The 72,089-nt window shown below is 33.3% G+C and overlaps 1 protein-coding gene and 1 non-coding gene across 2 annotated transcripts; one reads left to right on the top strand and one right to left on the bottom strand.

Annotated features, from left to right (window-relative positions):
- Nucleotides 1-34,950: 34,950 nt before the first annotated feature.
- On the bottom strand, nt 34,951-39,794 carry LOC105788087 (probable pectinesterase/pectinesterase inhibitor 51). Its single transcript, XM_012614798.2, has 2 exons — nt 38,718-39,794; nt 34,951-35,722 (listed from the first exon to the last, which is right to left on the bottom strand). Exons 1-2 carry the CDS (start codon nt 39,646-39,648, stop codon nt 35,037-35,039), a joined length of 1,617 nt encoding a protein of 538 aa, XP_012470252.1. The 5' UTR covers nt 39,649-39,794; the 3' UTR covers nt 34,951-35,036.
- A 19,539-nt stretch (nt 39,795-59,333) lies between these two features.
- Nucleotides 59,334-59,440, top strand: LOC128035056 (small nucleolar RNA R71). Its single transcript, XR_008191459.1, has one exon. It is a non-coding gene; the product is annotated as a small nucleolar RNA R71 (small nucleolar RNA).
- Nucleotides 59,441-72,089: the final 12,649 nt, after the last annotated feature.

The raw sequence follows: 72,089 nt of genomic DNA, 5'->3' as shown, positions 1-72,089 counted from the left end.
TTGATGATTATGTCTAAAAAGTGGAAACTATATGGATGAGTTCTTGTAATGGTATGATGTGAATAAAGTTAAATGACTTGGATATGTAATGTGACCCGTATGAACCTCGTGAAGGCTTAGGATACAAATGACATGTCATTAGGGTTATTATAGTTCAGGTGCTGGTCTTGGATGTCCTATTGATGGTTGAGGTCTTGCATTTGTTGGGAATTCTCCACAGCTCGTGTAAGCAACATCATGTAGCCTAACATCCTGATCCACAGCTCATGTGAGTAGGCCCATTTCACAGCTCGTGTGAGCATTTACAGTCACACTTTGTGTGAGCATTGTTCTCGTGTATGCTGTAACGCACCAAAATTTGGGCCTAGAAGTATTGAGCCTTGAGCAAGGGGACGGTTAGGACGCTGAGCATAAAAATTTATGTGTGCAAGAAAATGACATAAATGAACATCTGCTTCAGTGTTAAGTGATTTGGGTGTGTTTAGGAGTGTCTAAGAAGTCTTGGGATCAAACCTAGGCTTTAGCAAAATTTTAGTTTTTCCTTTTAAGTAAACCTTGACTCTGGACTGTAGGCCTTATAAATGAATGTGGTAGATTTACATCACAAAAAGAGTCTATGGTGTAGTGGCAAGGTGGCAGCACAGGTGTGGTAAGGAGGTCAGAGGTTCAAGTCTCACTCATGCAAATGAGATTATTTATTTTACTCATGAGGAGGCAAGAGTTGGTGCTGGATTTGAACTCTATGTTAGAGAGTTTGAATGGGTCAAATGAGTGATTTAAGGAGTGGATCATGGATGAAATTAAAGAGGGGATCATGGAGAGGTAAGGGGAAGAAATCAAGGGAAGTTGGGTAGGTGAAAGTTGGTGCCGAAATAGGGTCTTTACTTTTGGAAACTCGGCTAGTGTATTGTAGGTATGCCATTTTTCTTTTAGCCATTTTAGCTTTTGGCTCATTTTGTTCGGTTTTGAAATAGCGATGTGGGTGGTGGCTGATTTTACTCTAGTCATTCCTTTCATTTTAGTTCTTTTCGCCTTTTGCCAAAATCGAGCAATATCCCTTTTCTCTACTATTTTCTTTTCAACAATTGCTGCTTGTGCCGATTCTCCCTATATTCTCCTCCTCTTGGCACTTTTCTACTCTTCTTGTTTCTCAATTTGACCGAACCAATCCTTTCTCTCCCTCCTTTCTTACTCATTCGAAGTTCTTCTTCTCACTTATCTAAAACTGAATTCTCTTTCTCTTTATTTCTTTTTCTGCAACTTTTCATCTCTGTCAACCTTGAATATTATTTCTTAATCTGGAATTAAGTCAAATATTAGTTATCTTTTCTTCTTCTTCTCTTCTGATTCGGTCAACTTTTGATTGCTACTCGTGACCGATTCTCTTCTTGCCTATCTGCTTTAATCCGTATCTTCAAGGTTTGTTAGTTCTGTGGCCAAATGCTAGTTCTGTTGTTGGCCGTGTGTTTTCCTTAGGTAAGTATTTGATTAACCTTGGTTTGGATATTGATGCTTAATAATGGTTGTGGTACAGATAAACCACAGGGAGGTGAGATCGATTCAATTAAGGTAGGTATTAATCTTGGGTTCGGTTTCTGTATTAGAAAGGCTTGTTAAATCTTATTAATGGAATGGCTAACCGAGTACCTTAATCGAATGTAGGTTCTACTCTCGTAGGCTACTGTGTTTTTCTTCAACAAGGTGTGTATACACACCACTTCAATTGTAGATCGGCAAATGCTAAAATCTCGAAATGTCGAAAAGCTGAAAGTACGACTACGGCTATCACACGAGCGCACGAACGCGTGTGAGGATAAGTCGATACAACAACAGAGGTCACCACGAGCGATCTCGTGGTCTTAGGCCGTTTTTGGGCTAAATGGACCGGACTAGGCCGAATGGGCCCAACGGGCCGCGGGCCCTACACGAATAAATTTTCCTGGATGGATAGGAAATAATGAGCTGGCCATGACGATCGCATGGCCAAGGGTAGTTTTGGGCTTAGTGGGCCACACGAGCATGTGGGCTCACTTGGGCCCATTTACACCGTTATGACCATTAGGTTATCTGTGTCGCTCAAGGTGACTGCAGACCTTAGGAAAGGTTGTTAAATAACCGTAGTACCCCTGTAAGGTAAAAAGACCGTAATGCCCCTAGAGGGTAAATGGCTATTTTGCCCCTCGTGGGTAAATGATTGATTTGTGCTATGGTTTGATTGACTTAACTGTGACCGATATGACTAATTCTGGGCATGACATCCTGCATTCACGTATGTTACTATTGCATGTCATTCTGCATGGGGTTGGGTTAATATTGACGGAGGAAGTGTATGGCTTGTAGTCGTTCTGTTCAAGGCTTACTACCTTTCTGCTTATGGCTTTCAGTCGTTCTGTCTACAATACCGATCCGTTCTGTAGACTTAGTGCCGCAACCGGTGCAAAGCTTGGTGTGTTGGATAGGTGGGTCGATTTAATCCCAATAGGAGTGTAGGGTTGGACAGGAGATGGAGTGCAGGGTTGGTATGGGTATTTATGCATTGCATATACTGATTTTGATATTGAGATGGGCTTACGCCCAGATATATGTGATATGTGCCATTTGATATGGGCTCAGGCCCAACCGAGGCTAATGGGGGCTAAGGCCATTTGCCACTGTTACCGTAATGGGCTAAGGCCCACACTGATACTGTTACTGTTAAGGGCTCAGGCCTAGACAAATTCTATTTCTTTAATAAGGGGATTACACGCTGAGTTTTTGTAAACTCACCCTTCTGTCTAACTGTGCAGGTAATCCCCAACTTTAGGCGATTCGGAGCCGTGAGAGACTCGGAGGTGGCCACACGACCACTGATGCTCTGCCGTAGACTTTTTATTTGAATTTTATATTTTTGGGTTTTTATTCTATTATAAGGCCTTTGAGGGATTAAATTTTTAAAATGTCTTTAGATTTCCTTATTTAAAACTGCTAAACACGAATTTTCAAAATTAGCAACTATTTTCCAAAAACACTTAAAAACAGACCTTTTTCATTTCAAACTTTAATAGCTTTCGCGAATGGAATTAGCATCAATGCCAGACATTAAGTAAACGTTTTTGACGAGATAATTTGCTAAACTCGAGCAAAAGGAATTAAACATAGAAATGAACTTTTAACGAAAAAATCAATTTTTGATTGACGTTTTGATGTGACACGCCAGATTTGGCCATAATAATTGGACCAGGTTTGGGGTGTTACATATCCAACGTTATTTCATTATGGTTCATCGGGTGGAGAATGAGTAAACAGAAATGGTAATATGAAATAGACATTCGAATTATTTATATGGATATAGATATGTGAAAAGGGATATTTGAAATGAATACTTGAAATGAAAATGTGAAATGTTAAAAGGATATGTGATGTTAGTTTATTGTGTCTCAGCCGTTTGAGCCACACGGCTGTGTGAATTTTTCCATATTTTTCCATGAATCTTTAAATGTTCCCGATTTAGTCCCGAATCGTTTCTAAAGTGTTTCTAATGCCTTGAGGGCTCGAATCAAGGACGTTATGCGTGTGTTTGATTGGATTTTGAAATGATTATAAAATGTTGAGAATGAATGGTTTGAGTTGCATTTTTACAGTAATACTCTGTAACCCTATTCTGGCGACAGATATAGGTTAGGGGTGTTACATTTAGTGGTATTAGAGCTATGGTTTAGTTAGTTCTCAGATTGGACGTAGCATGTATGCAGCCTAGAAATACATGCCATTATATAACCTGTGATAATGTGATATCTCCTGACGCTGATGAGATTTGTTTCATTTTAGACAAAGATGTTTTCCATCTGAGCTAATTCCGATAATGCTGAAAGCGATACTCAAGTATCTGATTAAAAAAGTTTCTTTGGAAGAGTTGAAACTCATAAAGCTAAGAGAAAAAGTTCATAATGTTATGTTGTTAATGAATCGAAACAGTTGTTTCGTGACCAGAAATCTGACGTCGAAATAATTATTTTATTGATATTTTAATGTCTACAGCATATTAGTAGTGTCGGATAAAAAATTCGTTAAGAAATCATATCGTTTGCATGTTTAATTTAATAAAAAGTACTAAATTGCATAAGGTGCAAAATTTGAGTTCTATAAGTAAAAAGTGTCAAATTGCTATGAAATTGGAATTACTAAGGTTAATTTTGTAATTTAATAAAATAACTTAAAATAAAATAAGTAAAGGAAAGAATATTTCTTTCTTTATTGTCGAAATTTCACCTAAGGAAACCATTAACAAAGCTTCAACATTTGGCCAACATTCATTCCCTTGCATGTGAGTATTTTTTGTCCCGTTTCTATGATTTCTATGTTTCTAGCTAACCTAGGGATTAGTTTGTAAAACTATTCAAAGTCTAAGGTATTACCATGAAGTTATGTGTTTTTTGTGATGTTTGATGGAAGAAAATGAATGATTGTTGTTAGTTACACAACTTTTGTTAAGTAATTTTTGATGAAATTGTCAATTAGAGATTAAATTGAAAAATAGAAAAATATTCATGGTGAAATTGTGAAATAAATGAAATGAAGGGCTTGCTAGGGACCTATATGAAATTCAGTTATGGTGGGTTAATGGAGAATTTCATGAATTTTCATTTTATGAGCTAGGGACTAAATTGTAATGTAACAACCCGTTTTCAGTAAAATTAAAATAGTGGTTTTTGGACCACAAATCTGAGGTCAAAAAGATTATTTTATTATTATTTTATGGTCTAAATCATGACAACATTACCGTATAAAAATTTCGTTAAGAAATTTTACCATTTACATGCTCAATTTGATAAAAAGGACTAAATCGCGTAAAGTGCAAAAGTTGAGTTCTAATAGCTAAAGGTATTAAATAGATATAGAAATTAAAATTGGAGGTCCTTATATGGTAAATAGCCCATTAATGAGTTAGTGGAAGATATTGGTTTCGTATTATAGAAATTTGGTTGAAATTAAAAGGTTAATTAAGTAAATTAGTTAATAATGATATAATAATTAAAACAAATTAAAATTTATCATCTTCAATTTGTTTCTCCAGGCAAAACTTCAAAGAGAAGAAGCCATTTTTAGAGACCTAGGTTTGGCCAAGCTTTCATTGTCCAATTAGGTATGATTTTTGTCCCGTTTTTAATAATTTCTATGTTTTCGGGATCGTTGTAGCTTAATCTAGCTAGCCTGGGGAATAATTTGCAAAATTGCTAAAGTATTAGGGTTTTTCCATTGATAAGTATGCTTGAGTTTTGATGTTTGATGATAGAAAATGAATACTTGTTGTTGGATAAACAACTTTCGTTAAGGAATTTTTAGTGAAATTGTCAAATAGGGATTAAATTGAAAAGTGTGATAAATTCATGGTTAAATTTGTAAATTTGTGAAATATGTCAGCTTCTATAAGCATGTATATAGTTCGGCTAGGCTTGGGTAAGGGTAAAATTGAATGAATTTCATTTTACGAGCCTAGGGACTAAATTGTAAAGAATTAAAAGTGTAGGGAAAAATGGTAATTTTTCCAAAATTACATGTTGGACTAAATTGAATGTGAAATTTATTGAATTCGGTTAAATTTATCCATATAGATCCTGTCAGACCTCGTACGGAGTTAGATCAAGCTAAAGAGAAAATCTTGAATTAGTCAACTTCGTATCTACATACCCTCATCGAGGTAAGTTCGTGTAATTAAATTGTACATTTATATGTTTTAAATTGAATTATATGTTTATGAATTGTGTAATTACTATGAATGAATACCGATCGCATATCCGATGACATACGACAATTACCGAGTCTCGTTTAAACCTTAGGAATTCATAGGATACTATTGACATGTCATTAAGGTTACCGATTCTCAGCTCAAGAGAGCTTACCGATATTCAGCTCGCATGAGCTTACCGTTATTCAGCTTAGAAGAGCTTACCGTTTACAGCTCGTAAGAGCATACCGATTCAGAGCTCGTATGAGCATACATGTACAGGGATTGACGAATTATAGTTCAGTACGCCTTGTGTGTACTACCCGAGCATCCAACGATATTCTAAATGGTTCAACAGGCACAATTCTGTTACGAGAATATATGAGTTCGATATGAACTACTAAAGGTATTTACATGAAGTACATGGAAATGATATTACGTGATATATTGATATATGAAATGTATGAAACATGTATATGAAATTTGAATAATAATTGAGTTCATCCATGTGTATTGGATATTATATGTGCTTTACATGGCTAACATGTTGGTGAATATGTGTTTAGGCTTTTGGCCAAATTGATTTGGGAAATGCTATGTTTACTTATCTAAATTGTGATGAAATGGTAAGTTAAATTATATGTTATACGAACTTACTAAGCTTAAATACTTACTCTGTGTTATTTTTCATGTTTTATAGTGACTCGGGAGCTCATTCGGGTTGGAAGCTTGTCGGAGTTATATCACACTATCCATCAGCTCTTTTGGTACTTTCAGTTGTTTAATTTTGGTTATAATGGCATGTATAGGTTATTTCGACTAATGTTGGCCTATGTGTGATGTTGTGGTTGTAGCCATATGTTTTTGCTTGTGTTTTGGTATATTTTGCTATGTATATATAAATGGCCTTATCATGTTTGATATGTGGTTTGGTATGATTAATATGTGAATTGATTTTGATGGATGAAAATTAAATGGTAGTTGAATATGCATATGGATATGTATTATAATTTGGAGTGATTTAGTGCTTGTTGTGGAAAGCACATATGTATAATGATGTTAGTTTTGAATGGTTTATATCGGTGTTTTTAGTACACAAGTTACAAGTGACTTATATAACCATTTGATGCTAGAGATCAAGTACATAAATGGTACTAAATGGTATGTTTTGATTAATGACCTCCATGGTAAGTTTTGGTACAAATATGCATATAAGTTAGTTAAACAATTGTGTATATTGAATGTTTAGATAAACATGTTATAAGTTGTCCTTTGAGGTGCCTAAGGGCATATTGGTTGTATGTGAATATAGTACATGTTTAAAGCTTGATTTTGGCTTGTTTTGGATGCCTATTTATGATTTGTGTATATGCAAAATGTTGAGTTTAGGTTGGTGCAAAATTGGGTGAGAAATGTGGCTTGTAAAATGGCATATTTTTGTCAGCATTAGAAGAGACACTGGCGTGTGTCTCAACCGTGTGTGACACATGGCCAAGTGACACGGCCGTGTGTCCCTGTAGCTTTATAAAGGTTTGCAAGTCAGGCTGTTAAACGGCCTAGCACACGTCCTGGCAGACGGGTGTGTGAGGTTACGTACACGGCCTGGCACACGGGCACGTGGCTTGACCGTGTAACCCAAGTCAATGAGTTACACACTCGGGCTGGGATACAACCGTGTGTCTCTATTTCGAATGCCTATACAGACTAAGACACGGGCGTTTCTCTTGGCCGTGTGACCCCTTCAGCTTTGAAAATTTGTTTGAGTTTTCAATTTAGTTCCAACTTGTTTCTAATGCTTATTTTGGGCCTCGAGGGCTTGTATAAGGGATAGTATGTATGGTTTCAATTGGTTTTTGACATGAATATTATATGATATAAAATGTTTGAAATTTTTATCTATTTGATTTGTAAATACTGGTAATGCTCTGTAACCTTGTTCCGATAGTGGATATGGGTTAGGGGTGTTAATTTATTGGTATCAGAGTTACAAATTTTTAGTCAATTCTCAGACTAAACGTAGTGTGTACGAATCTAGCTATACATGCCTTTATATAACCTGTGATAGTGTGATATCTTCTAAACATTTCAAAACATGTTTTCATATAGTAATGACATCCAACTGAGCTAATTTTGATGAAGTAGAGAGTAACGCTCAAGCCTCCGAGTGGTACGAGGCCCGCATCTGAAGGCCAGGGAGGAGAGACTAAGGAAACCTTCTTCCAGATGTGAATGAATGGTTCACCGAGTTCGTATGAATGAACCTGGCTGCTCGACAACCTTTTCCCCCTCTTGTTCCCCAACTGGTTCCCGTTATTCCATAAGGTATAAAACCTATCTAAGTTAGTAAGCCTACTATTGATAAGATCTGTAAGTATGAGGCTGAAGAATTCTAAGGTACTGCCGAGGATGATCCTGAGAGAGCTAAATTTTGGTTAGAGAATACTATCAGGGTTTTTGATAAGTTATCCTATTCCCCAATTGAATGTGTAAAATGTACAGTATCTCTACTAAAATATTCGGTTTTTCAATGGTGGAATACATTGACTTCTGTAGTGCCGAGAGAATAGGTCACTCGGGAATTTATTCAAGTTGAGTTCCATAAGAAATATATCAGTCAAAGGTTTCTGGATAAAAAACGTAAAGAATTTTTCGAGCTCAAGTAGGGTCGTATGACAGTGCCTAAATATGAACGAGAATTTAATCGATTGAATAAATATGCTCGAGAGTGCATTCCAACCAAGACTACAATTTGTAAGTGATTTGAAAATGGATTAAACGAGGATATAAAGCTTTTAGTTGGGATCCTTGAGTTGAAAGAATTTGTTATTTTAGATGACAGAGCACATAAGGCCGAGGAGAAAAGACACGCTGAATTTGAAGCTAGAGATGTGAGAAAGCGGTTGACGGAAAAATCATACCAATCAACATCGAAGAAATCTAAAGAACATCACTACCATTCTACTGCTTCTGTGGGATATTCTAGTGGAGACAGAGGTACCCAACGCTCTAGTTCTAAACCTGAGGCTACATCTGTAGCAAGTGTGGGTAGTGTCAAAAACACTAGATCCGAGTGCAAGCACTGTGATAGGCCACATTATGGTGAGTGTCGGGTAAAGAGTGGAGCATTTTCAAGTGTGGTTTTTTAGATCACTATCTTAGAGATTGCCCAGAGAAATTCGAGAAAGAGAAAGTTCAGAAAACGAGGCCAAGCAATACTACTGTGAGAGGTAGACCACATCATAATCCTGGAAATGTGAGTGCTAGCCGTGGCGTGACGAAAGACACTACTGTAAGATCCGAGGCATGAGACTAGCTAGGGCTTATGTTATTCGCGCTTGCGAGGATGCTTCAACTCCAGTTGTGATTACCGGTACTTTCTCTATTAATGATACTGATGTTACTGCTTTGATTGATCCGGGATCAACCCATTCATATGTTTGCACGAATTTAGTATCTAGTAAAAATTACCTATTGAGTCCATTGAATTTGTGGTTAAAGTGCCAAACCCCCTAGGTCAGTATGTACTAGTTGATAATGTCTGCAAGAATTGTCCTGTGATGACTCGGGGTTACAGTTTTCTGGCTAATTTGATGCTATTACCGTTTGATGAATTCAATGAGATTTTGGACATGGATTGGCTAACTCTGCATGATGCGGTGGTAAATTTTAGATGAAAGTTTATCGTATTGAAATGTCAAAATGGTGAAATGCTTCGTATTGAATCAGATAACCTGAGTGGGTTGCCTCTTGTGATATCAGCTATGCTAGTGCAGAAATATGTGAGAAAAGGTTGTAATGCTTACCATGCTTATGTATTGGATACTAAAGTGTCTAAACCAAAGTTAGAATCAGTGCCTGTGATTTCTGAGTATCTCGATGTGTTTCCAGAGGAATTACCTGGATTACTGCCGATTAGAGAGGTCGAGTTTGCTATAGAACTTGTACCGAGAACATCACCAATATCGATAGTACCGTAAAGAATGGCTCCTACTGAGGCAAGAGAATTGAAAGCACAGTTAGTTGCAAGAGTTGACAAATAAGGGTTTTGCTTGACCCAATTTTTCACCTTAGAGTGCACCGGTTCTGTTCGTTAAGAAGAAGGACAGATCAATGAGATTGTGTATTGATTATCATCAGCTCAACAAGATTATAGTCAAAAATAAATATCCACTGCCTCAAATTGATGATTTGTTCGATTAGCTAAAAGGTGTCACAGTATTCTTGAACATTGATCTCCGTTTTGGTTACTATCAGTTACGAGTGAAATATTTGAATATGCCAAAAACTGCATTTAGAACCAGGTACAGACACTATGAATTTCTCGTAATGCCATTTGGTTTAACTAATGCACCTGCAGTACTTATGGATTTGATGAACAAAATCTTCAGACCGTATTTAGACAAATTTGTTGAGGTATTTTTTGATGATATTCTGATATATTCCCGAGACGAGTCTGAACATGCCAAGTACTTGAGAATTTATTTGCAAACTCAGTGAGATAAACAACTATTTGTTAAATTTAGCAAATGTGAGTTTTGGCTCCGAGAAGTCTATTTTTTGGGACAAATAGTTTGGCTAACGGCATCAGAGTTGATCCGAGTAAGATTTTAGCAGTTATTGATTGGAAACCATTGAGAAACGTATCCAAAGTCAAAAGTTTTCTAGGATTAGCTGGCTACTATCGGAGATTCATAAAAGGGTTCTCAAATGATAGCTACACCGATGACGTGGTTGTTACAGAAAGATGTGAAGTTTGAATGGTCTGATAAATGTCAGCAAAGTTTTAACTAGTTGAAAGCACTGTTAATCGAAGCACCAGTTATGGTTCAGCCTGAATCTGGTAAAGAAATAGTGATTTTCAGCGATGCATCATTGAATGGTTTAAGCTGTGTTTTGATGCAAGAAGGCAAAGTAATAGCTTATGCTTCTAGACAGTTAAAGCCGCACGAAAAGAACTATCCGACACATGACTTAGAGTTGGCAGCTATTGTATTTACATTGAAAATTTTGCGACATTATTTGTTTGGTAAAAAATGTCACATATTTACCGATCACAAGAGTTTAAAGTATTTAATGTCGCAGAAAGATCTAAATTTGTGACAGCGCAGGTGGCTCGAACTGTTAAAAGATTATGAGTTGATCATTGAGTATCACTCAGGTAAAGCAAATGTAGTTGCTGATGCTTTGAGTAGAAAGTCCTTATTTGCTCTGGAAACGTCTCTCGAATTGGTATAAGAGGAGAGTTCCCTTATTGCGGCTCCAATCTGGACAAGTGGCCTGCTACATGGTTTTCCACTCCCTTTCGATCTTGAATTACTAGATCGAACTCTTGAAGTAGAAGTACCCATCGAATCAGTTTCGGCTTAGCGTCTTTCTTGGCAAGTAAATACTTAATTGCCGATTGGTCTGTGTAAACAGTCACTTTGGTACCTACAAGATAAGATCGAAACTTGTCAAAAGCAAACACAATAGCAAGTAACTCTTTTTCTATTACCGTGTAATTTAGTTGAGCTCTTGTCAGAGTTCGACTCGCATAGTAGATGAGATGAAAAACTTTGTTTCTTCGCTGACCCATGACAGCTCCGATTACGAAGTCACTTGCATCACACATCAATTCAAATGGCAAATCCTAGTCTGGTGTGACTATTATGGGTGCTGAGACTAATCGACTCTTCAAATCGTTGAAAGCTCTTAAGCACTCCTCATCAAATTTAAACGTCCTGTCCTTCTCCAATAATTTGCATAAGGGTTTAGCAACTTTGGAGAAGTCATTGATGCATCTTCGATAGAAACCGGTGCGGCCCTAAAAGCTCCTAACACCCTTTACAGATATTAGAGGTGGGAGTTTCTCAATATCATCTACCTTTTCTTTATTTACCTCGATTCCATGTCTTGTTATCCGATGTACTAGAACAATACCTTCTTGTACCATGAAATGGCACTTTTCCCAATTAAGTACAAGGTTTGTTTCTTCGCATCGCCTTAGTACCTTAGCTAGATTGGCTAGGCAATCATCATATGTATCTCCAAATACTGAAAATCATCCATAAAAACTTCCAAATATTTCTCAACCATGTCATTAAAAATAGACATCATACATCTTTGAAATGTAGCAGGTGCATTACATAAACCAAATGGCATGCGCCTAAATGCAATTGGACCGTACGGGCAGGTGAATGTTGTCTTGTGCTAATCTTTCGGTGCTACTGTAATCTGATTATACCCCGGGTATCCATTGAGAAAACAGTAATAGTCTCGCCTTGCGAGTCTATCCAGCATCTGGTCCAAAAACGGCAAAGGAAAGTGATCTTTCCTAGTTGCCTTGTTCAGCTTTCGGTAATAGATGCAAATTCTCCACCCCGTACCCGTTCTAATTGGTATCAACTCGTTATTTTCGTTTTCAATGACCGTGATACCTCCTTTCTTTGGCACGCGCTGGACCAGACTTACCCATGAACTATCTAAGATGGGGTAAATTATACCCGCATCTAACCACTTGATGATTTATTTCTTGACTACGTCCTTCATGATGGGGTTCAGTCTTCGTTGTCCATCAATCGTCCCTTTTTTTCCATCTTCTAAGATAATCATGTGCATGCATACAGATGGACTAATTCCACGTATATCGGCTATGGTCCATCCGATAGCCTTCTTGAATTGTTTCAACACCAAGATGAGATTCTCTTCTTACTCAGTAGTTAATTCTGCTAAAATAATCACAGATAGAGTAGAAGAGTTACTTAAATAAACATATTTCAAATGTGAGGGAATTACCTTCAGTTCTAATTTAGGTGGCTCCTCGATTGACGCTTTTGGTTGGACATAATCCCTTTTCTCTAACTCCAAAGATTCAAAGTGGGATTGCGGATTAAATACCCTTTGATTAGCTTCTAACAAAGCTAAGTATTCATCCTCCTCATCATCATTTAGAGGATCTGTTGTCAAAATTTGTTTCAATGGGTCCTCAACATAATTGAGTTCCTTCCCCACGATTAAATCCTCTAAATTAGACACTGTAAAACAATCATCAATTGTGTCAGGAAATCGCATGGACTTAAAAATGTTAAATGTTACCTTATCATCCTGAACACGCATAGTAAGCTCGCCCTTTGGCACATCAATAAGGGTCCTTCCGATTGCTAAGAATGGTCTTCGTTGGATGATTGGCACCTCTTTGTCTGCTTCAGAGTCTAGAATCACAAAGTCAGCAGGAAAGATAAATTTGTCTACACGTACCAATACGTCCTTGATTTTTCCTTTTGGATGTGCTAAGGATCAATCTGCTAATTGAAGTGTAACCGTAGTAGGTTTAACTTCACCTATCCCCAACTTCCTAAATATTTACATAGGCATCTAGTTGATACTCGCACCCAAGTCACATATGTTGGATCGCCTGCACCCCTATGGCGCAGCGAAAAAAATAAAATCTGGTGATCCTAACCAAGGATCCATGTGTGAGGAACGAATCGGGGTGATAAAGGTTACGGAATTACCGAATGTTTATTCTGACCAGACAGCAACGTCTCAGCAACGTGTAGTCAGATCTACAGTCGAACCAAGTCGCAATCTATCGAGACCCTGACCTCTACGTAATCCACCCAGTTGACTACAAACGGAAGAAATCAGAAATCCCCAAAACAGTTTTGAAAGTGATTTTTCTTTGACGGCTGCTAGACCCAAAAAAAAGAAAAATAGGATTCTTATATATCTTTTATTTTAGGGTTTTTAAGAATTAAATAAATATAATAATATTTTAAACCAAAAATTACAATTACATTAATTATAATATAATTTCGGTAAACCATATATTTATTGGAATTTATATGCTAACCAAATTCATGCCTCATTATGCGTACAACAACCTCGTACATAATGTGTTGAAATTTGATTACTGAATTAAATTAATTCTATAATTAATTTAATTCAAGCGACCAAAAACAATACCAACTATGGTTTATTCCGTTCATTTCAACTATAGGGTGTGACCACAGAGGTTCTGTAACGTTAGCGATAATACTAGAACGATTCCAATGTTACAAACAATGAGTGGCATCTAGCAATGCATCATTGCTACCTAAGTCACAAGAGATCATGATTCGACATAACCTTTTTATGATTAACCTTTTATGCAATAATCCTTAAGTCCTTTATCTCTGGATTGGACACAAGTCATGGAATAGTCACACTTGCATAGTCCATTCCATGTTCCTTGATATCTTAAGCAGACTACGATATACAAATAAGTATGACATCTCATATCAACTTATTTGAGCATGACCATGCATTTCTAGTCTCACTTAATCAAGTGGCCTAAGATATTACTCCCATTATATATGAGGGACTTATTCTATATCGACCAACCATATCCCTCTACATCGATTGTGGTATATCCAACATCAGCCTTTATAGAACAACTAGTTACAGTGTAAGTTTGACTGTATCAAAATATACTACTCACGATGTTGGGATTATGATGATCTCAAGTTTGAGGATCATATACATATTAATCACTATGTGTAATGTCGTGACAATTACATAATAATCCAAGAAACATACTCATAATGGGTCAGTCCAATATGTTGTTCTCTAACACACATATTCATGCATCGATTCTAACATTCCATATCAATGACAACTCTTTATCATTAATCAACTACATGTTAGTCTTAATGCATTATCGTTGTCCTATCCAACAATAATAATTGACTAAGGATCTTTTCAGAATAATTATATTATTCTTAGGACATTATTATAAAACTGTTTATTTATACACACGAAAAGAAACTGAAATAATAATGGTAACGCCTCATATTAATAAACATGATAAATCAAGTATGTTATTACAACCGTCTCATGATTGATCTTTGGGCATACTCTAACAATCTCCCACTAGCACTAAGACCAATCACTTATATATCTAATACCAAGTTTCTTAGTGTGACGATCATGCTTCTGTTGTGTCAGAGGCTTGGTCAAGGGATCAGCAATGTTATCATCTGTAGGTACTCTGCATATCTCTACATCCCCTCGATCGATAATCTCTTGAATTAGATGGTAGCGCCTAAGTATATGTTTGGATCGCTGGTGAGATCTAGGTTCTTTAGCTTGTGCAATGGCTCCATTGTTATCACATCGGAGTTCTATAGTATCTGATATGCTAGGCAGAACCCCTAGTTCAGTAATGAACTTTTTGATCCAAACCACTTCTTTTGCTGCTTCACTGGCTGCAATATACTCGGCCTCTATTGTAGAATCGGCTACTGTACTTTGCTTTGAACTCTTCCAGCTCACAGCACCACCATTAAGGTAAAACACAAAACCTTATTGTGATCGAGAATCGTCCTTATTAGTTTGGAAGCCGGCATCAGTGTAACCTTTTACACTTAACTCTTCCTCACCTCCATATATTAGGAAAGTATCCTTAGCTCTTCTCAAGTACATAAGGATATTCTTGACTGTGGTTCAGTGACCTTCATCGGGATCTACTTGGTATCTGCTCGTCATGCTTAAGGCATATGAGACATCTGGACGGGTACATAACATGGCATACATGATAGATCCAATAGCGGAAACATATGGAATTTTACTCATGCGTTCTCTCTCTTGTGGAGTTGAAGGACACATTTCCTTCGAGAGTGAAATACCATGTCTCATAGGTAGGAATCCTCTCTTAGATTCTTCCATACTGAACATTTTCAGTACTTTGTCTATATATGTACTTTGGCTTAAACCTAGTAGTCGTCTTGATCTATCTCTATAGATCTTTACTCCTAAGATGTAAGTGGCTTCGCCCAAGTCCTTCATAGAAAAACAACGTCCTAACCAAGTCTTAATAGACTGCAAGGTAGGTATGTCATTTCCTATGATAAGTCTGTCATCCACATACAGTACCAAAAATGTTATCGTGCTCCCACTAACTTTCTTGTAAACACATGGCTCATCTTAATTTTTTATAAAACCAAACTCTTTGATTGCATCATTAAAACGAAGATTCCAAATTCGAGAAGCTTGCTTTAATTCATAAATGGATCTTTGTAGCTTACATACCTTTCCAGCATCCTTTGGATTGACAAAACCTTCAGGTTGTGTCATGTACACATCCTCTTCAAGTTTCCCGTTAAGGAAAGCTGTTTTGACGTCCATCTGCCAGATTTCATAGTCATGAAATGCAGCTATAGCAAGCAAGATCCTGATGGATTTAAGCATAGCTACAGGAGAAAAGGTTTCATCATAGTCAACACCATGAACTTGGCAAAAACCTTTAGCAACTAATCGCCCCTTGTATGTTTGTACATTACCATCCATGTCGGTTTTCTTTTTGAAAACCCACTTGCATCCTATGGGCTTAACCCCTTCGGGTGGGTCAACCAAAGTCCATACTTGGTTTTCATACATGGAATCCATCTCAGATCTCATGGCTTCAAGCCATTTCTCAGAGTCTGGGCTCGTCACTGCTTCTTGATAAGTCCTAGGCTCATCTTGATCTATTAGTAGAACGTCACCATGCGTTGTAACGAGAAATCCATATCTCTCAGGTGCTTGGCGTTCTCTTAAATATCTACGCGGTGGTTGTGTTTCTATAGGAATTACTTACTCCTCAATCCCTTGTGGAACTTACTGTTGTTCTATCTCTGGTTCAGTGGTATTTTGTGATTTTTGAACTTCATCAAGTTCAATCTTTTTCCCACTTTCTTTTCTAGAAACAAATTCTCTCTCTAGGAAGACACCAGTCTAAGGAACAAGTATTTTGTTCTCAGTGGGATTAAAGAAATAATATCCTTTGGTTTCTTTTGGATACCCCACAAAAACACATTTTTCAGATTTGGGTTCAAGCTTAGTAGACGTCTGACGTTTAACATAAGCTTCGCAACCCCAAATTTTCATAAAAGACATATTAGGACGTTTCTCAGTCCACATCTCATACGGTGTCTTTTGAACCGATTTAGATGGAACACGATTTAGTGTGAAAGTAGCTGTCTCAAGTGCATGTCCCCAAAAAGAAGTCGGCAGATCAGCATGACTCATCATGGATCGAACCATGTCTAACAAAGTTTGATTTCTTCTTTCAGAAACTCCATTCCATTGAGGAGTACCAGGAGGAGTAAGTTGTGAGACAATCCCACATTGCTTCAAAAGATCATCAAACTCTAAGCTCATATACTCCCCACCTCGATTAGATCAAAGTGTCTTGATAGTTTTTCCTAATTGATTTTGTATTTCATTTTTGAATTCCTTGAACTTTTCAAGGGATTCAGACTTATGGCGCATGAGATAGACATACCCATATCTACTGAAATCACCAATGAAAGTGATGAAGTAGTGAAATCCTCCTCTAGCATGTATATTTATTGGCCCACATACATCAGAATGTATTAGGCCCAATAAATCACTAGCTCGTTCAATTTTACCAGTAAAAGGAGACTTAGTCATTTTTCCCAATAAGCAAGATTCACATACTTCAAATTGTTCAAAAACAAATGAATCCAAGAGACCATCTTTATGGAGCTTGGATATGCGTTCCTCACTTATGTGGCCCAAACGACAATGCCATAGATAAGTTTGATTTGAGTCATTTATTTTTGATCTTTTAGTATTTATGTTGTAGATGGGATTCGTTTGATGTAAAATATAGAGGCCATTAATCAATTGTGCCGAACCATGGAAAACATTATTGAGATAAAAGGAACAACAATTATTCTTAATAATTATCTTAAAACCAATTTTATCTAAACAAGAAATTGAAATAATGTTTTTAGTCAAACTGGGCACATAATAACAATCCTCTAAACATAAACCAAGTCCACTAGGCAAAGATAAATTATATGTTCCCACAGCTAATGCAGCAACTTTTGCTCAATTTCCAACTCGTAGGTCCACATGTCCTCTAGCCAAAGTCCTACTCCTTTGCAGTCCCTATACAGAAGTACAAATGTGAGAACCACAACCAGTATCTAATACCTATGAAGTAATAGTTGATAAATTTATATCAATAACATAAATACCTGAAGCAGACGTTCCGCTTATTTTGGCCTTCTTGACTTCCTCAAGATAGATAGGGCAGTTCCGCTTCCAATGTCCAGTCACACCACAATGAAAACAGTTCCCTTCCTTAGCCACCCCTCCTTCAGGTTTCAATGCAGCCTTTACTTTTCCAGGCTTGGGCCTACCTTTGCCCTTGGGCTTTGTCTGAACTTTAGCCTTTCCCTTGCCCTTATTATTACGGACCATCAGTATAGGCTTGGTTCCAACATTTTTCATGTTGCCTTTAGCAATTCGTAACATACTGAGCAATTGTGGCAAAGTCTTATCAATTTCATTCATATTGAAATTGAGGACAAACTGGCTGTAGCTATCCGACAACGATTGTAGAATAACATCAGTGGCCAACTCTTGGCTCAATGGAAACCCAAGCTTAGACAGGCTTTCAATATAGCCAATCATCTTAAGGACATGAGGTCCTACTGAGCTTCCTTTAGCCAGCTTACATTGGAATAGGGCTTTAGAGATATCGAACCTCTCTTGTCATGCTTGCCCCTGATAAAGTTCTTTCAGGTGCTCAATCATTTCATAAGCAACCATGTCCGCATGTTGCTTCTGAAGCTTAGGATTCATAGTGGCAAGCATAAGACATCCAACGTCTACCATGTCATCGAGATGCTTCTTGTAAGCATCTCTATCAGCCCTCGAGGCATTAGCAGGTGGTTCGCTAGGAACTGGTTGTTCAATGACATATAATTTCCGTTCTTGTTTGAGGACAATCCTCAAGTTACGGAACCAGTCAAGAAAATTTAAACCATTCAACTTGTCATTCTCAAAGACCGATTACAATGAGAGTGTATTAGTGTTTGCAGCCATAATATATCTACAACAATAAAATTATGCGTGTGAAAATTTATCAAATTTATATCAATCATTAAAAGGACTTAATTAAATGATGTTCCTACTATTTTATTACAAAACTAATACCCTCATAGATTAGTTTCGAAAAGACTTTCTCAAAAAGTCTTTCAAGTGGGTTAAGGATCCATATTTCACCTCCTCTTAAGTCAGCTTTGGCTTTACTCTCAAGATTATGGTTATCTAGGTAAGCAACACTTGCTAATTACATCATATGTAACTCCTAAAGTTTGGTGAACAACTCTTGTTCTAATCATCTTATGATTTATCCAAATAACTTGCCTCTAGGTTTCTAATCCTATTAGAATAACCTAGTTAAGTCATTAACCAATTTTAACCAGCAAATATCACTTGTTTATTCTTCGCGTTTAACCAAGATAAATACTAGTACTTCGCTTTAGCAGAACCTACACAGTATTGATCGAGGCCTTAACGAGGGCAAAATTGGAAGGCTATGTTGACTTAATTTTTAATAGAGGGATTTTATTAAGATCGTTCCATCTCACCAATTATGGTTTACTGTAGTCCATTTAGCCATTTAATTGATCTCATCAATTAATGTGGTTCATCATTATCAAATTTTAACATGTTTAAGATTTGGCATGCTTTAGACATCCATAGCATCTCATACATGAATTAAGCAATAAACAAATGCAATAGTTATAAGGCACGACACGCAGGCCGTATTTATAAAATTACAACATTTTATCAAATGGGCTGTCCGGCTATAACTATGCATTTCAAACACCGTGCATGTCAAAATAGCATACATAATTAAACACTTTTGTTAAGGTGAAGTAAAACATATTCTTTCAAATTTTATGGCCCACCAAGTTTTATTTATTAAAAACATACTTTAAGAAGATGGGGGCTGAGGTGGTGAAGGGAGCAACAAAATCGTGTTTTTGAGATTTTAATCCCTGAGGTTTCATGCCAGAACAACCCTTGTTCCACTAACCAGTTAACTCTTACTGGAAACTGTCAAACACCACCGTCGCACCATTATAGACCTATTAACAGTTAACAGTAATAACATAAAACCGATTAGGCCATAACATCATGATTAACATTTAATCCATTATCAAAATGAACGATTATCAGGTTACTCTTAAACGATTTAAACAGTCGAAAATTTAATAAAATTAAAGCATGCATCTCATACAATTGCTTCACCCAAGTATTTAAACCCGAGTCTGTTTCACACAACATGGCTCTGATACCACTGTTAGATCACCGGCACCCCTATGGCACAGCGAAAAAAATAAAATTCGGCGATCCTAACCAAGGATCCATGTGTGAGGAACGAATCGGGGTGATAAAGGTTACGAAATTACTGAATGTTTATTATGAGCAGACAGCAACGTCTCCACAATGTGTAGTCAGATCTACAGTCGAACCAAGTTGCAATCTATCGAGACGCCGACCTCTACGTAATCCACCCAGTTGACTACGAACGGAAGAAATTAGAATTCCCCAACACAGTTTCGAAAATAATTTTTCTTTGACGGCTGCTAGACCCATAAAAACAAAGAAAAACGAGATTCTTATATATCTTTTATTTTAGGGTTTTTAGGAATTAAATAAATATAATAATATTTTAAACCAAAAATTACAATTACATTAATTATAATATAATTTCGGCAAACCATATATTTATTTGAATTCATATGCTAACCAAATTCATGTCCTCATTATGCGTACAACAACCTTGTACATAATGTGTTGAAATTTGATTACCGAATTAAATTAATTCTATAATTAATTTAATTCAAGCGACCCCCAAAAACAATACCAACTATGGTTTATTCCGTTCATTTCAACTATAGGGTGTGACCCTGTAGGTTCCTGTAACGTTAGTGGTAATACTAGAACGATTCCAATGTTACAAACAATGAGTGGCATCTAGCAATGCATCATTGCTACCTAAGTCACAAGAGATCATGATTCGACATAACTTTTTTATGATTAACCTTTTATGCAATAATCCTTAAGTCCTTTATCTCTGGATTGGACACAAGTCATGGAACAGTCACACTTGCATAGTCCATTCCATGTTCTTTGATATCTTAAGCAGACTACGATATACAAATAAGTATGACATCTCATATCAACTTATTTGAGCATGGCCATGCATTTCTAGTCTCACTTAATCAAGTGGCCTAAGATATTACTCCCATTATGTAGGAGGGACTTATTCTATATCGACCAACCATATCCCTCTACATCGATTGTGGTATATCCAACATCAGCCATTATAGAACAACTAGTTACGGTGTACGTTTGACTGTATCAAAATATACTACTCACGTTGTTGGGATTATGATGATCTCAAGTCTGAGGATCATATACATATTAATCACTATGAGTAATGTCGTGACAATTACATAATAATCCAAGAAACATACTCATAATGGGTCAGTCCAATATGTTATTCTCTAACACACATATTCATGCATCGATTCTAACATTCCATATCAACGACAACTCTTTATCATCAATCAACTACATGTTAGTCTTAATGCATTATCGCTGTCCTATCCAACAATAATACTTGACTAAGGATCTTTTAAGAATAATCATATTATTCTTAGGACATTATTATAAAACAGTTTATTTATACACACAGAAAAGAAACTGAAATAATAATGGTAACGCCTTATATTAATAAACATGATAAATCAAGTATGTTATTACAACCATCTCATGATTGATCTTTGGGCATACTCTAACAACATAGTGCCTTAACACAATATGATGCTCCAATATTGCAAGGTATGGTAAAACATTCAAGATCCTTCAAATTTGGGGGTAGCTTTTCATAAAGATATGCTCTGCATTCCTCGTTAGGGCTACCGTCTCAAATTCTCCAGGCCTTCATTTTTTAGACAGGATATCCTTCATGAATTTGACGTAGTTAGGCATTTGTTCAAGTGCTTCAACCAACGGGATGTTGATATGAAGTTACTTTAGTACGTCTAGGAACTTCTTGAATTGAATTTCCTGCTTCTACTTCTGAAGTCTTTGAGGGTAGGGTGGTGGAGGTTTCTTTACTAGAACTGATTGATTCATTTTCTGTGGCAATTCTGCATCTAACGGAGTTATTAGTTGATCAGAATTAGCTGGTTCAGAAGTTACCTTGTCAGATTTTACAATTTCAATTTTCGATGAAACTGAAACTTCGACAATCGGTTGAACTTCCTCTGAGTCTTGAGCGTCAGCTGGCTCCTTCTCAAATTCGACGAAATTGGGCTCTAAAGTATTTCCTCTCCTTAATGTTAACACTTTTGTAGCATCTTGAAATAGGGCCTAAACGGAACAGTGGTTGTGAAACCATGAATCTGAGATAGAAAATTTTATTGTGATTAATTTTTATGATTTACCGATTGATTGGATGCATGTGTTAGAATACCGATAAGAAATTTCAGTCATTGCATGTCTGAATTGCATATTATGGTTTAATTGCAAAAGTGGGTAAATATGAGTTTTAGATGATAAAGGATTTAATTGAAGTGCATAATTGAAGTAGAGGTCCTTAAATGGTAATTAGACCATTAGATTTTCATGGACAAAAATGCGCATGCATAGATAAAAATAACTAAAGTTTTAATGAAGGGCATTTTAGTCATTTGGTAATAAAAAGAATTAAAAGGGAAAAAGATGGCAAAATGTGCTCATCTTCTCCATAAGGGCCAAAAATTCAAGGAAACCATAGTTAGGGCTTCTTCACTTTCTCAAGCTCATCGTAAGTGCATCCAAGCCCCGTTTTTAATATTTTTTTACGTTTTTGGAGTCTTCGTAGCTCGATTTAGCTTATTCTACCATTAATTCATGTTAGGGTTCATATTTGGAAAAATACCCATAGTTGAAATGTGTTTATTTTGATGTTTTATGGTAGAATATCAAGCTCATCAAATCCACAAGTTAGTGCATTGTACATGGTTCAAATGAATTCATTCATAAGAAGTAATTTACTCATGTATTCACATCATTTAGATCACTATCCCTTTTCATAGATTCATGATACATTGTATTTGAACACTTACCATTTCATTTCCTTTTCATACCCGTTGAACCATCTAGAATTTTATCGGATACTTGGAAAAGCTTACACGAAGTGTGCCTTTACATAATTGTAACATTTCTTTTACATCTTTGCTCACACAAGCTATGAAATAGCCCTGCTCACGAGAGCTGTGGGTCGAAATATAAGCTACACGATGCTGTTCACATGAGCTATGGAGTATCACAACAAATGCAGGACCTCAGCCATCGGTAGGACATTCAAGACCAACACCCGAAACATGAAATCCCTAATGACATGTCATTTGTACCCGAAACACGAATTTCTAAGGTTCAAACAAGACTCGATAAACGTCATTGCATTGATTTATTCATACATCGATCAAGCTACATTATAATTAACATATTAACGTACATTTAAATAACATGAATATAACAACCGTTCATACGAACTTACCTCGACAACTAGGGCGTAGAAGTTAAATCGAGCTAATCCGAAGCTTTTATTTTGCCTCGATGTAGGTCTGTACGTGATTTATCTTGATCTAATTAGACAATTTCAATCCATTTAATACTTTTAGTATTCAAGTTAATCCACATTTCATATTTATGCAAAATTACCATTTTGCCCTTAACATTTTAATATTTCACAATTTAGTCCTTAAGTTCATAAATTGAAATCTAAGCATTTTATTCGCTCTTATAGGCTAAACAAATTCTTTAAGGACTTAAACCAACCCAAATAAATCATCAATTCATAAATTTAATATAAACTTTTACAATTTTTACAAACGAATCCCTAAATATAAATTTCGTCAAAAATCACTTTACAGAACTGGTTTACTTCTCAACAAAGGTTCATAATCTATCATTTAATATCAAAAACCACTCAAAAACATTCATGGCATAACCCTCAACCTTTAACAGTTTTACAAATTGATCCCCGAACTAGCTAGATTAAGCTAAACAACCACAAAAACATAAAATTCATTAAAAACGGGGCTCGAAATCACTTACAGGCACACACCAAAGCTAGCCAAACCTAAAAGGCCTAACAATACCTATTCTTCCCTTCAATTTCGATGGAGAAGAACACTAAAGATGATACCATCTTTTAATTCCTTTTGTTTTTAGTTTATTTACCTAATTACCAAATTAACCGTTAAAAACTTTAATAATTTCATTAAAACCATGTCCATAAACATCCACTATCACCTCAATCATTCTATTTATGATCCAAGTCCTTTAGTTTAAGGTTTCATAGCCATTTGGCCCTTTTAACTAATGAAACTCTACTTTTACACTTTTTACGATCTAGTCCTTTTCACGTAATCAATCATGCAAACATCAAAATTTCTTAATGAAATTTTAATACAACCTTACTAATATCTCATAGATATTAAAATAATAATAAAATAAAAATTTACTCATCAGATTTGTGGTCTCAAAATCACTGTTTCGATATCACTGAAAATAAGCTGTTACTAATAAACCCCACATGGGGTACGATGAATCGGTATCCTCGATTGTAGAAAAGTAGAACTGGAGCAAATTTTATCTATACCCAGAGGGTGTTGTGGGTAAAGTGGTAATAGAGTTTTATGCTCATGTAAATTCCCCAGATTCTCTCATCATTTATGTGCTGGGTAAATCTGTGCCATTTGATAAAGACCATATTCATGCCCAGTTCGGCATCGAGAAGGTTAGAGATGAGCATTCTGAATTTTCCAAGAATATTACAGCGAAGTGGTTGGCAAAATTATTAGATGATTTATGCATTGAAGGAATGTAGTAGATTATTTCAAGCCAGGAATGTTACACGGTTGAAAGAGTTGCACTAAATCAAATTGTAAAGGTGTGGTACCACTTTTTAAGGAGTCGTCTTATGTTTTCTACACATAACATGATTGTTTCGAAAGAAATAATGTTGTTCTTGCATTATATTCTTCAAGGAAGACAGATAAATGTTAGGAAGATTATCTTCAAAAAGGTCTATAGGTGTTCTAATAAGAATATTGAGAGTTTGAATTTTTCTTCCCTTATTTCTGCCCTATGTTAGACAGAAAATGTGCCTTTAGTTGATATAGAGGATGTTACCCCCAATAAGGGTGGGATAACGCAAGCAATTTTTGCCAAGCTACAAGGAGCTGAGCTTGCCGCAACATCCCAACACAGTCAAGCTTCCCCTACCACACGTATTCCTACAACAGCATCTCTCACCTCTCATGACCAGAAAATCTGGACTTCTCTAAAACAGTTAGAATAGAGGTTGTCTCTATTTGAGGTGCAACAATACCAGATGATGGAAGAGTTGGAACAAAGTAATAAATGCCAAGCTTGGTACTGGTCGTGCATGAAAGATAGGGATTTTCCATTAAGAAGATCCTTCTAAAAAAATTTTAAGACCCATGCCAGAATTTGCTACTTTCCCAGCTACTTTGCTTTCGTCTAAGAGTGTGAAAAAGAGCTAATTCCACTCGCTACCAGAACTGACACCGTGATTGAAAGAGTTGCTGTAGATAAAAGAAAAGTTGTTGAGGAGGAATTAGAAAGGTCAGCCTCTGTCAAACAAGAGAAGGAAGTAAAAGAAGGAAAATAAGAAACAAATGCCCCTACTACTGCACCAGCTACTGCCACTGAAAAAGTTAAAACTCCTGAACCGACATCTTCACCCATCTCCACGACTGCACAGGATCAAGCAATCGATCAACTGATCAATGAACTAACGAAGACCAACAAAAAAGATGAGGAAATTGACCTACAAAAAGGAAGATGTGATAAAAAGTCAATACTCGTAAGTCCACGAGAAAGAATTGAATGAAGTGCCAACGTTTCAATCAAAGGAAGTTAATTTTTGTTTTTCTATCATGCATTGCATAACTTTTTTTCTCATTTGTGTGCATATTCATACTTGTTATATATTGTGCATTTTGTATGTTCATTTTGGTATATAGGATATTTTTCTATGGCATAATAACTATTGAAATACTGCTTTGTCTATAAAAAGTATAGTTTTTCTTTATGATGTTTGAGGATGAGATTAAAAACTTTTCGATATACCTAGAATAGGTAACAATGGATTGGGTGAAGTTACCTTAGGCTAAGTTGCTTGGAAATTGATTTCTAAAAATGGGATGTCCCATACTATAACACCCCTAACCCGTATCCACCGTTGGAATAGGGTTATAGAGTATTATTGTTAAAACGTAACTTTAGAACATACATTTCAAATCTCAACATAAACATATCATAAATCATTTATTACATTCATATCATCCCTTATTCGAGCCATCGAGCCCTTAGAAACGTTTTAGAAATGATTCGGGACTAAATCGAAAACATTTGGAACATTGAGGAAAAAGTTAGAAAATTCAAAACTGCAGGGGTCACACGGCTGAGACACACGCTCGTGTCTCAGGCCATGTAACATGAAATTGGCCAAAATCAAGCCATTTCCATCACCTCTTTCAAGCTTGAACTAAACACGTTTTGCACATATGACCAATTCATAAACATACCAAAACATACATAACATAACCAATTCAAATTTCCAAATTCTATTTAACCAATATGTCATATAAGGCACCTCAAAAGTAAGCATTCAACTTAACTACACATATGCATATTTGGTCATATTTCTAACATTTCAAAACATACAATACTTAACTTATACCATATCAATATAACTTACCATTTGAACCATTGCTCTTATTCAAATCAACACTTAAATGACACATTTCAACCATTACCAAAATGGTACCAAACAACCAATATATATACATACCAAAATCATGATCTAAACATTCAACCAAACATTAAACATAAGTCCACCTATACATGCCATTATAACCTTGGCCAAAACATCAAAAACTACCGATATAATCGCTGGATAGTGTGATAGACCTCCGACAAGATTCTAAACCGATCGAGCTTCCAAAAATCTGAAAAGTAAAGGAAAATAACTACGTAAGCAATGAATTCTTAGTAAACTCGTATAAACTTTTAATGTAATATTCCATGTCAATAATGAACTTTATAAGGTAAATATAAAGTTATACAATGCCACAAGATTTATTAAAAACTATATAACCATTAACTCACAAATGAGTAAGTCCAACAACATCACATATATTTATCATTCCTAACATAATAGGATCTTATAAGTTGTATTACATAATCATCAATCTTTTCTTAAAATGGTGAACAATTTCATTTACTTAGCATAAGCTTAATTACGTTATCAAATTACATCTCAATTGTGAACTTACCATTTCATTACCTTTTCTCACCCGTTTCATTTGCATAACACAAAACATAAGCATAAACATCAACCATAACCACAAGCTTGAAACAAGCCTAAACATCATCATCATACACAAATTAGTACATTTATACATTACCCTTTTAGAATCAACTACAAGATAAACCATTTCATAAGAAATTTAATCTTTTCATACCACCTTTCATTAACATAAGCATATTTCCATTTGAACGCTTACCATTCCATGTAAATCATTAAGATTAAGTATGATATAATCTAATCATAAGCTTGACACAAGCCTAAGCATTATCCACAATACAAGTTAGTGCATCAACTCATAAATCACTTGAAATAACATAAGATAAGTCATATACATGAGCAACATCATTTAAAATCATGAATTTCATGAACATAATCATACTTACATTGAACATTACCTTTTCATTCCTTTCATAGATTCAGGACATAAGTCATTTGAATACTTACCGAACCCTTCCTTATCATACCCATTGAATCAAATGAAATAACATCAAATATTAGGCAAATACTCATATAACCATTTAATTCTCTAGCACACTACAATATCACGATTTAATGTATTTATAGACATAATAATATATAATTACACCAAGGCATTCACATTCATTATCATACTGTACTAGTCAAACATTTAACTCGTACTCATACTCACGATACATACCCCACTTGAAACGTGTTACCTGAATAGCAAATGATCGAAGTGTGGCATAGTGTCTTTCAACCATGGTCTTATTTATTCTCGTCTTGATGTCATAATGTCTTTCAACCATGGTCTTATATATTTTTTGTTGTGTCGCCATAGTGTCTTTCAACCATGGTTTTATTTCTTTGATTCGTGATGCCATAGCGTCTTTCAGCTATGGTCTTACTCGATAGAATCATGATGCCATAACGTCTTTCAATCATGGTCTTACTCGATAGAATCATGATGCCATAACGTCTTTCAGTCATGGTCTTACTTGTTTCTGGTATGGTGTCATAGTGTATTTCAACTATGGTCTTATTTCTTCTCTGGTATGGTGCCATAATGTATTTCAACTATGGTCTTAATCATTTTCCTTCAAGCCAATAAACTCAATTCATATATAAACAATTAAATATTAAACATTCAAAACCACGATTAATTAATTTAATCAAGTTACGAACTTAACTCGACAAATATAGTTGTAAAAATGAAGCTGACGACTAATCCGACATTTTAGCTTTTCTTCGATTTAAGTCTTGTTGATTCATTTCTTGATCTATGATTTGAGTTGTAATCTCTCTTTTTCACTCATTTTATTTAGTTGGTCAAGTTTCTTAACAATGACTAGACTTATTTAGCTTTTGTTTGATGTTAAAGGAAACTCGTTTGACAATTGGATGAAGCTTAAATTCGATTACCTTTTTAGTGAGAAATCTCTATTTATGTGTTTCTTTGCTCAACTTGTTCTTGTTGTCCTTTTTCTTTTCCCAATAACTTCTCAGGTATTTGCAAATTATAAAATTTAATTCTTTTCCAGCATTGGAACTCGCCTAGTTGGCTCATATCTTGAAAATTAACTTCATTGATACAACTCAAATCAACACAAGTTGTAATGTTTCAATGGTTTGAATGTTTTCAGACTGAAGAAGAGAGACTGGGGTAAGATAATGAGAAAAGAGTAAATGCAATTTAGTTCTTTTTTCCTTTGTGTTTTGGATTACATCATTGCCAGATTAACCAGAAATGTTTAATCTATAAAATGGTTGTAATTTAAATGGTGCAGACGATGGTAATTCCTCAAGTGACCAAGCATATCTTCTTCTTTTTTGCGCGAGTCTTCTTGCTTCAAAATCTAGTAACTCTTTTTTTTTTCTTTCTTTTTCATTTTTCATGCCTTTTTAGTTGTTTATACCATTGGTTTTCTTTTTTCAGATCTCAAATGTGAGATTTTCACAATTTCAAAGTTTATTTAAAAAATTTACATGCCATTTTCATGTAAAATGGAAGTTTTGTTTCTTTAAAGTATATGATATATGATGTAACACCCCTAATCTGTATCCGTCGCCAGAATAGGGTTTCAAAGCATTACCGAATAAAAATCACTTGAATCATTCATTTCAAAACATTTCAATAATCACAACATAATCCATCATTAAGCATGCATATCGTCCCTTATTCAAGCCCTCGAGGCCTTAGAATCACTTTAAAACTGATTTGGGACTAAATCAAGAAAATTTGAAAATTTTAGGAAAAATTTAGAAAAATTCAACTATAGGGGTCACACGGCTGAGACACACGCCCGTGTAACTTTTGAAGTAGGGACACACAGCCATGTGTACTCAATATTTGCTTAAATTCCAATTTATCCCCTAAACCGAGACTAATTTTTATTCTTCACATTTAATCCTATATTTTTATACTCATTTTACTTTAAGCTAAATTTAGCTCACTATTTTCAATTAAACCCCTAAATTTCAAATTTTTCACAATTTAGTCCCTAAACTCAAAAATCAAGAATTAACTTCACTATTTAGTCCTCTTTCACTTTATACATTGAAATATATCAATTTAATCCTTAGTATTTGAAATATTCAACAATATTAACATCCAAAATTTTAAGCAATACTAAAAATTATGACACGAGTTGACTAGCCCTAAGTACCGAGATTCCAAAAACATAAAAATTACAAGAAAAAGGACTAAATTGACTAACCGATAAATTGACTAACCGATTGAAGTTTGAACCTTAAGGTCCCTATAGTCGTACGTTAACCCCTTGTCTTTTCTTTCTCTTTTCTAACTTTTGTTTTGCATGTATAGAAATAAAGAATGAATAAATTTTGTTTTGTTTTAATACATTAACTAATATATTTATTATATAACTTAAATATATATATAATAATAATAAGTTAACTTCTACCCTATATGCGATTTAGTCATTATAATTTAATAACTCTTAAATCACGCATATTCACTTAACTGAAATCTAATTAACTTCGTAAATATTTATTAAAAATATTTATAAGTCTGATTTATGGGAACGGAGTCTCGAGAATGCACTTTCCGACACCCCTGACTATAAGGTCATTACATATGACATGAAGAGTATGGTCCTCATCTAAACAGGGGACATGGAAACTATCATTGAACATTTCAACAATTCTTACAAGTATAAGGCTATTGCTCAGTGAACCAAATCCTGATGATGTCCTAATGTGTGAAGTGGTTCTCTCAAGATAAATTGATTTTTTTTTCTTTTCTATTTTTTCCCTTTTCTTTTGATATGTTAATGAATCTACAGAGTAGGGAATACAAATATAATAGAAAGCTTTTGACCAAAAAGCACGATCAATGACTGAAAAATATGCCAAGGCTGGAGCTGGAGAAAGTAGTTGTAGCTATCAATGTACTGAAACTAAAGTTGATTCAACGATGGTATTAGCAGTTGATTTATTTGATTTTTTTTATGTTTTGTTTGTTTGGATTCATTATTCTTCAAAGTTGATTCAACGATGGTATTAGCAGTTGATTTATTTGATTTTTTTTATGTTTTGTTTGTTTGGATTCATTATTCTTCATACTTCTTAATTTGTTCCTATAGAGAAATCATACCCTCTTTTATTTTACATACAATCAAAATGTCGGTTGCTAACATTGTTGCATCAATTAGAATTATATATGGAGGTAATTGTCTTTATTGCTTAAACTATTGATCTTATTCAAGTAGTTTTAAGGAAATATAGCATATCTTGTGTTAACATGTAAATGTGTTATAACTATAAAAATTAAAAAAACCGCTTCCCTCAATCCTATCTTCTAAATAGTATTTCACCATTCATGTTGAATTTTGCTATTTAAGAGTATCATTCTAAAAAAGTTAAAAACCTTTGCTTGGTTCTCCATGAGCTTTCAATTCTTGGGTTAAACATTTTTTTTTTGCTAAACCGAATTGAATCTAATTTTGCATCCATTGCAAATTAAATGTAGGATCTGTAAATGGAGCAAACTGCAAGGAATTGGCTGGACAACCATATGTGGATGGCTTTTTGGTTGATGGAGTTTCTCTGAAGGATAGTAATTGTCTTTCTTTGCTTCTATCATTTGATGCCTTTTATTCAGATTGTGCACAGCTATTCCTAACTTGTACTTTTGTTTTTACTTTTTCTCATTTAGCCTGAGTTCGTGGATATCATCAAGTTGACCATTGTGAAAAAGAATTGAAGTTCAACATGAACAACCTTGTGGGAAGCTTTAGTTTTGTAGTTTGTGGTGTCTCCTTAGAAGAGGAGGAGGATATCAAGGTTTTGAGAGTGTAATAATAACCCAATCTCCACGAACACCATAGCCATTTGTAGATTACTTTTTTATTTGATTACTTTTGTATATTGGGTTGAATGCTTGTGGTACACATTTCAGCTAAATGTTAGTGTATTTTAATTGTTGGATTGATTTTTGTAGTGAATATTCAACCTTTATTTTAATTTTAATTTTATATTTTTTTAGTTGTATTTAAAGAACAATTTCTATCATTATTCACTGTAAATGTTTATGAAAATATATTAATATTGAAATAATTAAAAATAGAAAAAAATTACCTTGGAAGTGTCTATCCCAACCTTTTTAAGGTTGCCTTAGTTGGGTCTATCCGAACCTTTTAAAGGTTACATTAGACGAGTCTATCCCAGCCTTTTTAAAATTTCCTTAGACGGGTCTACCCCAACATTTTCTAAAAGTCGAGCTTGACTTGGTTTTTTTCAAGCCTTCAATAAAGGTTGGCTTATGTTGAATTATGTTGACGCTTTTTCAAAAGCGTCATGGCACCTATGCCAACGGCACTATAGACAACGTTTTCGGAATCGTCAAGAGAAACATCAGGATGACTTATGCCAACCTTTTTTTGCGTCATCTTAAGTAAAAAAAAAAGTGTCGCGATAGGCCTGTTTTGTTGTAGTGTATATATTACTAATTTTTTCCTATTTATCCCATTAAAATGCAAAAAATAAAATTTTATTTTAATGCCGAAACCTCCTCGACAATGGTGCCAACAACTTGACCGTTGCTAGACATGCGAATGTCTAGACTAAAAATACTACAGTAAAAGTATAATAAAATTAAGTAGCGTGTTTACAGGTATACGGGTCAAATTGTAATATGTTAAAGTACTACAATGGAACACTCAAGAAAGTATTCCAAGGATAGTACCCAAGGGAGGTTGAATTAAACTAAAATTAGTTTTCTACACTGACAGGGCTAAACAATAATAATCTAAAATTATATTAAAACCAAAATTAAAATAATTAATCGAAACAACATAAATGAACTAAAATAAATTACTATAAATTTAACAATCGAAATTAATCCAATTAAGCATGTAGAAGATTAACTCACTTCAATGTTTCTAATTAATTTCAGAACTAGGGTTTTATCGAGTTAGCTATTAATTAACCAGTTATTACCTCTTGGCCTGTAACTAATTAACTAATTGACCAATAAACGCTTAACTCTCGACCTCACTTTCTTGATCACGGTAAATTATGATTTACTCAGTAAACTTATCTCTCGATCTCGTTTATCCTAAATTATTTCCTAAGGTCGTCAATCTTAGGGTTTAATCGCACATAATTTAAACTAAATAACTCAGACTCAGACCCTAATTCTTCCATTGATTCACACATCCGTTGGTTGATCTTCCTACGGAAACTAGCCAATCATGGATCTAGATACAATTATCCCTAATCTCATATTTAAAGGGAATAAGAGAATAAATATGTTTCGATGTCCATTTGTCTGCGAAAGTTGAATTTCCTTTGATAGTTGCAAAGATAATTCCGATTGCAATTGAAAATAACAAAGAAATAAATAAAAACTACTTAATTAAATACTTGAATCAAAATCAAATCCAAGTTGAACAAAGAACAAAATCTATTTAGGACTAAATTGAAATAAGATACATCATGAAAATAAAAACTAAACCTAAACTAAGTGGCTCACTTGGCCAAGCCTCCTAAAGTGAGGCTAAACACTCCTATTTATAGCCTAAAAATGTCTGACCTAATTAGGTTAATTACAGTTTTCAAAACAAATAATTATTGGTTGTGCAAACTAAAACACCCTTGATTAATTTATTTATGTTCACCGCCCGGTGTCGTAGCACTACCTTTTAAGTCTGAATTATTTGGCTTTGAAGTCCAATGTTGCGGTACCACAGCCCAGTGTCGCGACGTCGTCATCGTCCTTCGCGTTCTCAGCCCGAAATCAGTGTCTTGCACACTTGAGTAGCTCATTAGTTCATCCCTAGGCCCATATTGGCCCATTAGGTCATCATATGGCTAAAAATTGAGTAAAAACGTTTATTTTGCAAAAATTAAATTTAAACTGATAAAAACCAAAAACATAATAACAGCATATAAAACAGCTTGAAAATAAAGCTCATTAAATGCCGAAAAGACTCTATTTTGCCACAACAAATTGTGGTATATCAGTGAGAAAGTTAATTCTCTCTATAACTGGAAACTATGAGCTTTACCCAAAAAATAGAATATATTCTATAATATAAATTCCCACTATTTTTTAATAGAATAACGACACTCAATAATTTAGTAAATAGTTTAGTTCATAGTTCCTATTTATAAAGAAACAATACAAGAGTTTTGTTTGAATAAGATATAATTAAATAATAATATTTTTATAGAAAATACAAGTTCTACTCTAAGTAAAACACATAAAAGGCGATGACATCCCTAGGGAACACTACGGTTTGCCACCCCTCATGCTTTAACTAGGCTTATTTTGGCCTTTCATGTATTGAATACTATTATATGTATTACCTAGACATTTATCTAACACTTATAATTTATTCAATCCAATAATTATTTCTTATTTCCCAAAATATTATTTATTTAACTAAATTAATTTCTCAATTAAATTAACTTCTCAACCCAATTCTAATTTTGTTAAAGTCATGTCAACTTTACCGTATTACAATCTAAGAGTAAATATATTTAACTATATTTTCAACAAATCCATAATGACTAATTAATTTAATTCTTATGTCAAACTTCAATTATTTAATTAAAATTAATTAGATAATAAATTGAAGAAATTAAATTAATTCCTAAATCATCTTTTGTACTTAGCGAGAAAACACATTTATTGTGGATAGTGATACATGTGATCTATTTATCTTACTCCATTGTTTTCATTCATTCCATATTATAGGTTGTACATTCAATTCGTTTTTTGTTATCTCGAGCTAGCGAAGGGACTAATTAGACATATATAATTAAGGCTCAAATAATTTGTAATTAAGTTTCGACTTTTCACCTATTAATTACAACATTATTTGATTATAGAGTAATTCCAATAAAATACCACAACTGAACTCGCCCTTATTATATACTATAACGAAAACTATTCACTTAGTGCTTGTCCAATGACTTTGTCATAATTGTGTTACCCTCATGGGATATCCTTAATCTTTTTAGGTTAAATTTATTCTCTCAATATGATCATATTTTATCTTATGGTAATCATTACATATTCCTTAATGAAAAGTCAATTACTAACAAATAGTAATTAAATCATTTATCTCTAAAACAAATGATTAGTGGTCATGTTACTTTTCATCTATCATGTAATGTTGATGTGATGAGATGATATCATTTACTCTTTATTGGGCTATAAATTTCACTATTGTGGAATGCTGCTATATAATGCAAAAGCCGTATACCCAACATGTCCAATAATTATAATTAATGTTTACCCTTTAAACAATGCTAATGTTAACCGCACTAAGAATCAGTTGATTACTTTTTAAGTCTTGATTAAATTAGTGAATGATAAAATACTTTTATTGAACAATCTCATTATAAGTTCTAATCATATTTACTCTTTTTAACACAATAACTAGAACTACCCATAGTCACTCTCAACGCATAAATAGTAAGATAATGCGTTTCAACGCATTTAAACTCATATTCTCCTACATTGATAATAATGTTAATATTAATTGAACTAATATTCAATCTATATTAAATGGTTACAATTTTTTCCTTAGACATATAATATTAATAAAAATTATATAAATTATAAATGCTGAAGTACATTATAATTAAGGAATCCAGGTAATATGAAAAAGAAGGTGAAAAAAATCAATGAGATTTAGGGATCCATTGATCTCCTTGGATGAAATTCTGAACCGAATACGTAGGTACGTTCTGCGATGGAATTTGGGTACTCCATGGAACTCTCTTGGACACATCAGATCCTGGTCCCGAATTCCTAAACTCTCCATAGAAAACTGTTTTCAGCCCAACGTCGCCACTCCATGGCATCCATCCATCTGGACTGATAATCTTCTCCAATTTACAGTTTATAAAAATCGTCCTTGAATATTCCTTCCATGGCCTTCCCAAGTAATTCTTGTGCACTTCCGGATTCTTCTTGTAGTATCTCATGTACTCTTCAGTTCCATTGATTACGCAGTTATGGAAGACGAGGCCAGTTGATTGAGCCGGATCAGTTCTGCCATGGGCCGTCACGGCATTGTTCTCACTGCTTTCTGGATTTGTCTGTCGAGGACCGACCAATATTTCACAGTCCTGGAACACTGATGCGGAGTTTCCGAAGATGAAGTCGACGTTGCCCTGGATGCGGCAGTTTTTATAGAATTGACGGAGTGACTGAGCGTACAGAGTATCTTGATTGCCTAGGAATTCACAGTTCTCAATGACGGAATGGTCGCTGTCTGATCTGAAAGCCACTGCTTGGTGGGCATCGGAGCCTGCTGTGTTCCTGATTGTCAGCCCGCTCGCCATAAAACCATCCCCAAGTACTCCTGCAACACATCAAAACCATATGCATAGCAATTTTCATTACAAAATAAAATAAAATCTACGAAGACAGAGTGCAAACTTTGACTCTCATGTGGCGGTGCATAGGATAGAAGAGAAATTTTAAACACAATTTAGATAATGAAATTAATGGCACATGCACGACAAACACCTTTACTAATTCCAAACAGAAATTAATCAGTCTAGAAAAAGGAACCTAAACCTTGTATTTGGCTGGTTTTGCAGAAAAGTTCAGGGTCAAGGTAAAACCAATTTATGTTGAATGAGATTTTTGCTAAAGTTAACACTTGTCCAGTATAGACATTACTGACTACAGCTACTGTTAACTTTTTTTTTTTTTCAAAAGGACCGTGCTCAATTTTTTCTTTAGTTTTTAAATAAATATTAATTATAACCGCTAAACATAAATAAAAATAAAATACAATCCGAAACTCGAAAACCAAAACACCAAAACTTCAAATCCATAAATTGAAATTCAAAAACCAAAATTTAAAATCTTAAATTAATCTTGAAACCTAAAACTCAAAAAAATAAAATAAAATAATTATAATTAATATTTAATTATGTTTAATAAAATTAATAGTATTTATTTTCAAGTCCTTCAAATCTTTCTACATGAATGATAATGTGTTATTTTATTATTAATTGATGGTACATGAGACCTATACATCGATAGTGCATTAAATATTTATTCAATCTTTTTACCCAAAGTGCACAAAACAACATATCATCTATTTATATATATACACACTTAGCAATGTGAGATGAGATATTTGTATCTATAAAATTTATTAGAATATATAATTATAATATATATTACAAATTCTATCACACACGTATGTGTATGAAACCCACATATTAAGAATATAAGTGTGCATTTGAAAATAGCATATAATAAATAGTTAATATGTAATGTTTGAAACTAACACATGCAATATGTATACTATTAAAATGAAAAAAATTAAATTGTGAATATATAAATATAGTATATTAAGAATATTAACTGCGTTACAATTGTTTATTCATCAATCTTGAGATAATGTCAAGATAACTTGTGATACTAATTCAATCACATAATCAATATATATAGTTGATGCATGTACTAAAGTATGTATAATAGCATTAAAAAGTAAAACTATATTTCAAGATGAAGTTCGGTTCAGTGGCAAAATAAAAATTTTATTGACTCGGTTATTATAAATTCAAATATCACTATATAAATATTATTTTTATTTTTAATTAAAAACTAAATTACCTTTAAATAATAGAAATTATATTAATTACAAAATAATATTTTAGTAGTTTTTCCAATCAAATTGATGTTTGGTTGACTTATGGCATTAACTCAATTAAAAGTTCAAATAATAGTATAAATATATAAATATATATGTAAACTACTTATTAAATGAATAATTATAAATATTAAATTTAACGATTGAGTATTAATTTAATACATATTATTATTGTTTCAAGAAGATAATGGGTTTGAAGATATGAATAGATTAAGAATTATATAAAATATTTATGATACTTAACTTTAAAAATGATATAGACGTAACATGTATATGTAGACATGTTTGCATTAATACCCGTTTAAGACTTAAAAGTACTTTAATCCTATAAAACATATGAAAAAGAATTTTTGGCTTAAAATAAAATTGGTCTCTAAACTATACTGCTTTATTTAGGTATTTAATTTTTTGTCAGAAATAGTATTTAAACTTTTTTTTTTGTTATCAGTTTTAGTCTAACCATTATTTTCGGTTAAAAAACCCATTTGATCAACCGTATTGCGCCATTTGGCATTTTCTAATTATATAAAATTATTGTATTCAATATTAAATGAAAATTAATTAAAATATTATTTAATATTATGTTTTTCACTCTGTCCCATTCATCTATCTTCATCATATTCTTTTCCAATTCTTGTATTTTCATCACCCTTTTTGGTATTTCTACCTTTACCTTTTACAACCAAAATTCTAAACGTTAACGAACTAAACAAATCATTAACCTTTAACCTGCGTTGCTCATGAATGTTTCAAAGTAAAAAGTATGATTTAAAAAAAAATCTCTACATCACTAGATTCGATTGTTCTAAGACATTTCCAACTCCAGGTTTTCCTCTAAAATTTATAATGGTTCAGGTTTTCTTTAATCAAATCTAAAAGTTTTTCACATTTTAGAGTTTTCTTAATTAAATCTAAAATTTTCATTATTCTAACTTTAGGGGTTTGCGACCCAATTCTCTACTGCAATTTTCTTTTTTTTTTCTTTTAGTTTTCTTCGAAATTTTGACAACCCCATTTTAATCAAGTTTGTGAAAATCTTTGGTGTAAGATTAGGAAATTTGAGTTATATTTGAAAATTAGATAGCGATTCAGCTATGAGTGCAATCATAATTACCAAACCAATTATTCTATTGCCACAATTACAATAAACTATCAGGCATAGATAGAAGAGAAGAACCCTATAATGGATAAAATGAAGATACAAGGGAGAAGATTCTGGCGAGAAGGAAGACTGGTGGCTAGGTTGTTTTGCAGATGAAGAAAATGTTATGTTTTTGAAAAATGAAAGAAAAAGAAAGGAAAAATAATTTAAATTATTTTTTGTTAATATTAAGCTAATTTTTTTATTAAAATGCCATCTGACACTAGATGATTGGTTGAGAATTTCTTTTTACGGGAACTAAACAACCTATATTTTTATTAATAATTTATTTTTTAACGTAACGATATTTTAGATACCATTTTTTAAAAAATTTAAATACTTAAGTGGTAATTTTTTTTAGAATTAAGATAATTTTGTGGTTGACTGATGGTGTGGGTAAAATTTCTTTTATTTTAATTGGTTAAAACCTATATTTATGGTTGAATGTAATAAATTAAGAAATTTAATATTATTTTCTTTCTTACTAATAATTTTATTTTTCAAAAATAGAAACTAGAAAATGTGAAGTAAAAGGAGAGGACTCACCGACTGTAGCAGAATTATAAGTATTCATTCCAGGCTGGTGAACATTTAAAGCGCCGGTAATAATGGTTTTGCCCATCCCTTCCCCCAAAAACACCACATTTTTCTTCTCAAACGGGACCCTAACCGTTTCTTCGTACACCCCTTTCCTTATTTTTATCACATATTGATCCCTCCCCTTTTTGTTTTTAGGTGCAGCATCTACGGCCTCTTGCACCGTCTTGTAACACTTTCTATGGTTTTTACACACCGTTACATCCACCTTCAAATTTGACGGGAAACCTCCATTAAATCTCAACTCCAACTTCCCACCCGACCCCTTCTCATAAAACCCGTCCCGTTCTGTTTTGGGCGGGGTCCATACGGTGGTGTCCTCTCCGTAATTATCATAGGCCACCATCATGCTTAATGCGTTGCTGCTATGATGTACTAGAGAATCCAAAAACAACATGGTGTCAACAACCAATTTGGTGTCATTTACGTACTTGAGCGCCCCCCAACAATTTTGTTGGTAGCCAAGAGCCGCGCTCATCCATGCACGGGCATCTTTTATATTCCCATGTGTTAACGCATAATGGGCTGATTTGATGCGGTAGCTTGAGTAAGAAAGGATATCCAAACAGATGGTGGCGATATTGGTGCGGTTAAGGTTTCCCTTGGAGGTGTCAAGGACGGATTTTACCATGGATTGTCCAGTTTTGAGGTTGTGGTCAGAGACAGAAATGGTGGATTGGATGATTTGAAGGGAGGTTGTGTTGGGAGGGAGGTGGGATAATTGTGTTAGGGAGGTTTCACAGAGTTCCGGGAAGCGGGTGGCCTGACATGCATGGTACATTTGAGATGGAGTTGATTTTTCATGGTCGTGATGAGCGGAAGAAAAAATGGCTAAGAAAATGACGAGGGAAACGGGAAGAAAAATATGAACAATGGACATTTAAAAAAAATTAATTAAATGAGAAAAAAATTATAAGAGAGGATTTTTTAAAAGATCGTAATAGCAGCTATGGAACATAGATCCTGGAAGATAAATATCAAAGCACTTAACCTTCAAGGTCAAGGAAGAGTTGGTTTTGAGGTAAGCTTTTATGGAGGATTTTTTTAGGATTTAGTTACGGTAGGTGGCGAAGATGTAGGCATGTCTTTAAGAGTATATAACATTTTAATGGTCTAATTATCCTCATCCCTGTACCTTTCACTAAATTTCAGAAATTTAGAGCTATTTTTATTTAATGATTGAAATTCAATCCTCAACGCTCACATTATTTTCCCCAAATTGGATTATGTTTTTTATTTAAATTGCTCATGTGACCAATTTTAAGATGCGTGTAATATTTCTCACATGACAAGTTTTTATTTAAAATATAATATATTATTTAATTTAACGAATTTTTTAAAAAAATTAAGAGATTAAAATTTTCAGATTAAAAATAAATTAACTAAATTTTAAATACAGATTAGGAGCGTATTAAATCTATTCTAAATTACTAAATAAAACCCTTCAATTATCTATTTTTATTTTACTCAAATAAATGCTAAAATTTTATTTTAAAATAAAATAAATTTATATAATAAGAGTGTCACGAATAAAAATTTAAATTAATTACATCATAGCACACCATAATGAAAATTTGTAAATAAATATATTTATTAATAATTTATGAAAGAATCAAATGATGTTTCGATTTAAATGATAAATTTAAAGTTTGATATTCTTAATTCAAATATTATAATATGTACAATTTTATTAATTTATAAAAATAAAATATATATCATTATTATAATATAACACCTTTTGTAAAAATAATAGATTTCTCAAGTCGAGGTTTGATTATAGTAAAAATAAAAAATATAACAAGTTATCTAATTAATTTGATAAAATTGAGGAGGGTTTTTTTTTTTTTTTTTTAAGTGAAGGTGGTGGAGGAGGAGGCACTTAGAAATTAACGGGGAAGTTAGTAATTGATGATGGTAAGGAATGTTTTACATTTTTGGAATGCGAAGCCAACAAAAGAGAATTAATAAAGACAACAAATGATAGTCATGAGCTTGGTTTTGTTTCACAGGAATGCCACAGACCTTACTTTCTGAAAGTTGCGTGATATTTAAAAGTTGGATTCATATTAATATTATTATCTATATAAGAGGGTGTAAGTATAAATGTGTTAAAGTGTATTTAATTTTTTCATTTAAAAGTTAAAAAATATGCTTAATTATTGACATTATATTAAAAAATGAATAAAAATATTATTATATTAAAAAACGAGTTGGAGTAGTAAATGAAATTTATTTAAAATTTAGTTTGGATAATTCAAACTTTCAAATCATAAATCTGAATGTATTCTTTATAGAAAAATTCGATTCTAGTTTTTTTTATAATTATATATTACAAAATTATGTTATGATATTCATATTTGTATTTACATTTATATAATTTATTTTATAAAAATAAAATATAATATTATAATATAAATATTAAAAATATAAGTTATATATTCAAAATTTAAAAGTAATAAACTTAAATGATTTTTTTAGTAACAAAATTAAATTATTAAAGATTAAATAAAAATAAATGTTGTAATTTTTTAAACAAAAATATTTATGTTAGCAAAAGGGAATTGCTAAAAGCAGAAGCTACATAACTAAATTGGTGCATGAGATAGTGCTTGAGATGGTGGTCACTCCTCCATGCACTAAATGACAAACAATAATCACATAAAATATAAGAAGATTACATAGTTTAGTTTCCCTACATCCGTGAACTTAACTTGAGTGAGAAATATGCATTCTCTTCAACAATTATAAAGGGAACTTACTCAATCACACAACCCGTGATCGTTTCCCTCACCCTTACACTTTGAAGATACAATACTCTCACCACTATGATCACCCTTTATGATCACAACAAGTAAAACCACAACAGAAAATTTTACAAAAAAAACACTCTTACAAAATATTCTCACAATAGATTCAGTGCCTAACTCTTAGTACATCTTCCTAAACAAGTCTCTCAAATATATAGACTTTGATTTCAAGACTTGCTTATAATTGAAGATCTAATACAATCCCAATAAAATTATAATACCATAAGAATAATGCAATATAATAATAACATGTGAAGTGAATATGAACTCTTGGCAACTTATAAGTAGAATCATAATTCAATCCAAAGTCCATAGTCCAAGTGATTACTTTGGAGATATTTGGTTCAAATCAATTACTAATATTTAAATTCCCAAGCAGTATGATATTCCATAGTGGACTAAATATTCAACATACAATCAGCATAGCCCATATATAAAATTTTGTTGGGGATCAACCCAATTTAACGTGTAAAACCTTCCAAAAGTGAATAAAAATCACGGGTAAAGATAATTTTACTATAATAGCAAAAGAACGAAGAGTACAAAAGATGGAGATAAAAAAACTAAACCCCGAAACCTAAATACAAAGAACCCTCAAAATGTAAACACAAAATTCTCCAAAAGTGTTATGAGTTCTAATCTTTAATGGGTGTTTTTCTAAAGTTGTAAAAGAGCCTATTTATAGGCTAAATTCATAGGTCAAATAATAATAAAGTAATCTAGACTAATCAAAGTTCGAATGAAACAAATAAACAAAGTTTAATTAGGGGATTAGCTCTCAAATTTGATTGAAATATGAGTCATACTCAACAAATCTCCACCTTGCTCATATTTCCACAACGCCAAAGCCCACCACGGACCTATCTTGAACTAAATCAAATCTGTGATTTAGAAGCTAGAAGACTTCTAGCCTTCGACTTGTGCACTACCAAATCAGACCTGGGTTAGTTTTGATTTGATAGTGATATTCACTAACCCAGGTCTGATTTTCACAAACACAGTGTCTTAACTTTTCAAAATCTGCATCCAAAAGAGAGCATCTCTTCAACGAAATAGCCATACATTTTTCTCTCTTATGACCAAGTTGCCTCCACTCCAAACGAGTTGATTTAGACTCTGCAACCAGCAAGGGACGTTCAATTTCATCGGTCACTGTAAAACCTTCCAAAATATAAAGATTGTCGGTTCTTGTATCTTTTAACAAAATGAGAGCCCCACGAGACACCTTAATGTCACTTGACTCGATGTTGATTATGCAACCTTTCAAATCTAAAATACTCAAGAAGATAAGATTCTTTCATAAATCAGTTACATATCTGACATCTGAGAGTGTCTTAATCATCTAATTTCATCCTAATTTTAACAGTACCAATATGAATTGTTTCCCATGCGCACAAACCCACCTTCAATCGAACTGTATGTGGAAAACCATTCTCTGTTGGGACACATGTGGAAAGAACATCCTGAATTTAAGATCCACTCGGATGTAAGCTAGAACCTATCGCTCATTGACACTAACAAGAAATCATCACCACTTTCATCGACCAAATTAGCACCAACTACATCTTCCTTGTTACTTTTAGCAGCCTTTTTATTTCGCAGTTTATAACAATTTCCTTTGACGTGACCTAACTTCTTACCATAGCGACACATTTTATCTCGTTTCTTTCATGCAACCAAAATGAAAGCTTGTCTATCTACCTTGATATTCGAACCAAATTCATTGTCGAGTTTATCTTTACTCAACAAATGACTCTTCACATCCTCGAATGGGAGTTAGTTCATACCATTGATGCATCTGAAATGATATGCGCTTTGTGCAAGTGTAACACCCCTAACCCGTATCCGTCGCCGAATTAGGGTTACGAGGCATTACCGAACAAACACAACCATTTTTTTTTTAAACAAACTGATCACAACATGAAAATTTAATTACTTTCGCATAGTTATTATAATTTACAATCAAAATGTAATTAATATCGTGCTCAACCTATACATGCCATAAGATTGAGTTCAAACATTTAACAAAATACCAAAAGAAGTCGATAGTGTGATGGACTATGCTGATGATCCCCGAGCTCGTAACGCGTCTCCAAAATCTAAAAAAAATAAAACAAATGGATAGAAAACAAACAAAGTAAGCTTTTATAGCTTAGTAAGTCTATAGCATAACAACAAAAATATGTATATATTAACAAATACTTATAGACAAATGCATACATATTTATCAACAATTAAAAAACCGAATGTACATACACTTTATTACTTGCATACTTTCGAATTCACATATGTACTTATCATGTGCATAAAATTGATCATACACATGTATATATATATATATACCAATCACATATTATATTCACTTATATATATATAGACTCATTATGAATTTATACGAGTACATCGCTAATACATACATTCAATATATATATATATATATATATATACATATTCATCATATACAAATTAATGAGTACATTTATATATATATCCCAATTGCATCCATAAATAATTATCAAACACATAGGCTCCATGTATATATTTAACAACCGCATATCCCCATGTGCATTTATAAATTCAACAACCGCATATACGATATACATATGCCTTTATCATTTGTATACACCAAATGCATACAATTATGTTTAATCAAATGCAAAAACGGAATGTAGATGTATACTCACCAAGCATATAAAAACCTAATATTTATGTATACATCGATTTCAGATAACCAAAATCATAGATATATCAATTGCATATTCTCACATAGTTTAAATAGATTCACCGGCACTTAGCCTGCTAGGTTTTAAAACCTGATTCGATACACCGGCTTATAGCCTGCTAGACCTATAGTCCGAAATGTATCACCGGCATTAAGCCTGCTAGACGTAAAGTCTGAATTAATTCACCGGCATTAAGCCTGCTAGGCACATAGCCTGAATTATATCACCGGCATCCAGCCTGCTAGACAATAAGTCTGATTTACATTCGATCACTTTATATTAGTCATTCAAACTAACAACCTCATATATTCATTTCCATTCGAGACTTTTGCATAAATAAATTCACATAATCAAAACTTTCTTAAACATACATAAGTTCCATACCTAAATTCATTTCAAGAACATATACGCATATACTTGATTCATCGCATTTCATAATATCTTACACATATATCCTACCTAAATTCGGATTAAGTACCTATTCATGTATGTAAACATATCCAATCAAATATTGCATATACATATATTTTCATCTCACACATAAACATACTTTTTCAATACCACATATATACTCATGAATTACATGTCTTAAATTAATTCCAAAGGTTTATACACGTATATACATATATAATGACATATCTAAATTCAATACACAACACATGCACGTATTTTTGCATGCTTATTCAATTTATATATATATATATACAATTATAACATACATATCACAAATCAAATCCAAGAGTTTATATATATATATATATATATATATATACTTTTATAATCATTCGAACCCTTTTATATATATACATATACCTTATACATATCTTTGATTAATCTAATAATTTATACATGTATATACTTATATACCTTCATACTTTAACTAAATTCAAATGACTATATAAGTATATACCTATGATTCGAACATGTAACAATAATGCATATAATTCATTCATACTTTTAATTATTTCAACCAACATATTTTCAATTATAATTCATCAAAATACAGCACATATACATACCTATATACTGATTTTTATGACATTAAATAGCTAATAGACTTACCTCGGATATTCGCGGACTCGATCGACTATTCGATTACCTTCGACTTTCCCCGATCTAATTCTGTTTTCTTCAGTTCGTGATCTAAACATATTCAAATTTAACCCTCTTATTCATCAAATCATTCAATTTTATCCAAAAACACATAAATGGGCAAATTACCATTTTGCCCCAGACATTTTACACTTTTTGCAATTTAGTCCCTATTGCGTAAAACACAAATTACACAAAATCTCACAACACCATAGTTAGGCCGAATCTTCATTGTATTCATACAAGTCCATGTATTTCATTTATTTCCCATTTTAGTCCCTCAAAAATTTATTTTCACAATTTAGCCCTAAATACTCAAATTCATCAAAAATCCCAAGACAAAACATGTTAATCTAAGACATATCTTCCATTATTCATCATCAAACATCACAAAACACAAATATTCATCAATGGCACATTTCAAAATCATCAACAATTCACAAAATTAATACATGAGTTCAAGTATTCAAAGCAACAATCTCAAAACGTAAAATTATCAAAATCGAAACAATTTCATACCTTAATCAAGCTAGCAAAGTGCGAAACCCTAAATGCCATAGATGTTTTCTTTCTTTGCAACATTCGCCAACAAAAGAGATGATAATGGCTTGTTTATGTTTTGTTTTATTATACTATACATTATTTATTAATTTACTTATTTAACCTTTAATAATTAATAAACAAAACATATATAATAAGGTTATATTAGTCCTTTGCCACCCACTAACTTACATAGTGGACTATTTGCATTATAAAACCTCTAAGTTATAAAGACAACAACAATTAGGTGCTTTTATAATTAACCCCTAAATTTTCATTTTACGCGATTAAGCCCTTTTATTAAATCGGACACTTAAACGACGAAATTAAAACACGAAAATTTCACACAATCACATACACACAAAATAAACACACATAATAATATTAATAATATTTTTATAATTTAGATTTGTGGTCCCGAAACCACTGTTCCGATTAGGGTCAAAACCGGGTTGTTACAACTCTCCCCCCTTTAGGGATTTTCGTCCCCGAAAATTCTTACCGGTGAATAGGTTTGGATAACGCTCTTTCATCGTATCTTCTGACTCCCAAGTTGCTTCCTCAATTCTGTGCTTATGCCACAATACTTTAACTAACGGAATTTTCTTATTCCGTAATTCTTTGATCTCCCGAGCCAAAATACTAATCGGTTTTTCTTCATATGACATATCAGAATTAATTTCAATCTCCGTCGGACTAATCACATACGAAGGATCAGATCGGTATCTACGGAGCATCGAAACATGGAATACATTATGAATCTTTTCTAACTCAAAGTAGTAACATCAATTTATAAGCAACCGGTCCCACACGCCTATAATCTCATACGGTCCAATGAATCTCGGACTCAATTTGCCTTTATGACCGAATCTGAATATTTTCTTCCACGGTGAGACTTTTAAAAACACTTTATCCCCGATCTGAAACTCTATATCCTTTCTTTTCAAATCCGCATAAGATTTCTGACGATCCGATGCTGATTTCAGACTATCCCGAATCACTTTCACTTTCTGTTCAGTCTCTTTAATCAGATCAACCCCGTGTATTTTATTTTCACTGAGCTCGGTCCAATACAGTGGTGTACGACATTTACGACCGTACAAAGCCTCATAAGGTGCCATTTTGATACTAGATTGAAAGCTGTTATTATAAGCAAATTCAATCAAAGGTAAATATCTTTCCCACGTACCTTCAAACTCGAGAATGCAACATCTCAACATATCCTCAAGTATCTGAATGATTCGCTCAGATTGACCGTCTGTTTGCGGATGAAAAGCTGTGCTAAAATGTAGCTTCGTACCTAAAGCATCTTGTAATTTCTTCCAAAACCGCGATGTAAATCTCGGGTCTCTGTCCGAAATAATAGAAATAGGCACTCCGTGCAATCTCACAATCTGAGAAATGTACAATTCAGCAAGTTTATCAAGTGAATAATCAATACGAACCGGAACAAAGTGAGCCGATTTTGTCAATCTATCAACAACAACCCAAATTGCATCTTTCTTGCTGGGTGTCAATGGTAAACCGGATACAAAATCCATCGTAACTCTGTCTCATTTCCACTCAGGTATCATGATCGGCTGAAGCAACCCAGATGGTACCTGATGCTCGGCTTTAACTTGCTGACAAATTAAACATTTCGAAACAAAGTCAGAAATGTCTCGTTTCATACCATGCCACCAATAGTGCTGTTTCAGATCGTTATACATTTTCGTACTTCCCGGATGAACCGAAAGTCGGCTATTATGAGCTTCATTCAAAATCACCTGTATTAACTTCGAATTTCTCGGAACACATAATCGATTTCTGAATCTCAAACAATCTTCAGCATCAACTAGAAATTCTGAATCAACATTTAGGTCACACTGAGTTCGTTTTGCAAGTAAATCATTATCGACTTTCTGGGCTTCACAAATCTGTTGAACAAATAACGGTTTTGCTTTCAACCCAGCTACTATCGCACCATCATCAGACATAACCATATGTGCGTTCATTGCATGCAAAGTAAACAGTGATTTTCGACTTAGGGCATCAGCAACAACATTAGCCTTTCCCGGATGATAGTCAATCACAAGCTCGTAATCTTTCAGCAATTCTAACCATCGACGCTGTCTCAAATTCAGATCTTTCTGAGTCATCAAATATTTCAGGCTTTTGTGATCGGAATAAACATGACATCTTTCGCCAAACAGATAGTGACGCCATATTTTTAACGCAAATACAATAGCGGCCAATTCCAGATCATGCGTCGGATAGTTCTTTTCATGCGGCTTTAACTGTCTTGAGGCATAGGCTACAACTTTGCCTTCTTGCATCAAAACACAACCCAAACCATTTAAAGATGCATCACTATAGATAACAAACTCTTTACCCGATTCGGGCTGAACTAGGACTGGAGCTTCAGTCAAAAGAACTTTCAACTGATCAAAGCTTTTCTGACACCTTTCTGACTACTCGAATTTAACGTCTTTTTGTAGTAGCTTTGTCATCGGGGTCGCAATCATAGAGAATCCTTTCACGAACCGTCTATAATAACCGGCGAGCCCCAGAAAACTTCGAACTTCAGAGACATTTCTCGGAGGTTTCCAATCAAGTATAGCTGAAATTTTACTTGGATCAACCCGAATACCCGATGCTGACACAACATGGCCCAGAAAACTAACTTCACGTAACCAGAACTCACATTTACTGAACTTTGCATACAACTATTTATCTCGCAAAGTTTGTAAAACAAGTCTCAAATGTTCAGCATGCTCGGTTTCATCATGAGAGTAGATCAAAATATCATCTATAAATACTACCACAAACCGATCCAGATGCTGTCTAAAAATCCGATTCATCAAATCCATGAAAACAGCAGGTGCATTAGTAAGTCCAAAAGGCATAACCAAGAACTCATAATGTCCGTACCTCGTTCGGAAAGCAGTCTTTGGCACATCAGAGTCTTTAACTCATGAATCGATAGTAGCCTGACCTCAGATCTATCTTCGAAAACACAGTAGCCCCTTTCAACTGATCGAACAAATCATCAATCCGTGGTAACGGATACTTATTCTTTATAGTCACCTTATTGAGTTGCCGATAATCAATGCACATTCTCATCGTTCCGTCTTTCTTTTTCACAAATAGAACTGGTGCACCCCAAGGAGAGAAACTCGGTCGTGCAAAACCTTTATCAGTCAACTCTTGCAACTGCACTTTCAATTCTTTTAATTCGGTAAGTGCCATACGGTACGGAGCTATCGAGATTGGAGTCGTCCCTGGTACTAACTCAATACCAAACTCTACCTCTCGAATAGGTGGCAAACCCGGTAATTCTTCGGGAAACACGTCTAAATACTCACACACTACTGGCACAGATTCAATCTTCTCTTCGGTCACTTTACTATCAAGAACAAATGCAAGGTAAGCTTCACAACCTTTTCTCACATACTTCTGAGCCGACATCGAGGATATTATTGCTGGTAAACCCTTCAGATCATTAGATTCAATCCGAATAATCTCATCATTCTGACACCGTAGATCAATAGTTTTCCGTTTGCAGTTTACTATAGCATCATACAGAGTTAACCAATCCATACCCAGAATTATATCAAACTCGTCGAATGGTAACAACATCAAATCAGCTGGAAAACATAAATCTCGAATCATCAACGGACAATTCTTGCAATCTTTGTCAACCAAAACACACCGGCCCAGGAGGTTCGATACTTTAATTACAAACTCAGTAGACTCAACAGGCAAAGTCTTACTGAATACTAAAGTCTCACACACATAAGAATGAGTCGAACCAGGATCAATCAATGCAATAACGTTAGTATCATAAAGAGTGAAAGTACCATAATAACATCCGAGAAGAAGCCTCCTCCCGAGCACGGATGGCATATGCTCTGGCAGGTGCACGAGCCTCAGATCGAACTGCCGTGTCCTTTGTTCCTCTCTGACTACCACTTACATTACTCAAATGCCTCGGCGGTCTACCTCGTACGGGCACATTACTCGGTCTGGTATTCTGCACGGTGTTTTGCTCAGCTACCATCGGGCAGTCTCGAATGAAATGATCCTTTGAACCACACTTAAAGCAAGATCGATCATGTAATCTGCAATCTCTAGGATGCCATTTCCCACAATGCTTGCACTCTGATCTATTTTGTTGAACACTACCAACGCTAGCAACTGAAGTAGCTCGTGAACTCACAGGGGGTCGATCTCGATCATACTTAGGAAACCCTGCAGTAGCTTTAGATCGGCTATGATCCTCTCTGGATTTTCTTGAAGTCGACTGGAACTATTTACTAAATGATCGTTTACGGAAATCTCGAGCTTCATAGTCAGCTTTCCTCTTCTCTTTCCCGAGCTCTTCAGCTTTACAAGCTCGTTCAACAAGTACTACGAACTTCTTTATCTCAAGTATGCCCACTAACAGTTTAATATCTTCATTCAGCCCATCTTCAAATCTTTTACACATAATAGCTTCAGTCGAAACACACTCTCGAGCATATCTACTGAGTCTCACAAATTTCCGTTCATATTCTGTCACTGTCATCCGACCCTGTTTCAATTCAAGAAATTCCTTACGTTTCTGATCAATGAATCTCTGGCTGATGTATTTCTTACGGAACTCAGTCTGAAAGAATTCCCAGGTCACTCGCTCTTTCGGAACCACCGATACTAGTGTATTTCACCAGTGATATGCAGTGTCTCGTAGCAAAGATATGGCACATTTCAAGCACTCATCAGGGGTTCAAGATAACTCATCAAACACTCTAATAGTATTATCAAGCCAGAATTCAGCTCGCTCAGCATCATCATCATCAGTAGCTCTGAACTCTTCGGCCCCGTGTTTTCGAATTTTGTCAACAGGAGGCTTAAGTAATCTCATCGGATCACTTACATGAGGTATAACAGGAATCGAAGATGGATTAGTCGGGGCGGGGGTTGTTGTGCAACCGGATTAGTTCGGACATATTGAGTAAACCAGTCATTCATCATTTGGTAGAAGGCTTGTTTAGCCTCTCCCTCCTGGTTACTCGAGGTCGGTCGAGAATCTACTGGCTCTGTCCCTTGCGCGGGAGCAGGCGCTATACTCTCAACATCATCGGCTACGGCTCGATCGGGATCCATTACTATACGAAAACACATTTTTAGACATCAGCAGTCATCACACTATCTCGATATAAAAATATGGCATGTATAGCTAGACTCATACATGCTACGTTAGTCCGAGAATCGACTAAACCGTAGCTCTGATACCAATAAAATGTAACACCCCTAACCCGTATCCGTCACCGAATTAGGGTTACGAGGCATTACCGAACAAACACAACCATTTTTTTTTAAACAAACTGATCACAACCTGAAAATTTAATTACTTTCGCATAGCTATTATAATTTACAATCAAAATGTAATTAATATCGTGCTCAACCTATACATGCCATAAGATTGAGTTCAAACATTTAACAAAATACCAAAAGAAGTCGATAGTGTGATGGACTATGCTGATGATCCCCGAGCTCGTAACGCGTCTCCAAAATCTAAAAAAAATAAAACAAATGGATAGAAAACAAACAAAGTAAGCTTTTATAGCTTAGTAAGTCTATAGCATAACAACAAAAATATGTATATATTAACAAATACTTATAGACAAATGCATACATATTTATCAACAATTAAAAAACCGAATGTACATACACTTTATTACTTGCATACTTTCAATTCACATATGTACTTATCATGTGCATAAAATTGATCATACACATGTATATATATATATATACCAATCACATATTATATTCACTTATATATATATAGACTCATTATGAATTTATACCTGAGTACATCGCTAATACATACATTCGAATATATATATATATATATACATATTCATCATATACAAATTAATGAGTACATTTATATATATATCCCAATTGCATCCATAAATAATTATCAAACACATAGGCTCCATGTATATATTTAACAACTGCATATCCCCATGTGCATTTATAAATTCAACAACCGCATATACGATATACATATGCCTTTATCATTTGTATACACCAAATGCATACAATTATGTTTAATCAAATGCAAAAACCGAATGTAGATGTATACTCACCAAGCATATAAAACCTAATATTTATGTATACATCGATTTCAGATAACCAAAATCATAGATATATCAATTGCATATTCTCACATAGTTTAAATAGATTCACCAGCACTTAGCCCGCTAGGTTTTAAAACACGATTCGATACACCGCTTATAGCCCGCTAGACCTATAGTCCGAAATGTATCACCAAGCATTAAGCACGCTAGACGTAAAGTCTGAATTAATTCACCAAGATTAAGCACGCTAGGCACATAGCTTTGAATTATATCACCGGCATCCACTGCTAGACAATAAGTCGATTTACATTCGATCACTTTATATTAGTCATTCAAACTAACAACCTCATATATTCATTTCCATTCGAGACTTTTGCATAAATAAATTCACATAATCAAAACTTTCTTAAACATACATAAGTTCCATACCTAAATTCATTTCAAGAACATATACGCATATACTTGATTCATCGCATTTCATAATATCTTACACATATATCCTACCTAAATTCGGATTAAGTACCTATTCATGTATGTAAACATATCCAATCAAATATTGCATATACATATATTTTCATCTCACACATAAACATACTTTTCAATACCACATATATACTCATGAATTACATGTCTTAAATTAATTCCAAAGGTTTATACACGTATATACATATATAATGACATATCTAAATTCAATACACAACACATGCACATATTTTTGCATGCTTATTCAATTTATATATATATATACAATTATAACATACATATCACAAATCAAATCCAAGAGTTTATATATATATATATATATATACTTTTATAATCATTCGAACCCTTTTATATATATACATATACCTTATACATATCTTTGATTAATCTAATAATTTATACATGTATATACTTATATACCTTCATACTTTAACTAAATTCAAATGACTATATAAGTATATACCTATGATTCGAACATGTAACAATAATGCATATAATTCACTCATACTTTTAATTATTTCAACCAACATATTTTCAATTATAATTCATCAAAATACAGCACATATACATACCTATATACTGATTTTTATGACATTAAATAGCTAATAGACTTACCTCGGATATTCGCGGACTCGATCGACTATTCGATTACCTTCGACTTTCCCCGATCTAATTCTGTTTTCTTCAGTTCGTGATCTAAACATATTCAAATTTAACCCTCTTATTCATCAAATCATTCAATTTTATCCAAAAACACATAAATGGGCAAATTACCATTTTGCCCCAGACATTTTACACTTTTTACAATTTAGTCCCTATTGCGTAAAACACAAATTACACAAAATCTCACAACACCATAGTTCGGCCGAATCTTCATTGTATTCATACAAGTCCATGTATTTCATTTATTTCCCATTTTAGTCCCTCAAAAATTTATTTTCACAATTTAGCCCTAAATACTCAAATTCATCAAAAATCCCAAGACAAAACATGTTAATCTAAGATATATCTTCCATTATTCATCATCAAACATCACAAAACACAAATATTCATCAATGGCACATTTCAAAATCATCAACAATTCACAAAATTAATACATGGGTTCAAGTATTCAAAGCAACAATCTCAAAAACGTAAAAATTATCAAAAACCGAAACAATTTCATACCTTAATCAAGCTAGCAAAGTGCCGAAACCCTAAATGCCATAGATGTTTTCTTTCTTTGCAACATTCGGCCAACAAAAGAGATGATAATGGCTTGTTTATGTTTTGTTTTATTATACTATACATTATTTATTAATTTACTTATTTAACCTTTAATAATTAATAAACAAAACATATATAATAAGGTTATATTAGTCCTTTGCCACCCACTAACTTACATAGTGGACTATTTGCATTATAAAACCTCTAAGTTATAAAGACAACAACAATTAGGTGCTTTTATAATTAACCCCTAAATTTTCATTTTACGCGATTAAGCCCTTTTATTAAATCGGACACTTAAACGACGAAATTAAAACACGAAAATTTCACACAATCACATACACACAAAATAAACACACATAATAATATTAATAATATTTTTATAATTCGGATTTGTGGTCCCGAAACCACTGTTCCGATTAGGGTCAAAACCGGGTTGTTACAGCAAGTATACACGTCGAATTAAGTAATAAATTGATGAGTGTGTATCGTTCCCACAAGGACCGGATTGAAACACAAAAGTGATCAATTTATTATAATAAAATGTGATTAATGCTATGGTAAAACTATGGTAAGTATGCAATGGCATTTAAAAGGAAGATGATGTATGCAATATGTGGAATTAACGAATACTTGGAAATGCTATGGAAAAATGAGAGTAGAAATGTGATGATAATTACGAAAATGATTATATGAATAACATGTAACAGAACAAATAAACAACTAATGATGCGATGAAAAGATACTACGACAAGGGATAAGGGATATACGATGTTGATATGGAAGGTTGGAATTACTAAGAATCTAACCTTATTATCAGAAATGCCTCGGCAAAATCACAACCAATCTACTGCTCAGAAGAGTTTTAAAGTGGTCTACTTCTTTCGAAAGTAAAAACCTCAAGTTACCTTGCCCGTGTCTATAGGCCTTTAATACGGTACCCTACACTGTTTCCTTCTGTATGAACGTTGCTCTATGTCTAGAGTCTACTACAAGTGTTTATCGAGTACTTGCTCATATCATTCAATTTTGGTCCAAATAATCCAACCTTTTCAGAATTAAATTAGTTTATGGGCATGCTGCATAGTCGTCTATGTTTAGGGATTGCACACATACAATTTAGAAATAAAAACAATTGAATGAAACAGTAAATTAATTCAAATCTATGCTGCAACAATTAAAGATAATAAAGGTTGCATAATGTAATCTCAACCCTATGAGATTTAACTCATGAGTTGGCAAATAAAATTCAAAACCAACATATCATTCAACATCGTTTTCATCAAATCAATTCACGGAGAAATAGTTAAGAAATAACAGAAGAACGTTGAGAAAATAACTTTCGAGTGTCTAGTTCACACTCCAACGGCACAATGTCCTATGGTGCCTGAGAGAGACTACCTTCGTCTTCCTCTTTCCGTCTCTACTCAACCGCTATCCTTTAGTTTCACCTATGGATCTCTTCCTTTTTGTTCGTCCTTTAGGTATTCCTTTTATAGCTTTTTCCCTAGGGTAAATCCAACAACCCATGTTTATCTCTTCCTCGTTTTAAATTCTTTTTTCAACAACCAAAAATTATCTTCTCCTCTTTTTAAGTTCTTTTTTCAACAACCTAAGATTATCTTCTCCTCTTTTTAAATTGCTTTTTCTAGGATAAAAACCAACAACCCAAGATTATCTTCTCCTCTTTTTTAGGCAGATTTTTCTAGTACAAATAAAGTTAGTCTGAAACTGGTATGCGTTGAGTGTTGACTCGATCTCTTGGAATTGCCACGACATTTGTGCTGACAAAATGTCCAACCTTTTACCCCGATAAACCTTCACTCCTTTATTTCTCTTTCCTCAACCTGCATATGCCAAACCACCAAACACAGCCCTACCACAAGCAATTAAAAGTACCTAATATTTAAATACGGTCTAAGCTCCTAATGAAATGATGAAAATACAAATGAAATGTCTTAAAATGCAACTAAATGTACCTGAGTACAAGAAATTAGCTAGGACTAAAGGCATGAAATATAACTCTTTTCAAAAGTTATCACACCCTCAAACCTAAGTTATTGCTTGTCTTCAAGCAAAATACATATGAATGCATGAATGCACAAATTTTTTCTCTTACGTATAACTATCTTGTACTGTTAATCTATTAAAAGAACAACATATACATTAGTTCTCAATAGTCTTCTTTCTCTAAAAACTTGGCCAAATGTCAAAGGTTCGTTTCAACAAAGGTAATGTAGAACATTTGTCCTTAAAAACAAAATTTCCTAAGTACTCATGTATGCTTTCGAGCCATAGTAAATGTCTCCTAATACACTCAGTTCATTTGTTACCTAAACTCAAGTTACTTTGTAACCCTTGCTCACAGCTTTTTCAAGATTTTCTTGTACTTGTTTTTTCTCTTCTTTTTTTCTCTTTATTATTATTATTTTTCTTTTTCTTTTTTTCCTTTTATAACATTAGGGGATTTAACATGTCACAAAATTCTTTGACTTGATAACAACAATGGAGCATACATCGAATTACCTAGTACTCAATCATGTCACAATTTAAATATAAACCACTCTTAAAGCTAAGGCTTTTGACTAAAAAGATGGATGGAGCAAACAACTACCTCCTTAGCTACTCAACCTGTTGCTACAGTGGAGTGCCCTTTTCTTTATTACACACTCTTACTCCGACTCACCTTTCTAATCAATAGAATGATGGAGAAAATAAAGTGGTGCTGACTTACTCAGCAATTCTAAGTATTGGGGTGCCTAATGTCCTTTATTTAAGTAATGTTGTGGCAAAATGACTGAGTTTGGCTTCAAAAACCCTAAGTTCATTAGAAAACACCAGCTATAATCAAAAAGAAAAAAAAAACTAAGTATAGGACATCTCATTTTTAAGAATTGATTTTCTCACAATCTAACCTAAGCTAAACTTGCCTCATCCACTGTCACATGTTCTAGATATACTGAAGAATATAAACTCATCATCGAACATCATGAGTAAATATTGAAATTCTTGTAGATTAAACAATACTTAATAATCACATGGTATTGACAAACAACTTAACTATACTAAGATACATATTAGATACGTAATGCAACCTAAATGCACAACACACCCCAAAACCTAAGGGAAGCATTGTCCTCAATGCATGAATAGATATATGCAAACTATCTATATACAGAAAATGTCATGGAAAAATATATGTAATGCAATATGTATGAAAGAAAAAGAAAACTTTCGTTGCTTGGACTGTATTGTAGATACTTCATTCTATCTGACAGGTTAATTTACGAGTAGCAACCTTATACCTCTACTTCCTCTTCATTAGGGTCAGTTCAGCCCCATCCTTTTCGGTCTCTGTGAGTTCATCAATCAATTGATCAATGTCACCGTACAATGTTGTCAACTTGTACTGCAACTGAGGGATTTGCTTCCTCTTCGTTCTCACTGTCAATCTCAATGCTAAAAAACTCTATTTTCTCTGGTTTTTCCTCTAGTGCTTTGGGCGCATTCTCTTTATTGGCAGGATTCGTCTCAACAAGCTCTGCATCACCAACTCCTTCCTCTCATGCAACTTATTAAAAAAAGGAAATGAAATAACTAAAATAAATTTAAATCGACAAAATGAAATAAAAATAAAAAGAATTTTCAAGATGTTGAAGTTAAACATCTTAAAGATCAATGGATTGTTTGTCTCGCTCTATATGAGCACCTCAGTAGTGCTTCAAGCATTGCCCATTAGCTTTAAATGTGTCCCTCGTTTCCATGTCCTTGACAGTAATAGCTCAATATGGATATACATGAGCTACCAAGCATTTTTCATCAAAATTGAAAGGTCTATTTTGCTTCAGTAAAGTGCACAAGGGTCTACACTCAAATGAATCTTCATCACTATCAGAATTGTTGTGGCAAAATCTTGTGAATTCTTCCTCCACTGTTGTTTCTATCAAGTCAATTGGTTGACATTCTTCATTCTCATAAGCACATTCCAGCACATTAGATACATTGAATGTGAACTGTTGGTCACTCATCCTCATGGTCAGTTCACCTTTCTGCATATTGATTAAAGTTCTACCTATAGCAAGAAAAGGTCTTCCAAGAATAATTGGCACATCATGGTCATCTTTACATTTTAAAATAAGGAAACCCACAAGAAAGATAAATTTATCTAACATTACCAGTACGTCTTCAATTTTACCTTCCGGATGTGCATAAGATCGATCGGCCAGTTGCAAGATGACTGTTGTGGGTTTTACCTTCCTCATTCCCAACTTCCTAAAAATAGACAGAGGTATTAGATTTATACTCACTATTAAATCACATAACGCCTTACCAACATAATGATTTCCAATGAAACATGGGATAGTGAAACTCCTTGAGTCCTTTAACTTTGGAGGCAACTTATTCATCAACATTGTTGTGCACCCTTTAGTGAAAGCAGCAGTCTCAAATTCTCTCAATCTGCGCTTCTTCGATAGTATATCTTTCATGAATTTCACATAATTGGGCATTTATTCCAAAGCTTCTACTAGTGTTATATTGATATGGAGTTGCTTCAAAACCTCTAAGAATCTTTTGAACTTAATATCCTTCTTGGAATAGTGGAATCGCTAAGGAAGAGGTAGAGGTGGTCTTCCTTCAGGTTTCTGATATTGTTTTGCTATGACATTTTTGTTAGCAACACGATCTGATTCTGCCATAGCATTTTGCTACTTACCCTTTTTAGGTTCAGTTTGTTTATCAGATGACTTTGGGATCTTTACCTAGTTGTTATTCGAGTTATCTTTTCCTATTGTGGCATCGTGAACAACGTCACTTAGTTGAGTCCCATTTCTAAGAGTGATGGTCTTCTAATGCTCTTTCCCTTATGTTCTCCAATTCTTGATATCGCTTGACAATGCTCATTATGGCCTCAAATTTTAAGTATTCACTATTTACCCCACTTGATTCTCTAGAGCTCATAGGTGTAGCTTGAATCTGGATTATAACATCATTCTTACCCATATATTCCTTTAACAAAGCTTCAATGGAAGTAAAAGATGATGCTTGACCATGTTGAACATTTTCCCTTGGCATAGGTTGAACGTAACCAAGCAGTACATTGTTGGCATTTTGTGTTGTAGCATTGTTAAAATTCCACGCACCTTGATTACTCCAACTAAAATTTGGATGCTGCTTCCACCCTGGATTGTAGGTGTTGGAATAGGGGTTACTATTCCGATTAAAATTACCCATGTAGTACACTATGCTGGGTTTGATGGGCATTCGTCAAACACATGATTTTCACCGTAATAAACACATGACAACTTGATTGATTTCATCTCATGGGCTACACTTGAATTTTTTATTATTTTAATTATGTTAGCTAAAGAAGATACCTGAGCTATCAACGAAGTGATTGCATCAAGCTCTATGGTAACAACAACTCTCTCACCCGCCCCAACTCTCGTTGTTAGATATTGATAATAATTGTTGACAATCTTTTCTAAAATCTCATATGCTTTCTTATACGTTTTATCCAGCAGAGTATCATTGCCAGACACATCAACTACCATCCTTGTATGCACATTCAACCCATTATAAAACATCTCCATTTAAGTCCAATGCTGGAATCCATGCATTGAACATTTTTGCATTAACTCTTTAAATCATTCTCATGCTTCATATAGTGTTTCGTCCTCCATTTGCCGAAAAGATGTGATGTCATTTCTAAGCTTGGAATTCATATTTGGGGGATTATACTGTAATGACCCAAAATTTATGAGCATCAGAAAAGTACATTATCGGGCCTCCATATTAGTAAAGGAGTAATTGTGAGTTTAGTAGTATGTTCATATTATATATAAGTAAAGTAAAGAAAGAAAACAGAGGAAATAGAAACAGAATAGGGGACGAAACAGAAAGCAAAGAAAAAGAGAAAAGAAAAGAAGAAGTTTAGGGTTTTCAAGGTTCAATTCCAAATTGGTAAGTCAAATTAAGTTCTTTTCTTGTAATTTTTTAGTTTTATGAACCTAGAAAAATATTATTAAGTATATGTTGAAAATTTTGGAAGTTATTAGATTTTTAAACATTAATTTTCCTAGGTAAAGTGTGAATTAGAAATTGAATTAATAAATTTCTAATTAGAATTGGGAGATGTATTAAATTGTAAAATAAGTTATAAATTTTATATAATAAGGACCAAAATTGCAAGAATTTTGAAATTAGGAATTTATGATAAAAATTAGATAGTTAAGTTTAAGTTTAGTTGAAATTGAATAGAAATGAGGTATGAATTGAGATAGAAAAATAAATGAATCTATTTAGGGATTAAATTGAAATTGGGATGAAATTAAAATATAAATTCAAGTATTAGATGAAAAATTTATATTGTAATAATGATTATGCAAATTATCTTAATTTTTCGTAGCTAATATCGCACCCGAGGCATCCACGAAGAAATGAAAAGAAAAAGTGGACGAGGAGTAGACATGAGAAGCACGGTTTGTATTACTATAATTCAAGTTATTTATTATTAAATACTAATTTTAAATTTATTTATTTTATGGTAAGTAAATATTGAGGTAAGTAACTTTATTGAGTTGAATTTAGAAAATTGAATTGAATGAGAAATATGTGTTAGTATTGAATTGTATTTTGATTAGTGAATGGAAAAGTGAATTTGATATTTAAAGTGAATTTTGAAATGAAAGTGAATTTGAATTGTGAATTTGGAGACCCTATTAACTAGTCTAGCTGAGTCGGATATAGTTGGCATGCCATAGGATTGGAAGAGTTCAAGGATACTTCGACCTCGAGTCGATGAGACACTGGGTTTCACTATATTTCTTCAGATAGATTCGATGAGGTACCGGGTACCAACTTTCTTCGGATTTGCCAATGAGACACTGGGTGTCAACTATTGCTTCGAACTATCCGATGAGGCACTGGGTGCCATACTGGAGTGTTTGGTTGGATCCGTGTATACGTCAAAGTTCGAGTTTTGTTAATAGGGTAAATAATGAAATGATAAACAGAATGAGTTGATCAATAAGGCTACTGAAATGAGAAGAAAAAGTTAAATTGTTAATTGAAATGTGATATAAGATTGAGGAATGAACCTAAGGTTTATGATGTATCCAAGTTCAAATTGTGGATATATGATATTAATTGATGAATTGTTATTGCTGAAATATGAAATATGAAATTTGAATTTAAATTTATATGTATGATTTTTGCATTACATGTTTATTATTGTTATAATTTGAATTATGGTAATACCACTAAGTATAAAATACTCAGCGTACGGTTGTTTCCGTGCGCAGGTCGGTAGAAGTCAAGAGTCCCGGTCCAACATCCGAACGATCTTGACTCCAGCATATAGATTTTGGTGATGTTTTTTTCCTTTAAATGAAAGTGGCATGTACATAGGTATTATAATGGTTATTTTGGTAGGTTATATAATTTTGTTGTAAAGAAAGATATTCGGTGTTTTGATGATTAAATTAGTAAAATGGTAGAAATTGTTTATGGCATTGGTATTGAATTGGAATGGCTTGAATAGTTTATGAACTAATTAGAAATGATAATAGGGTATTCATTAATTAAGTGGTTAAGTCAATATGTCAAGTATGATTTAAGTATATTTGAGTATATAAATGCATTGGTTGAAATACTGGAATTGGTTTGGTTGCGATTTGAAATTTGCAGGGAAGGTTCAATATTTATAAAGAGCTTATATTGAATTGTTTTTAAAAAAATGAATGAAGCCAATTAGTATAAATTTATATGAATTTATGATTCTTTTATATATGTTCGTTATTTATCTAAGAATTATTTGTAAATTGTCTGAGATGTCCAGTAATGCCTTGTAACCCTGTTTCGGTGACGATTTGGGGTTAGGGGGTGTTACATATACTGTAGAAAAAAAAATCTCTGGCAAAAATATTACATGATGCTACTGTTCTCGACAACAGAGCATTCAATCATGCTCTTGCACGATCTCTTAAAGAATATGGAAACAATTTAAGTTGCAAAGTGTCTTTAGGAACACCCTGTTGTCTAAACGAGTCACAAACCTCTAGAAAAAGTCTTAAATGCAGTCTTGGATCTTCAGTAGGTAATCCACGAAACTGCCCTACTGTTTGCAACATTTGAAACATTATTAGTTTCAGTTCAAACTGTTGAGCCTGTATTTGTGGTCTAACTATCCCTGGATTCAGGTAATCCAAAATTGGCACAACATGCTCTCAGATTGGTCTATGATGATCATCTATCACCACACGAACATGAGGATCAGTACCCTAACCATTCAAATTATCATTCATACCAGGTATCACCCTATGAACAGGAGGATTAGCATCTTGACCATTTGAATTATCATTGAGACCAAGATCATTCCTATTCCTAGCAATTTTTCGCAATTCTTTCCACCTTCTTCGTAAAGTTTTTTCGATCTTTGGGTCAAAAGGATATTCCTTATTAGCAGGAATGCCTCTTCTCATGCACTAATAAAATGAACAAAATTAAGTAAAATAACCAAACCAAATTACACCAAATTACTGATCCCTAGCAACGGCGCCAAAAACTTGTCGTGTGTGAAATGATATGTGATTTGTGAAAGTATACACATTGAATTAAATAATAAAGTGATGAGTGTGTATCATTCCCACAAGGATCGAATTGAGACACAAAAGTGTTCAAGTTATTATAATAAAATGTGATTAATGTTATGGTAAAGCTCTGGTAAGTATCCAGTGGCAATTAAAAGGAGGAATGATGTATGCAATATGTGGAATTAATGAACACTTAGAAATGCTATGGAAAAACGAGAGTAGAAACATAATGGCAATTATGAAAATGATTATATGAATAATAGATAACTAAAAAGATAAACAACTAAGGATGCGATGGAAATGATAATACGGCAAGGGGTAAGGGATATATGATAGACTATGTCGATATGAAAGGTTAGAATTACTAAGAATCTACCCTTAATGTCAGAAGTGTCGCGGTAAAATCATAATCAATCTACTGCTCAGAAGAGTTCTAAAGTGGTTTACTTCTTTCGAGAGAGTAAAAACCTCAAGTTATCTTGCCCGTGTCTATAGGCCTTTATTACGATACCCTGTACTGTTTCCTTTTGTTCATCCTTTTTGTTTGTCCTTTAGGGTTTCCTTTTGTAGCTTTTTCCCTAGGGTAAATCCAACAACTCATGTTGATCTTTTCCTCGTTTTAAATTCTTTTTTCAACAACCAAATATTATCTTCTCCTCTTTTTAAATTTTTTTTCAACAACCCAATATTATCTTCTCCTCTTTTTAAATTCTCTTTTCTAGGATAAAAACCAATAGCCCAAGATTATCTTCTCCTCTTTTTTTGGCAGATTTTTTTGGTACAAGTACAGTTGGGCTAAAACCGGTATGCATTGAGTGTTGACTCGGTATTTCTGGAATTGCCATGACATACGTGCTGACAAAATGTTCAACCTTTTGCCTTGGCAAACCTTCACTCCTTTTTTTCTTATTCCTCAACCTGCACCTGCCAAACCACCAAACACAGCCCTACCACAAGTAATTAAAAGTACCTAATATTTAAACATATTCCAAGCTCTTAATGAAATGATGAAAAAACGAATGAAACGTCCTAAAATGCAACTAAATATACCTAAGTGCAAACAATTAGCTAGGTCTTAAGGCATGAAATATAACTTCTTTCAAGAGTTATTAGCCATAAATTAGAGTCTCCCTAAAAGACTTGTATGAAGAGGGTAAAGAGCACAATAATAGCATTACCTGATCTTTATCGTCAATCTTAACCTCAACATTCTTTAAATCATTCAAAAGTGTAATAAATTGACTAATGTGATCTCTAAGAAGCTCACATTCGTTCCCGCGAAATGTAAATAGACGTTATTTCAACACTAAACGGTTAGCCAGAGACTTAGTCACATAAAGAGTTTCTAACCTTTTCCACAAAGCGGATGAGGTTTTCTCCAACAATATCTCCTGCAATATCCTATTCACAAGGAAAAATTGGATTGCAGACACGACCTTTTCATCAAGTTCCTTCCATTTTTTCTGATCTATATTATTAGGTTTTTCCCTGTAATAACCTTTTCAGGCCGGTCCTAACTAGAATTGCCATCATCCGAACTTGCCACAGCTTGAAATTTGTGACACCATTGAACTGTTTAATGTCAAACATTGTTGCTGCCATCTCTGAATGGGCTGATCAATGGAAATCAAACTAGCTCTAATACCACTTGTTAGGGATCGACCTGATTAAGCAACAAACATGTAAAAAATAGCTGAAGAAATTAAGAAATTGAACACATAAATTTAATGTGGAAAAACCTCTCCAAAGATGATAAGAAACCATGGGTAAAGATAATATTACTATAATGGAAAAAGAACGAAGAGTACAAAAGATGAAGATAAAAAAACTAAATCACGAAACCCAAAAATAAAGAACCCTCAAAACATAAACACAAAATTCTCCAAAAGTGTTATGAGTTCTAATATTTAATGAGTGTTTTTTCTAAGGCTGTAAAAGAGCTATTTATAGGCTAAATTTGTAGGTCAAATAATAATAAAATAATCTAGACTAATCAGAGTTCGACTGAAACAAATAAATAGAGTTTAACTAGGAGAAATTTGACTGAAATATGAGTCATACTCAACAAATTCGATAAATTGTCAACACCTTAATATGGAAAATTATCCATATACAGATTTGGTGGATAGGGGAGCGGGCACTCCTTCTAGCACCAAACTGCCAGTTCCATAATTTTCAATAATTTACAAATTCAACTAACTTGAGTTGTTAATCTTATGTAAATGTACTAACTTCATATCAAATGCGATGTACAGGTTTGGTTGTATTCATCAATTAAAAAACATTATTGTTTTCTTAGAAATTGATACATAATTTGTAACGTTTAGAAATAGTATAATTGAGAAAGTAAAATATATATAAAAGTATAATCATTAGAATCTTCGTATAGTTCTGGCCAAACAAAGAAAGAATCTTTATATAGTTTGTATCGTGATCAATATAAGTTAAGAATTAAGAATTTAATATTTAAAATAAATTTAGATTAATTACTGTTAAATATATTCAAAATCAAATAATAATTATATATATTAATAAAATTTAATGATAAAATGAAAATTCACGTGTTACTTCAAAATTAATGAAATTTGATAGTAAAATTTTATTTGAGCATTAACATATCGTAAATTTATTCATATATGGATTATGAAATGTTTTATAACAATATTTAATTTTTTCTTGCATGATTATAAATGTATAAATTTGCATAAGTTTATATAAATATTAAATTTTGATAGAACAATATTAAAATTATGCTAACATTTATCATTTATTTTAATTAGGTTTATTGAACATTATGTATTAGAAAATATTAAATTTATTTATTTGAAATTACAAAATATAGTTTTTATATTCATTACTTAAATTTTAATTTAATTTACATGTGGTATCAAAACTAAATTTAATTTTAATAAATATTAGTTAATTTTTAATGTTTATTTAAAATTAAAAATAAATTTTTAATACTTCTTAGTTAAACATTTAAATATAATAATTGTTAGCTTTGAAAAAATAAACTCTTAAAATTTTATTAATCAGATTATCACTCTAAAATTATTTTCAAGTGTTTTTACTAAAAAACAAGTATTTAATGTCCTAGAAAATGTACAAAAGTTTTTAGTACCCAAGTCTTTTAAAAATATCTTAAAGCTAATTTTCATAGAATGTCTAGAGACACACGAAAATATGTATTGAGATATAAAAGTTTGAAAGCAAAACTTTGCTCGAAGTGTGCAAAGACTCGAGACATAGACTACATGTATTGAGAAATGACAGTAAATCACTGGTGATTTGGTGATTTAAATGTCTCGAGATATGGCTTATATGTCTTAGTGCTTGGCTATATTGTTGGAAAATTAAGTTTAGAAAACTATGTTTGTAGGCATAACAAAATTTAATTTTTTTTCTTAAAACATAGTTTTGTGATAGTTACAGCAGTAAACCCTTAATCAAAATTATACTTATATTTTGTATGAGGCAATTTAAAGTTAATCTTGGCTTTCTACCGAACGACCTTCCATTGTTCTTGAGCCCTGAATTGCTTTGAGTAAGGGCTCAAACAATATGAACCAAGTTCACAGAATGAAAACTTTTAAAAACTTTTAAAAACTTTTAATAGGAAAGTTAATTTATCTATATAACCAGGAATTATGAGCTTTTCCCCAAAAATATAATTTATTCTATAAATAAATTTATGCTACTTTCTAACAGAACAACGACCCTCAATAAATATACGTAAATAGTTTAGCTCATAATTCTTATTTATAGAAAAACGGTATAAGAGTACTATTCGAAAAAGGTTTAATTAAATAATAGTATTTTAATAGAAAATAGAAATTCTACTCTAAGTAGAATACATAGGGGTGACGACAACTCTAATGAGACTAGGGTTTGCCTCCCCTCATACTTCAACCAGGCCTTATTTGACAATTTCATATTTTGGGTACAATTATATGTGTTACTTGAACTTTTATCCAATATTTATAATTTATCCAACCCAATAACTATTTACTATTTCTCAAAATATTATTTATCTAATCAATTAATTTAATAAAATAAGTTAACGAAATTAATTTCTTAATTAAATTATTTTCTCAATCCAATTCTAATTCTGTTAAAGTCATGACAACTTTATTGTATTAGAATCTAATAGGAAATATATTTAACTCGTCTTATTCGAAAAATCCATGATGACTAATTAGCTTAATTCTTACTTTTAAATTCAATTATTTAATTACAAATAATTAAATAATAATTTGAAGAAATTAAATTAATTCCTAGGTCATCTTTTGTATTTAGTGAGAAAACACATTCACCTTGGATAGTGATACATGCAGTCTATTTCTCTTACTCCCTTGTTTTCATCCATTACATATTATTGGCTCTACACGCAATTTGTTTCTAGTTATCTTAAGCTAGCGAAGGGACTAATTAGACATATATAATTAGGGCTCAAATAATTTGTTTTTCACAACCAAATTCTCTAATCCGCGTTTTGGATAGTTGACCTGCAAGATCAGAGAATATTTGTGTGTGAGCTAGTCAAATTCGTGAGATTTGGCTAGTTTCATTTTGGTGTATCCCTTGCGGACTGTTCAACCATCTTGTGGATTCCTATCCCACATTTGGGGAGCTCTTCCATTTGTGAACCTACCAGTGACAAGTCTAATTGTTTCAAACATGTTTGTTCAATTTAGAGTCTGCAATAGGTGGGACACGTACAGGATGCGTGTCAAGTCTTAATAAGGAAATATGTCATTTTGCATGACACCTGGAGAGCCTCATTAGTTGTGTTTAATTAGTGGAATCGTGTATGCATGTAATATGGGTATGCATGTAATATGATTAGCGATCTTGTTTAAACTGGGATTATGGGCTAAATTTTATATAAATAGGATAGAAGTTTAGCAAAGAAAAAGACTTTATTTTTCCTTTTCTCTGTTCATCTTTGTTATCTCCGAAGAAACCTAGAGTGTTCTTTGTTGCTTGAAGAAGGAATTAGTTATTCAACTTGATTAGCAACTAACCTTTTCAAGTCAATTACCGGTAAATTCTTAAGTCCTTCTTTAGTTTAATATTAGGGAATGAAAGGGTGGTTAAAACCGTTTATATAAGTTTTCACTAGAAGTTCTGGAGGGAAAGAAACTTCGTTTTGGTTAAATGATTGTATGTTATCAATTCTCATCTTTACGTCAAAGTTTTGGTTGATCTTGTATTTAATAGAATGTTTGATTTTATTTAGCTAAAGAAACGGAAGAAGGCCCTACTACAAAAGGGAAAGAACCTGTAGAGTAGACAAATCTTTTCCTGGTAATCTCTAGTGAGTTCCTTTTACTTGTGCTTCTGGTAAATTCCAACTAGCTCAATAAAAATGTTGTCTTTCAGGTATGTTAGTTTATTTTTAAATCATTTGTACATGAGTGTGTTAATAAACATGAAAGATAATAATGGAATGTGCATGAATGATTAAAAATGGATATTCTTCCTTAATGCACAAGCTGTGTATCTGGAATGGTGGAAGGGGGAAATGGAAGAAATTGTTGAGATGTCAATGTGATGGGAGAAATGTATGGATAAAATGAAATGATATGTGATTTTCCTCCGGTAGGGCATGTAAATGCAAACTGTGATTGGTGAATGCCCCGGTATTGCGGGGGAACACGTAAGTGTTTAGATTAACAAGGAAGATTTGGAGGAGGTTCGGTTAGATAAATGAATATTGGCTCTATAGAGTAATACCGTGAATATGAACTATAGCTCTTCGAAGTATTGAATGGATCAAAAGCTAGCATAAGGAAGGGTCCATGAATTGTTCCATGGAAAGCATGCATGTATTACGTAAAGGTTCTGCATTTGAATAGTGTTTGGTTAGGATAAGAATCCACATGAAATGTACTTAGTCGTGATATGGATCCGCATGTGAACTATCTCTGGTTATGATTTGAAATTGCATGTGATTTGTAATTGGATATAGGTAATATTCGCATAAAAATTGAAGTTCATGGTGACTTGTACTTAGAAGCGAACAATATTCACCAATGAACAAAAATTGATTTGTGATATGTATCTGCCAACGGATTGTACGCAATTATAATGTTGCATCCGCGTGTAAGTTGTTTGGTAATATCAAATGTTTTAATGGTTTAACTTGATTTCGTCTCCTTGAAACCTTGTTCGAAAGGTTATTGATTATCCTTGGAACTCACTAAGTTCATTTTGAACTTACCTTGTTTCATCTACCATTTTAGGTTTTGTAAAGCACTGCAGACTCTTGTAAGGGACTCAGCCAAACTGTGAACTCGATAGTGAGCGATTCATTGTTTAGTTTGTAACATGTATATATCGAGGTGGCCTATAGTTTCAGTCTCTTTTGTTTTGTATAAAGTGAATTTGGGATATTCATCGTACAATATTTTGTATAAACCAAATGACGACATTTCACCAAAGACTAAACTTTTACGTTATGTGCGTTTTGGCATACTTTTATATTCCATTTGGAATTTGCCTTAAAAACTATAATCCACCAAGTGATATTTTCAGACTGGTTTGCTAATTCGTATTGAATGACTTAACTATTGAAACCTTTGTTTTTGACACTTGGCAATGATTTCTATTTTTTGGTAACACCACTGTTCGTTGGTCGAACGACTGAATTGGAGGTGTTTTAATTTTTTTGGTATCAGAGCTTCGATTTAGTTAATTCTTGAAATATTGAATCTAGCTGCAAGCCCCGATATGCATGTTATACGTTTTTGGCTTAGTCACTTGTTGTATTGCTAAACCAAATTTGTGTTGTGTAGCTAAACCTGATGTCAACGAATTTGCGGGATGCTATTAATGAGAAGATAGAGAGCAAAGGTCCTCTTCAATTGGGTGGCCCTGGTCCCTCAACAAGACGGAGAGCTATTAGAGTCGAAGCATGGGAATCCCTACTGGAAATGATGGGCCAGTTGTTTGAACATATTGTGAGTGATGTTCCAACACCCCCCAACCCCAACATGAAGCTACAAAACCATTGACTCCCTCACCCTTTGCTCTAGTTACAAAATCACCTCAAAGAGATCCAATAAAAGAAATTCCTAAACAGGGTGCTAAGGAGTTTAAATGATAAAAGGAAGATGACCCAATAGTGCTGAAAATTAGCTTTCGAGGGACTATCAAGTGACAGAAGAGTTGCAATGTACCCCACCAGATAGTCTTCATTATGCAGTCTCCCTACTTGAGGATGAGGCTTATCAGTGGTGGCATATAGTGATAAGTATCACCCCTCGAGAACAAGCGGCCACTTATTGGTTAATCTCTTAGTTTTGTAGTCTTTATAATTTGGTCCCTAGATTAGCATATTTAATTTTCTTGCAAAACATTCTTGTTACAATTTTTCGTTCTATAAAATCATATCAGTAGCTACTTAGACTCTATAATATACGCTATTTATCACTCAATCGCATCTCCTTTGGGTTCGACCCTTGGAATACTCTAGTGTTTCGTTGTAACACTACAAATATTACAACTAAACAGTACGCTTGCTGTAAAATCGTGCTTTAAATTTATTTTATAAAATCGTTTGTTTTATGAGCATACGTGCACGCGATCAAACATCATATAACTGTAAGGCTTCTTAGGCACATGCCAAGACCAAAATAAATCATCACCAACACTTAAGTTTGAGATTGTCGCTGGATGTTGAGTTAATGATCGAATCAAAAAGTACCTAACCCGCGCATGGAAAACAAAATTGTACTCTGAGTATAGCTTAATGGCATTTCTATAATCCGAACATTAAAACATAAAATAATACATTTAAAATTCCCAAGTTTAAATTAGATGATGCTATGCAATTAACATGTCATTTGTGCCAATTCATACATTTATTGTTTAAATGTAATACATTTTAATAATGTTATAACATGGCAAATCTACTTCACATATCAGTAGATATCTCAATTCATATGATGGTACATTCCATCTCAATTTCAAAATCCATGATTTCAATGAACATTTCTATCAATGTTCCAACTAATTTCACAATTGAATATCCCATTTCACATTTCAATTCTATTTCTCATCTATTTGCCATTTCAGTAACAACCATTACATTTTATATAGATTCTTTCCAAAGACATGGATGTGAGGAATTATTCATTATCATCATTTCAATTATAAATATTTTGTTTTTATCTTTTAACTCCCTATTAACACGACTCGGACTCAGGCGGATACACGAATCTATCCAACACACTAGTTTGACACCTAGTGCCTCATTGGATAAATTTGAAGCAAATAGTTACGCCCAGTGCTTATCAATAATTTTGACACCCAGTGTATCATTGGTAAAATTGAAGAAAATTGGAACCCAATGCCTCATCGAATCATAGTCGAAGTAACCTTGAACTCTTCCTACCTTATAGCATGCCAAATGTATCCGATTCTACCTGAATAGTTAATAAGGTATTCATTTACCCATTTCATTCTCAATCAATATCTCAATTCACATCAATTTTTATCATGAATTCATTTATTCAAACATATGGCAACATCAATCATCACATTATGTATTCAATTTCATATTTATATAAACATACACATTTTTCACATATATTCAATTTAGTCCTTATAATCATCAATCAATTCAAACCAATCCAATTCATCTTATTTAAACAAAGGATCTCACCTTACATTCTTACCATTCATAAACAAGTCAATATGTAGCAATTACAATATAGTTCAAATTATAGAAACACAGACCATAAACTCTGAGCTATTCATCGACAACTTTGTCTTTTCCGTTCTTTTTCGAAGAATCCAAGTCGACGTTAGTACATATTAAAGCAAACAAGGTATTTCATCAATACTCAGCCATTTTCACATTCAATTGCTAAATTATGCAAATTTTGCATTTTATTCAATTTATTCCCTAAAATTAGGACTAACATAACTTTCAAATTTAACCACAAACTTTTATGTCGATTTCACTTTAGGCCTAATTAAACTTCCTATTACTCATTTCTAACATATTTGTGAAATTTGTGCAATTTAGTGCCTATTGCACAAAATCAACAATTGACTTTACAATTTAGTTATTTTTCAACTCCTAACTCAAAATCTATCAAAATAGCACCAAAAGCTTCAAACATCTATCAATGGAAACTTCCAAATTCTTTAACTGTACTGAAAATACAACATGGGCTAACTAGCTTAAGCTTTCAGGATTCCAAAAACATAAAAATTACAAGAAAATGACTAAATTGCACTAACCAATTTTTGATTTAAAATTACAAACCTTAAATTTAAACGTCTTCTCTTCTTCTCCATTGGTTCGGTTTGCATGAACAATTTGGGGAATTTTTTTTGTTTTTCCTCCACTAAGTTTCTTTTCTTTTTATTTTATTTCCATTTTATTTTATCATACTTTTAATTTAATTAATGTTTTATAATATAAAATACATACACATTTTAAGTTATAATCAATCACTAAAGACTCTAGGGTATAATTACTAAATAAATCCCTTCACCGAGTTCTAATTATAGATCATAAGAAAATTACACTTTTATCACTTATGCAATTTAGTCCCTGTACCTTAATTAATCCCTATTCGCCAAAATTACTTGACCGAAATTCAATTCACTTCTACTATAACTCTGTAAAATATTCAATAACAATATTTATCATTTCATTTTATGGAAATGGGGTTCCAAAATCACATTTTTTGATACCACTGACTTTCGGGTTGTTACATATAATCCTCAACATGTTTATATAAAACATAAAATGATC

Source organism: Gossypium raimondii, chromosome 11, assembly GCF_025698545.1.
Source record: "Gossypium raimondii isolate GPD5lz chromosome 11, ASM2569854v1, whole genome shotgun sequence".
Taxonomy (NCBI): domain Eukaryota; kingdom Viridiplantae; phylum Streptophyta; class Magnoliopsida; order Malvales; family Malvaceae; genus Gossypium; species Gossypium raimondii.
This window is presented reverse-complemented; position numbering and strand designations above follow the sequence as displayed.

What these genes read in the sequence shown, in the direction of transcription:
- LOC105788087 (XM_012614798.2), bottom strand. Translation starts at nt 39,648, where the DNA reads ATGTCCATTGTTCATATTTTTCTTCCCGTTTCCCTCGTCATTTTCTTA. An exon ending in TTATAATTCTGCTACAGTCG is followed by an intron (nt 35,723 to 38,717) that starts GTGAGTCCTCTC and finishes GATGTGTTGCAG; the next exon opens with GAGTACTTGGGGATGGTTTT.